Source organism: Panthera uncia, assembly GCF_023721935.1.
Source record: "Panthera uncia isolate 11264 chromosome A3 unlocalized genomic scaffold, Puncia_PCG_1.0 HiC_scaffold_11, whole genome shotgun sequence".
Lineage (NCBI taxonomy): Eukaryota > Metazoa > Chordata > Mammalia > Carnivora > Felidae > Panthera > Panthera uncia.
Genome location: NW_026057578.1, coordinates 83,364,255 through 83,436,343, shown reverse-complemented (window position 1 = coordinate 83,436,343; position 72,089 = coordinate 83,364,255). Strand labels below are relative to the sequence as shown.

Sequence of the window (72,089 nt, the reverse complement as noted above, 5' to 3'; positions counted from 1 at the left end):
TATACACAGTTTGTAAAAAAGGCAAGATTACTGGAATAGAATATTGAGTTTCTAGTGTTGTTTATTATTTAATCAGTTCAAGATCTAATATATATTTTTTTAATTTAGAAATTTTTCTTTAGTTGCTTCTAGTTTATAACACAATCTTAAGCCAGGACATAATCATCAGTAAAAATCTATATGAATATAAACTTCAGATCTTAGAATACTCAAGTATATAAAAGCCTAATTTGAAAAATATACCCTAACCACTTTAATTTCATCTTTGCTTTGACTTCATATAATCTTTCCAAAACTTCAAATACCCTAATAATATTAACAATGAGCAGTAACATCAGGAAGTGGATTGGGAAGAATAGATGGAAGAGCAGAATTAAAAGACCAAAATCATCAAATAGATTAAATTAGATCAACAATGGACAAAGTTGGTGAATTATAATAGCTAACATTTGTTGAGTGCCTACTCTGAACCAAGCACAGTGCTAATGCGGGGGATACTATTACTCTATATCCATTTTATGGATGAGGAAACTGAAAATTGGAGAATGATCTTACCTATCGGTTCATCACCACTCCCCAGCACCTCTATGAGTATGTAACATGTAGTAAGTGCTCAATACATTTTTAATGAATGAATTAAAAGCTTATCTGAGAATGAGTAACTGGAATAAAAAAGCCAAGAATGTTCCTCCAACTTTTATTTTTTATTTTTCACTTAAAAAAAATTTTTTTAAGTTAATTTATTTTGAGAGAGACAGAGGCAAGCGGGGTAGGGGAGACACAGAATCCGAAGCAGGCTCTCAGCTCTGAGCTATCAGCACAGAGCCCGAAGTGGGGCTCAAACTCAATGAGCCATGAGATCATGACCCAAGCTGAAGTCAGACGCTTAACCAACTGAGCTTCCAACTTTTTATTTTGAAAAGATTTAAACACACAGAAAAGTAAAAATACATGACAAAAAACTCTTATGTATATACTTCACTTAGACCAGTTGTTAACATTTCTACATTTGTTTTATTTATTACTTATTTTAACTGAAGCATTTGAAACTAAGTTGCAGACACGATAATACTTTACCCCTCATATTTCAACATGCATCTCTTAAGTACATTCTCCTATGCGCAATACCATTATCACATATAAAATTTTTATATTGATTCAATAATATAATTTGTAATCCCTATTTAAATTTCCTTAATGGCCTCAAAAATATGTGGATTTTTTTTTTTCCAATTCAGGATCCAAACAGGCTTTCGAATGCATGTCATTTTTTTATGTCCCCTTAATCTCTCTGAACCAGAAGTATCCCTCTGCCCTTGGTTTTCTTTTTCAGGATATTGACTTGTTGGTTTTTTTTTTTTTTTAAGTTTATTTATTTATTTGAGAGAGACAGAGACAGTGCAAGTGGATGGGGGGGCAGGGAGAGAGGGAGAGAGAGAGAATCCCAAGCAGGCTCCATGCTTCCAGCTGCAGAGCCCGACACAGGGCTCAGTCAGACCCACAAATTGTGAGATCATGACCTGAGCCAAAACCAAGAATCGGGAGCTTAACCAACTGAGCCACCCAGGTAACCTGATTTGTTGGATTTTTTAAGAATTCTGGTTGGTTTTCTTACAGAATGTTCTGTAAATGATTTGTCTGATTATCTCTTCATGATTTGATTCAGGTAAAACATATTTAGCAATTATACTACATAGATAAATGTAATATGCTTTTTAATGCACCACATTAAGAGGCACATGTCTGTGTGACCAGGTAAGTCTGATTATTTGATTGAGGTGGTAATCCTCAAATCTCTCCATTTAAAGAATATTTTCTTATAGAGTCAAGATTTCTTTTTTCAAGAACCCATTTCTAGAGTATTTCCTGTTGACTAAACCCTATGCTAAATGCTTTATAACATTTTCATATTCCATCTTCATAATTAGACTTTCAAAGAACACAGGAAATCATCTCCAAGTTATTTTCCATATCAACATAAGGAGATGCAAAATCACTATTTAAACCCAATTCTCTTTGACTTCAGAGACCAAGTTTTTAACCACTAGAGTAGAGCACGTTTTATAATTTTGACAGTCCTTACATTAAGGCAACATAAAGGACTAAGACTAACAAGGAACACCTCCCAATACAAATATCTAGAAAATCAATATCTAGAGGAAATCAGTATTAGATGTATAGAACTTGACATTTATGCTAATAGCAGATCAGGCAATTCTGACAAGCCTTCCTACTTAGGACAACTTGAAAACTTGGGGCAACAAAAATTAATTCCCTGTAGATAGAGCTAACAAATAGTAAAGAAATATTTCACCTTTTGGGATGAGCACTGGGTGTTGTATGGAAACCAATTTGACAATAAACTTCATATATTGAGAAAAAAAAAATATTGGACCAGTGTCTGGGGAAAGAAAGAGAACCAGAGAGGTAAGTCCATGATTGAGGTTAATCTTGCCATGGAGCATTTGCCAATTTCTGCAAGACCAACTGAGAGATGAATACATTTTTGCCTTGTTCCTTACCTTCATGGGATACTTTCAGTGTTTCTTTATTTCAACATTCTCCTCCAGTGAAAGCATCCCCATGAAGGTAAGGAACAAGGCACAAATGTCCACAATCTCCATCTCCATTACTATTTCACACCATACTGGATGCATTAGTCGCTGTATTCATTCAAGGGCGAAAAAAAATAGAGGCATAAGAATTGGAAAAGAAGTAAAATTCCACTTGCAGGTGGTATGATAATATATCTGCAAAACCCAATAGAATCAATGATAACACTAATATGAACAAAATAATTCAGTAGTCAGCAGGCTACAAAATATATATAACTATGTATATAGTTATAGGACAATATATAATAATTATGCAATTTAGATTAATCACATCAAAGGAATATCCATTAATTTCAATTTTTTTCTAATACTTTTATTAGCAATGGATATTGAACTTTATAAAAGGAGTGTTTGGCACCTGCGACTTAAGTTATACACCTAAGAATTTTTAAGAACTTTACAAATATTTTGTTATTATTCTACATGCTGTGACAATAGCTTCTTAGGTTGCTATAACATGTGCATTTTTTCTCACATCCAGAAAACCAACAATATTGAAAATCATATTTTACTACATTGAAAAATTTGATGAACAGGCTAGCTTTCTCCCTTCAAATTGTCTTATAATAATAATAATAGCAATAATATCTTCCGATGATTGAGTACATTTTACATGTACTTGAATCATATAATCTTGAAAGTTAGTTTTTTATCACTAATTTTTTGAAATGCAAAAATTGAGATTCATGGAAGCAAAGTAAGTTGAGTAAGGTCAAGCAGCTTGTACCTGGAGGAAAGGACCCTGACCTCAGGACTGGTTCAGGAAGCTGTTTCTGCTACACCATCCTTGAGACCTAGTAAATGCTAATAAACTGCCAGGAGAGGGAGCAATACTTCTATTGAAACTGACAAGAGCTTGCGTGTGGGAGTTCCACATTTCAGCCATGTTAGCTGATTGGAAAATCTCAGACTGAGTCAGAATTTGTACAAACCCTTTTGTTGTAAATGACAGAACTGAAACTAGTCCTGCCCATCTTCTGGGCCTTTCCAAGAAGAGAAGACTGGATATAACTTAAAAATCACAATCAGCCTTTCTAGCTAGAATGTTAAGATGTCAGGGAATATAACCCTCCAATGAAGAGAATTCTTATCCCACTCTGTCTTTCATTCTTGTCTCCACCACCCAATAGAGTTCTATCTATGTTTCCAAAGGCACAATAAAGAACATATGAATTCAGTTTTGCAGTTTTTTTCCCCAAAAAATATGTCCACATCATTATTCTGTGCAGATGTTTTTACGTGAGGGTATTATTTCATTGTCCACAGGTTTGCTCTCCAAATTTTCAGCTCAGTGTCCATGGATGCTATAGTTCTATGAGGTTGAGCTGTTAGTGTGAGTATATTCTTCTGAAGTAACGGATGTGAGCTCTGAAGTTGACTTCAACAGCTTAGAATTAGACATTTATGGTTAAACAATCTTTAGGTGTCAAGAAATTTCTCACCCTTTTACCAACCTTGTGGGTAAATTCTATGCCCTTATATGAAGAGACTATAAAAAGAATTCACCCAGAGGTGAAGACTTTTCTAGAATTATGTTTTTATTCTTTCCATTTGAAACTCATTTGGGCAGAAAGAATGGGTCAGGGGCCTTGAGGAGTTGAGCAAGGTAATCAAAATTCATGTGCAAGATCCCATTTCACTTAAAAATAAACCTGTCACATGTACATTTTGAAATACATCTCCTGGGGCGCCTGGGTGGCGCAGTCGGTTAAGCCTCCGACTTCAGCCAGGTCACGATCTCGCGGTCCGTGAGTTCGAGCCCCGCGTCGGGCTCTGGGCTGATGGCTCAGAGCCTGGAGCCTGTTTCCGATTCTGTGTCTCCCTCTCTCTCTGCCCCTCCCCCGTTCATGCTCTGTCTCTCTCTGTCCCAAAAATAAATAAAAAACATTAAAAAAAAAAATTAAAAAAAAAAAAAAAAGAAAGAAATACATCTCCTGGATTACACATCTTATTATATATACAATATCTACATCTCAAAATGGAAAGGAAAATGTGCTCAAGTACAATGTATAATTTCATATCACTTGTTTTGGATTCTATTTTACTGGCCCTGCCTAAAGTATGGTATATTTATGATATTAGAGTCACCACTCAAGATTAATGCCTATGGATAATAATTGCTACCCTAAGGTAAGTGCTTACCATGTACAAGATACCTTTCCAACAACCATTAGGGACAGTCCATTCCTGCATCTTCCCCTTATTAACTGTGTGGGCAAGTTATCAATGCCTTAGTTTTTATCTGTAATATGTTTACAAAAGGATTCATCTCATAGAACTGTTACAAAGATCAGCAGTCATGTTCCATCTCCTCATATCCTTTTCTCTGCCTCAGCTACTACTTATCAACTTTGTCTCTATAAATTTGCCTATTCTTTTCACTTAAGTTAATTTTTACAAATTTGTGAGGTAGGGCTTCATTCTTCTGCATGTGGCTCTCTACTTGTCCCAGAACTATTTGTTGAAAAAAACTGTTCCTTCCTCATTGAATGGTTTTGGCACCCTTGTTGAAAGTCACTTGACCATAGATGCATGGATTCATTCTGGACTCTGAATTCTATTCCATTGATCTATCTACTCTTAACTCCAGTACCCCTTTGTCTTGATTACTGTAGCTTTGCATTAAGTGCAGTTGGGAAGTCTAAGTCCTCTAACTTTGTTCTTTTTTCAAGATTGTTTTGCCTATTCTGAGTCTCAGGAGAATTTTTTTTTTTTAACCTTACCTTAACTGGGGGAGTGTTCCATAAGGAGGAGAGCGAAAACTGTCCCAGAAAAAAAAAATACTTCTGGGTGATTGGGCTGTCTTTTCTGCCAATTTCAGCATGGAGTATATCTCTTTTGTAGCTAAAGTAGCAGAAGGCATTTAATAATACATTAATAGTCAAGATATATTGTTCCTCTGGTATTTTCTGTATTATACAGTACAGTATAATAAATAGTATCTAATAAATAATAAATTTGTACAGTAACAAATAGGAACAGAGATAAGGCAATAGAAATATTAATATTGGTTAGTGGTGATGCTCCAGGCTGATTACTTCCTGTTGATGAACAGGCCTGCTGTTGGCATTAAAGAGACACTTGAGAGACTGCAGACCCTGGAAATTCGGGCCATCTCTGCCCTTAAGAAGTTCTGCTGAGGACCCCAACCCCTAGGAGTTACTTTAGCCCAGAGGTCACTCTGAGTTACTCATGTGACTTGTCAGCTTTGTTTCTTTTTAAGTAATGGGAGCTTATTTTTCCAGAACTTAATTCCACAAATACCCTGGGATTTGGAGTTAAATTTAGTAAGGTTTAACATTTTGATTTTGTGCACTTCCCCCTTTAGTCTTTTGTCACCTCTCTATTTTTATTCTCTGTATTTATCCTTCAGCTTATTTATTTTAGCTTCATTTTTACTTTTCACCCTATCTATTCTTGACTTCACAGTGTATATTTTACCCTTTTTCCATCCTTTTTTTATTTAGCTCTAATATTTATCTGTAATCCTTGTTTCTTTAATTTTTTAGTTATAGCCCTTTTACTCTTTTCTTTTTCTTTTTTAAACCAAATCTCTTACTTTAATTTTCTGAATTATTCTTGGCTCCATCCTGGTTTAAAAAAAAAAAAAAGTCTTACTTTTTAAGGATCCATATAGTGTTTAACCTTCCCCTAAACCCCAAATGGAATAAGGCAAACTCATTCTTCAAAAACCTACTTCTGTGTATTTTTAATTGGATTTGTGTTCATTTTTCATGGAATTACTAAAAGCTCCTTTCAATGTGTGAGTTTAGTGTGTGAATTTTCTTTTCTCTCCTCCCTTTGTGTTCCTTTTAGGGCCAAGGAGTTCCTAAAGAGTCATTTGATTTCTTTAAATACAAAAATACCTAAACTGCAAATGCCTTCAAGGCCCAAGCTGGCAATAAACAGGAATGTAGCAAGCTGAATATAAGAAAAGTCAAGTGAAGAAAGATAACCAAACATGCCTTATTTTTTAAAAATGTTCATTTATTTACACTGAGAGAGAGAGAGAGCACATGCTGGGGAGGGGCAGAGAGGGAGACAGAGGATCTGAAGCAGGCTTCTCACTGTCAGCGCAGAGCCTGAAGCTCGTCTCAAATGCACAAACCGTGAGATCATGACCTGAGCTGAGGTCAGGCAGTTCACCAACTGAGGCACCCAGACGCCCCCTACCTTGCCTTATTTTTACAGAACTGTGGCTTAAGCACACAATCTCAAACACATTCATATAATACTGGAGGTTTTATTTTGAAAATGAAATGGAATACAAATTGAAAAATAAAAATACTGAATTATCCTGAATATTGTCATAGCTATTCTGATACCACTTGCATACACATAGAAAAGTGTTTTTCCTTTATTTAACTCGTGTACCTGACCAGGTGTCCCTTACAACCTTCCTCCTGCAGCAGAGGAAAGAAGGTTTACCGTTCAATCCATTTCAAGCCTTAGACCAACCCAGTAACATAAAGAATTATTAAATATCAAACTTTTGAGAAAAATGCTCATTATCTTGTGTTTCCATTGCTCTCTGCCCTGTTCTCCTTCAAAATGGTGAAGACACTGGGGGCGGAGGATTCATGTGGTTTTGCACCAGAAGTCATATGACATTTATTCTTCTACCATCATGTGATCTTGTGGCTGCTGAAGCATAGTTGGCTGGTACTGTCCTAGGCTTTCTACTGGCCTCTACTGCTGACTTACATCTATGCACACATGGGCTTTTCTCCACTGTGTCATGCTAACCAGGCCTGCCTTTGGATATTGCCTGGCTGTAGACCTGACCCCCCCCCCCCAGGTGTCCCATGCAGTCTCACAGCCAAGTAGCTCCCCCTTCAATATCTGCTGTGGGGCAACCTACTCCTACCAATGGCAGGCCTGATGAGAAGCCCCCTGGCTCTCAGTATGGAACCAAGAGAGGCTTGGTGTCTAAGTGAGAGCTGCTCTCTTCCTGGCCACACCCAACAGCTCTCTAGGCTGTGTTGGTTCACCCATATTGGCACGGAGCCTCTACACAGGAGTCTCCTCCAGAATCTTGACCTGAGCGCAGGGAAAGCCACTCTCCCTTCCGTTTATCTGACTTCCCATTCTCTACACCAAGGGCCAAAGATGGACAACCACAACATACTTCTACTCCTTCTGATTCTCTCTCTCTGCCTTGTCCCACAACCCCAGAAGTAGAATGGGCAGGTTTTGACCACCACCATCCCTTTCTGTGCTCTAGCCTCCCCAGCTGGCTGTCCCAGCAGAGTCTCTCCTTTACATAAACACTATGATCTCAGTTTTCAAAACTTAGAAAAACCTAAGCCCTCTCAGTCTCCCATTAACTGAATTTTAAGCATATTGTCTTTCTGTAAATCCCAAAGAATGCCGAGAAAGGAGTATTACCTTATTCTTGCTCTCACATTGCTTCCGTAACAGATCCAAATCTCCTCCAAGGCTAACCGGGAAAATGGTCATGTACTTGGAAAGGCACAACAATAACTTTTCTTTAAATATCACCACTGTTAAATTACATTTTCCTTTTTTAATTGGTTACTTCTTTTTTTTAATTTTTTTAATGGTTATATTGATTTTTGAGACAGAAAAAGACAGAGCATGAGCGGGGGAGGGGCAGAGAGCAAGGGAGACACAGAATCTGAAGCAGGATCCAGGCTCCGAGCTATCAGCACAGAGCCGGACGCAAGGCCCAAACTCATCAACCATTAGATCATGACCTGAGCCGAGGTCAGACGTTCAACTGACTGAGCCACCCAGGTGCCCCTTAATTGGTTACTTCTTTAATTTGGAACTAAAATATCATGGATTTTCTTCCTCACTAAGCTGTCCTTGTCAGGTTTGCATTTCTTGTTATAGTTTGCAATGCAGAATTTAGCCTTAAATCATTTAGGTAAGAAAGAGATTTATTTTTATTCATAGTGAAATCAACTGATCACAAATATAGGTACTTGCAAATATGGATACAGTCTTTGCACCATGGTTTTTATACCTAGACTTACCATTCTTAAGATACTTGTAAAATTCTGCTCTTGTGAAATCATTTTATTTCTTTTTTTTTTTTAATGCTCTTAATGAACTGAATTTGGTAACTTTCCTTTGTAGCAATTTTCCACAGTATCAGTACTCAGTTAGATGGCAAAAATAATAAACTTAGCTCGTTTTCATAAATTTGAAACCAGAGAACTTTTTGAAATGTAGTTCTTAGCTTCACAATTACGCCTTATTCTATGATTTCTATTTTTGGAAACTGACTTCAATGTAGCAAAGTGGGTCAGATTATTTTCCACCAGTTGAATTTCCTCAAGACACTATTTCATGAAGAATGAGTAGATTACATGATATGTTAATGTCACCACCTATGAATGCCCATTCAAGGTTATATTCAGTGTGATGAGTGGAAATGTCAACCAAATGACCAAGTCTTTGATCTGAGCTTGCTGGTTATCTAAGGCAGGGATTTTTTTTATGGCATAAAACAAGTTAGTTGTTTTGTTTCATTTTCACATTTCAAACAATCTCTTCAACATTTTGCAGAACTAACCCATTCAATTGCTGCTACCACATCATGCGGCCAATTTATTAAGCAGAGCATAGGACTGTCTGGGTGTTAAGCAATGGGGCCATATTTAGTTCACAGCAATACATCCATAGTCTTTTCCATATTTGATTTTAAGGACAGAGTATTCTTGATGACTCTTTAATGAATATCTGCATGCATTGTAACCTTGCAAAGTATTTTGCCTTTTAATTTAAGTTTCATAACAAGTTCAGCATTAACACCAACCATACAGGAGCATAATCATTTTGATCATCTTACATTAAAAAATTCAAGACTTCTCACAGCACAGGGTTAACTAGATAAGGAAGAGATCCACGAATTAAGCCCTGAGACACTCCATCATTCAGAGGCTGAAGAGGCTGAAAAGGAGCCAGAATCTGAGAAGTGAAGTAGAGGGAAAACTAGGGAGTAAAGTGAAATGCTTTAAGGAGGTTGGGGGATCGATGACATCAGATGCCACTGATAGGTGAAATAATAGGGTGATTGTGACCATTGGTTTGAACTATGTGGAGGTCATCTAAGTATCCAATAGGCTGACAGATGCAATTCATTGCATATATAAATCTAACTGTAGATACTGTTGCTCAGGCATTTAAAAAATGCCAGAGAACTTATAGAACACATTCCATAGAAATTTTTACTCATATGTGGTATTATCTTAAATGGTCCTATATGACCTGGACTCCGCTGATGCTTTTATCTTACCTTCAGTACCTTTTTCTACCTCCCACTCATACTCTGCTTTTGCCATTCTGGCATCCGTGATGTTCCTCAAGCATACTGCCATCTCAGGACCTTTGCACTTGCTGTTCTATCTGGAATGCTTTCCCTCCAGATATCAATATGGCTCGCCCTCTTCCTTTAGGTCTCTGCTCCAGTGTCATCTTATTGGAGAAGGCTTCCCTAACTACCTTCACTAAAAGAGTACTACTAGCCACTGACCCTCAACTCTTTATTCTTATTAGCTGAACCTTTATGCAATAACTATTACCACATTATAATTTATCTATTTTGCAAGAATATAAACTCAATGAGATCAGCAGCTAAAACAGTGCCTGGAACATAGTAGTTAATTAATAAATATTTCTATTGGATGTTAATTAAATAAGTGAAATGAGGGGCACATCGGTAGCTCAGTCAGTTGAACGTCCAATTCTTGATTTCAATTCAGGTCGTGATCTCACCGTAGTGATATCGACCCTGTGACGGTCTCCATGTGGAACGGGCTTGGGATTCCCTCTCTCCCTCTCTCTCTGTCCCTCCCCCACTCTCTCTCTCTCTTTCTTTCAAAATAAATAAACATTTTTTAAAAAATAATAAAAACAGGGGCAACTTGTTTACTCAGCTTAGTCAGTTAAGCTTCTGACTTTGGCTCAGGTCATGATCTCGTAGTTTGTGAGTTCAAGCCCCACATCAGGCTCTGTGCTGACAGCTCAGAGCCTGAAGCCTACTTAGGATTCTGTGTCTCCCTCTCTCTCTTCCCCTGCCCCACTCACACTCTGTCTCTCTCTCTGTGTCTCGCCCTCTCAAAAATAAATAGTTTTTTAAAACTTTTAAATAATAATAATAAAATAAATAAATGAAATGAAATGAATGAAAAACAATTGGTCAGAATATTTTCACAGTAACTAGTTGCAGCATAATTATTTACTTCCCAAGAAGGGTGAGAACTTTTGTTAAGGGACATATTTTTATAATCTACAAGGCAAATGTCTTACAAATACTCTCACACATATACTTTTATCTAATAAGATATAAATGGCTACATAAGAGCATTCTCTTTAAAGCAGTAGTGTATTCTTTCCTATTCTCTGAGTACCCTTCAGTAACAACTGCTTCTGAAGTTTTTGACTTCACTTTGAATGAGTAAGAAAAATATATACTATAGAAGCTTTTGTTAATAGAAAATCACACAATAATGCCTATATATTACTTTAAATTTACTTCCAGTTTGAATCATTTGCCTAAGTTAACTCTTTAATAAACTGTAATTACTACATTTTCTTTCGAGGCTTCACTTTTTAACTAACCCTTTTATTGATTTTAGAAATTTCAGTTTTGAGGCACCTGGGCAGCTCAGTCAGTTGAACATCTGACTCTTGATTTCAGTTCAGGTCATGATATCAGGGTTGTGGCATTGCTGAACATAGAGCCTGTTTAAGATTCTCTCTCTCTCTCTCTCTCTCTCTCTCTCTCTCTCTCTCTCTCCCCTGAACCCTCTTCCTTGCTCATGCTCTCTTTCTTTCTCTCTCAAATAAAAATAATTTAAATAATTTCAAAAAATAAAAAGAAATTTCAGTTTTTTAAAAAAACTTCAGGCTTTGTAAGAGAAAGTACACAAGCCATTCAACCAATTAGTATTTGTAACTGACATCCAGGTGTCCAGATGGAGTAGAGGAGATAAATGGATGCCTTCACTTGTGTGCGCTTTGCCATATGCACAGACACCACGGACTTTGGAACAGCATTCCTGGCACCTTTGAAACACAAGAAACAAATCAAGTAAGGGGACATTTGCATCTTTGCTGACTCACCTGACAACAACAATAAACCAGTCCCCAAAGGCAAATGCACATGAAGAGTGACTATCTAGAGAAGGTGGGAGGGAATCAACTGGAAAGGTATTTTTCCAATTTTTTATAAGACTGGGGGCCCTGAAGTAGCATCCACATAGAGAGAGAGAGAGAACATTCAGTACTGATGCATGAACGCATAACGATAGCCACACAAATGTGTGCAAAATGTACAGGTAACAGGATAGCATTCCACATATTAATACACGGTTCCTATGTCAAGTTATAGAACATTCCAGCATCCTACAAGATTCTCTCCTGCAGGGGCGCCTGGGTGGCTCAGTCGGTTAAGCGTCCGACTTTGGCTCAGGTCATGATCTCGCGGTCCGTGGGTTCGAGCCCTGAGTCAGGCTCTGTGCTGACAGCTCAGAGCCTGGAGCCTGTTTCAGATTCTGTGTCCCCCTCTTTCTCTGACCCTCTCCTGTTCATGCTCTCTCTGTCTGTCTCAAAAAAATAAACAAACGTTAAAAAAAATTTTTTTTAAAGATTCTCTCCTGCAATTTTACAGATTTTATACTATGCCCCCAAAAGTGAACGATATATTCTCCCTTTTATAAACATTAATTTTGCCAGGCCTTAAACTCCACATAAATGGAATCATGCAGTGTGTAGTCTTTGGGGGCTGGTTTCTTTCATGTGGCATCCATGAGATGAATCTATGCAGGGTAATAATTTGAAATATTATCAGAAGCACTTTTTATTCCTGGTAATTTGTATTGCCCCCTTAGCCTCTTCAGAGGGGTGAACAAAACCCAGCCACCAAAAAAGGAAACAGTGTTCAGATTTTAGTTCCAAACTAAGCTTTGATACTTATTTTAGAGATAATAGTTATGACAATCGATGTTTTAATTAGCAAGTGCTAGGTTTCACTGAGAGAAGAAAGGAATTTTATGTTCACTTGAGCCAAAGCTATAGGACCAGATAGAGTTCATTTGAAAGTTAACTAGACACTAAGGAAATATACGGGTAAGATATATATAAGAACACTTCCTGAAATACAGGAAAGGCTGTTTTCAAAAAATACATACTAATTCTGCTTGAAGTTAGTGACTCCACTTCTTGCCTGTTGGTCCCAAGACACAAGGAATTCAAATGCCCAGGTGGCAGCAACAACTTGCAGTTTAGTGGGAACTTTGCTGCTCCTTCTAGCAAGAATGTGTTCCCTGGGGATGAGAACCTCTAACCTGCAGAGTCCAGAGTTGCAAGGACCAGTAGCCCAAAGTCATCTGGTGGGTTATTGGGCATGACGGTAAGTAAAGCTAACTCCTGCATCTACCCATTGGTTCTCAGACACAGTATCACATAGAGGTCTCTGATTCAGTTGATAACACCACGTCCTTGGTGGTAGTCTCCATCTTTGTGGAGTGTTGCTCTGAACTGTCACTTCAGCTGTGCTTTCAGTAGGCCATTCCAATGTTCTACCATTCTAGAAGTTTCTAGATGGTACCATATGTCATAGGACTAATGGACCCCAGGGTAACAGGTTCATTTCCTCACCTCCCTCATTGTGAAATGAGTCGGCTATTTGGATGTTATGCTGTATAGGGTCCCATGCCTTAGATCGGGCACTCTATAAACCCTTGGATAGTGATTCTGGCTGAGTACTCTGGACAGTAAAGGAAAATTCACACTCAAAACTGACATCTATTCCTATGAGAATAAATCATTGGCCCTTCCAGGATAGAAGGTGTTCAATGTAGTCAACTTGCCAAATGACTTGTTAGCTTCCTTGAAGAACAGTGCCATACAGAGAGCTCAGAGCATCATGCTCTGTTACTGACAGGTTTCGCATTCCCAGGAGGAAGTAGCTAGATGAGCCTTGGAGAGTGGAAGTCTATACTGTTGGCACTAGGCATAGCCTCCATCTCTGCCACTGTGACCACTCTATTCATGTCCCTGTTCTGCCAGTTCTAGAGTAGACCAGGAACTGGCTAACATCAAATAGCCAACTAATTTTGGGGTGAATGCTTTTTGCGGGGTATTAACAAATGATACAAACACCTTCAGACTTCAGGCCCACTCCCATTATGTCCATATGCCACTACCCCAGACTTTCTTGTCTATGATCTTTTTCTTTTTTTTGTTTTCATTTGAATGAGATTGTATTGATTTTCATATTAGTTTCTGAGCATACAAATGTTCCAAAGATATCCTGCAAATATCACAGTAATATGCGTAATACATTTTAAAATGATAGGAGAATATTAAAAAAAGGTGGGTTGAATAATACCATAATTAAAAGGCACACACATATACATACACACATAAACACAAACACCTATGTATGTGTTTTACCAGATAACAATTAATCATATAATGTAGATTTTTAAAAATAAGTCAGGGATATCTAAAAACAATATAGAGCCATGTTCATATGAAGTATAATTCTGTAATAAAATGTAGATAATTGTTCAAATGTTTCTAACTAGTAAGAATTGAGAAAGAAGCAAATCCAAATTTGGGGAAAAAATCACTTTTAATAGCCTTTCAATGTGATATCTAGATTTTAAAGGGCACAGTAGAAACTACCTCACGTAGATAACATTTTTATTGAATTTTTCAACATCTGTGGAATTTCCTCACTTTGAAAAGGTCGTGAAGTTATAAGATCAAATTAACATTTATATAATTTCACCAAACTAGAGGTCTATGTTCACTAGCTGGAATTATAGAAGACTACTCTGTGTGTGTGTGTGTGTGTGTGTGTGTGTGTGTGTGTGGTGTAAGGGGTGTTTGTGTGTGTTTGTGTATACACGTATGCATGTAAATGGTGTCTAAAAAGGCTTTATATCAATGTAAAAAATATACAATGAGATTTATATGCTACTCTTTAGTAATGCAGTGATCATTGTTGGATTTAATTTAATAAGGTTAAATTATTTATTATTATTGTATTTTTGCTCTGGTATATGTGTCTATACACATACAGAAAGCTCTTAACTTTCTTTCATGCCATGAACCCCTTCAGCAGTCTGGGGAAAGGCGGTGAACCAGCCTTTTTTCACAATATTGGTTTAAAATGTCAAAAATAAAATACATAAGATTACAAAGGATATCAATTATATTGAAATGCAATCATCAAAATATATTAAAAACCGGGGCGCCTGGGTGGCTCAGTCGGTTAAGCGGTCCGACTTTGGCTCAGGTCACGATCTCGTGGTCCGTGAGTTCGAGCCCCGCGTCGGGCTCTGGGCTGATGGCTCAGAGCCTGGAGCCTGCTTCCGATTCTGTGTCTCCCTCTCTCTCTGACCCTCCCCCGTTCATGCTCTGTCTCTCTCTGTCTCAAAAATAAATAAACTTAAAAAAAAATTTTTTTTTAAAAACAAAATATATTAAAAACCTAATTTATATGTTTCTTTATTAAAGCATGACATGACGACAGCTAGTGGTGTGCCTAAAAGTTTATGGCAGTGGGAAACATAAATGGTACTTTGAGATACTGGTGACGATTGTGATGCAATATCAAAATATCTGTGACATCTATTGTTCACAATGTCACAGGTAATGCTAATACTTCTGTGAAGTGCTCACTACTTTCAAAGTGAAAAGAAACACTTCATTTCATTTAGCATTCCCTTTAAAAAGGGATTTGTCGATCGTGGAGTCAGTGTAAGGTTAGGTTGTGTATCTGAGACCTTTCTTCCTTCTTTAGAAAGGCCTGGATTGCTATATACTCCCCTCTTATAACCGCCTTTGCTGTGTCCCAGAGGTTTTGAGCTATAGTGTTATCATTTTCATTGGCTTCCATGTACTTTTTAATTTCCTCTTTAACTTCTTGGTTAGCCCATTCATTCTTTAGTAGGGTGTTCTTTAGTCTCCAAGTGTTTGTTATCTTTCCAAATTTTTTCTTGTGGTTGATTTCGAGTTTCATAGCGTTGTGATCTGAAAATATGCATGGTATGATCTTGATCTTTTTGTACTTGTTGAGGGCTGATTTGTGTCCCAGTATGTGATCTGTTCTGGAGAATGTTCCACGTGCACTAAAGAATGTATATTCTGCTGCTTTAGGATGAAATGTTCTGAATATATCTGTTAAGTCCATCTGGTCCAGTGTCATTCAAAGCCACAGTTTTCTTGTTTATTTTCTGTTTAGATGATCTGTCCATTGCTGTAAGTGGGGTGTTAAAGTTCCCTACTATGATGGCATTATTATCAATGAGTTTCTTTGTTTGTGATTAATTGATTTATGTATTTGGGTACTTCACATTTGGAGCATAAATGTTTATAATTGTTAGGTCTTCTTGGTGGATTGACCCCTTAATTATGATATAATGCCCTTCTTCATCTCTTGTTATAGTCTTTATTTAAAGTCTAGATTGTCTGATATAAGTATGGCTACTCCAACTTTCTTTTGTTGACCATTCTCATGATAGATGGTTCTCCATCCCCTTACTTTCAATCTGAAGGTGTCTTTAGGTCTAAAGTGGGTCTCTTGTAAACAGCATAGAGATGGATCTTGTTTTCTTATCCATTCTATTACCTTGTGTCTTTTGATTGGAGCATTGAGTCCATTGACGTTTAGAGTGATTACTGAAAGATATGAATTTATTGCCATTATGTTTCTTGTAGAGTTGGAGTGTCTGCTGGTGTTCTCTGATCCTTTCTAGCCTTTGTTGCTTTTGGTCTTTTTTTTTTTCTTCATCTTTTCTCCCCTCAGAGAGTTCCCCTTAAAATTTCTTGCAGGGCTGGTTTAGTGGTCACAGACTCCTTTAATTTTTGTTTCTCTGGAAAACTTTTACTCTCTCCTATTTTCAATGACAGCCTTGCTGGATAAAGAATTCTTGGCTGCATATGTTTCCGATTCAGCACATTGAATATATCCTGTCACTACTTTCTGGACTGCCAAGTGTCTGTGGATAGGTCTGCTGCAAAGCTCATCTGTCTTCCTTTGTAGGTTAAGGACTTTTTTTTCCCTTGCTGCTTTCATGTTTCTTTCCTTGCCACAAATTTTTTGTGAATTTGACTATGCCTTGTTGATGGTCAGTTTTTGTTGAATCTAATGGGAGTCCTCTGTGCTTCCTGGATTTTGATATCTTTGTCTTTCCCCAGGTTAGGAAAGTTTTCCACTATGATTTGCTCACATAACCCTTCTACCCCTATTTCTCTGTCTTCATCTTCTGGGACCCTATGATTCCAATGTTGTTCCTTTCTAATGAGTCACTGATTTCTCTAATTCTTAAATAGTGCTCTTTTGCCTTAGTCTCCCTCTTTTTTTCTGCTTCATTATTCCCCATAAGTTTGTCCTCTGTATTGCTGATTGGCTGCTCTGCCTCATCCATCCTTCCCGCCGTAGCACCATTAAAGGTTGCAGCTCAGTTATAGCATTTTTAATTTCATCCTGACTAGCTTTTATTTCTTTTATCTCTGCAGAAAGGGATTCTAATCTATTTTTCACCCCAGCTAGTATTCTTAATTCTAAATTCTGGTTCAGACATCTTGCTTGTATCTGTGTTGGTTAAGTCCCTGCCTGTTGTTTGTTCCTGTTCTTTCTTTCAGGGTGAGTTCCTTTATTTTGTCATTTCGAAGAAAGAAAAGGAATTAATGAGGCAAACAATTTTTTAATTAAAAAAATTAAAACTAAAAAATTAAAATTAAAAAATTAAAAACAACACACACACAAAAAATCAAATAAATGATGCTAGTTCCTAGGTGTGTTTTCATCTGGGTGTTGAAAGAGGCCTGATAGATTAGAGAAAAAAAGGGAAAAAGAAAAAAAAGCATTTGAAAATTTGAAAAAATGAATACAATGAAATAGAATAAAATGAAATGATGGAAATAAAATAGAATTTGAAGAATTTACAAAAAAGTAAAAAATGTAGTAGAAAAAAATTAAAGAAAAATATTTTTAATAAAAATTGAAAATAAAAATAAAAATTTTCCCTTTCTGTATTCAAGAAAAAGAAAAGAAAAAAAAAGAAAATTGAATAGATGGACCAGCAAACAGACTTGAAATACAATTGAAATTACATTGTTTTCTTCTAGAAGTCAAACTATGAAGCACTTTATAGTCCATAAACCAAGCAGGAGGAGAGATTTGCGGTGTTCCTGAAGAGCCAGGTTGGACCAGTTGGTTGGGCTTAGTGTAATGGTTCCATTCTCCACTAGATGGCGCTGCTTAGCTTACTAGGGTGGATTGTTGTGGCGCTTGTAGGTGTGTGTGCGTGCATGCGCGGGAGCGGTGAAAAATGGCGTCACCCAGCTCCCAGTCTCTAGTATTGGAACTCCGTTCTCTGCGATCAGCAATTGTGCACCCGTCCTCCGTCTCCGGCTTCCATCCACTTCCCGCTTTTCCCGCTTTTACGCTGTCCGTGACCAAGCCGTCAGGTTGCTAGGCAGCACCTCCCTCCTGAGTTTTATCTCAGATGCGGCTGTTTTCCCCACCGGGACTTCTGAGGGACTGCGGCTATGACCCGTTCTGTCCCTCTACAGGAGGGTCTCATCGAGCAATGGGCAGGTGCCAGCCACACCCAGGAACGTTTGAGACTGCGCAGCTGCCAATACCCAGAAACTGCGGCTGGCTGCGAGCCCGCCCCAGAAAAAGTTCACACGATCGTCTGGCAGCAGTCTTTCAGGGATTATGGAAAATCACAACACACATCTGGCACCAGGATTCACTCATAAAAACCTTGTTCCACCACCAACGACTGTGGTTGTTCTCCAGGATCTGCTGGGACCTTTGCCCGTGAGGAGTACTCCCAGAAGAGGAACCGCTTCTCCCCATGTGGCCCAAAGACCCTGGACTTCACTCTGCTCCTGGGGATTCGCCCTTCTCACCAGAGCACCGCCAGGTATTGAGCTGCAGAGTTTCAGACTCTGTGCTCCCCTGTTTATTTCCCGTATTCTCCCCCACCCCATGCCCCCCTCCTCTCTCTGGATGCAAAAACAGCTCCTTGCCCTCAGAGGCTTCTGTCTCCCCCAGTTCACCTCTCTGCACCACATACCTGCTGAGTTCTGTGGTTCAGGTTGTGCAGATTGTGGTGTTAATCCTCAAACCAGTTTTCTAGGTGTGCAGGGTGGTTTAGTGTTGATCTGGCTGTATTTCATGGATTCGAGGCACAAAACTTCCATGCTGTCCCGCCATCTGGCTCCTCCCCTGATCTTTTTCTTTATAGGACCCTGACCACACCATCTGCCACTTCATGAGTCCATGTATATTATCATCTTGGGCCACTTCTTCTTCCACACAAAGCTCAAAACACTCTCCATTAGGAGGATTACCCTTTGAGCCTGATAGTCAAGACCACCCCTGTCAGATCTATATCGCAGTCTGAAGGCTTTCTCTACCCAACTCTGATTCTTTTTTCTTTCATCTTGTATGGGATTACCACCTCCCCTTCTCAGGACCTCTTCCACTCCTAATTCTGTCTCAATTTCTGCTTCACAGAAAACCCAGCTGATATATTCTCCCTTTGGATGAGCAGTGTTCAGGGTAATGGAGAAGAAAAAGCTGTGTGCATGTGCAGGATGTGAGGCTATACGTTGACTGTGAACAGTAAGTGCTTAATGTCAGGGGCAGGTAATGAGAACAAGATAGAAGGAAGAGTTCAGAACGAGAAGGGGTGAAAGAATGTAAGTCTTCTCTACCCTTCAGAAGTTTTGGAAACATTGGTGAGGTGGTTAGATTTCTCAGGTATACAGGAACAGAGTCGTTTTATTTGGATGCTAAAAGAAAAGGTAACCTTAGAAGGCTGGAGACTTCCTGCTACAGTAGATGTTAAAGGTAGCAAGAGATTTGAATGCCATCCAGAGGAAGGCTGTGAGGAATAAGAGAAAATGTAACATTGATTACAAGTGCAAAATCTGGGTTTGAATCCCATCTCTGCTGTTCTAACTAGTCGCGTAAATTTGTCCAATTTACTTCACCCTTCTGAGCCTCGGTGCCCTTATCTGGGAATAACAGAAGGAACTGCCTCAGAGGGTTAGTGTGAAGTTGGAATAAAACAGTGCTTGCTAAGTACCTAGCATGGTGCTGGGCCCAGGCTACCTATTCTGTAAGTGGTTGTTTTTGTATTAAATCCAAGGAAGCTCCAAAATCACATGTGTCACTCCTCAAGGAATTAATGATAGTGTGCATCTTTCTCCAGAAGAATTGCAAAAATGAGGTTAAAACTGTGCTGCCCAAAGTGTACCAACTTTGCCTTTGCAAACAAATCTACCGTGCATAAAATAATTTCAATCCCCCATTTGTTCCCCAGGAAAGACAAAGGATGCAAAGGATGTTAAAGAAGCAAGACCAGGGTTTTTCATTATTCTCTCATACAAAAATATATTAGTGCTGTAGCTCAAGCACAACCCGTAGTTAGAGGGACTTTCAAAAAGAGGGACACACTTACTCAGTGCATTAGAAGGTATGTACTCCTTCAACCTTACAGGTGCCACATGGCAAATTAAATACCTCATATACCCTTGTATGGCATTATGCTGAACATGTATCATAGCGTTTCATCAGTGCTTTTGAAAATTTTTTTTAATCTTTATTCATTTTTGAGAGACAGAGAGAGACAGAGCACGAGTGGGGAGTAGCAGAGAGAGAGGGAGACACAGAATCTGAAGCAGGCTCCAGGCTCTGAGCTGTCAGCACAGAGCCTCATGAGGGGCTTGAACTCACTGACTGTGAGATCACGACCTGAGCCGAAGTCAGTCATCCAACAGACTGAGCCACCCAGGTGCCCCCATCAGTGCTTTTTTAAATATGTAGGCAAGCTACCATGAGAAAGTGGGAGATCTCCAAATTGTTTAACACCCCCCACCCCCAGCCTCGTCAGGGGCATACATTTATGTATGGGCATACGTTTATTTCCTGGTTTTTATAGTTTTGATTTGCAGCTATTAACTGCAAAAGCAATTTACATTGCCTCTGGGGACTAATGGGAAATGGAAACAGAAAGCCCCAAAGTGGAGGAAGCCCCAGGAGAAACCTGTGTTCCATCCCAGGACCTGAAATTTTGCTCTGTTGCTTCTAATTTCCCACACCGAAGTCTTCATGCCTTGTTCCCCTTTGCACAGACCTTGGCTTCCATTCCTGACCATGTGCCTCACATTAGGCATGTATACTGTCTCGTCAGTCCTCCAGGGTTCTTCTCCTGAACTGTCATGCTGATAAGGATCTTCAAATTAGTTGTTTGTACGGGAAGTGGCCCAAAGCACTTGGCGAACTTTTATACTACATGCATTAAAAGTTTGTTTTGCCTGGTGATTTCTCACCCTAGTACATGTAATAATAACTTTTGGGGCTTTTATTAAAGTATTTGCATAAATTTTTAATGTAATATTTACATTAACCCTATGTAGTATTACTTACATACCTATTTTGCTGATAAAGAAATAGGGGCCAGGTTAAGTAACTGGCTGAAGGTCATCTTATGAAGAAACAAATGCTCTGCTGCTAAACTGCCTCCTGGTGATAACTCCCCGGGAGAGACTAAACTTGCAGGGAGCCTCACAGTCATTACTCAGTTCCTTCTATTATTGAAACAGGCCCTAAGAATGTGGCTGGACATTAGTGCCTTCGTACCTGCCCATAGTTCCACTTCTGAAACAGGTGTACATTCTTTTTTAAAATCAGGAAAACATAAAGATCTATAAAAAGGCAAATGTATTAAATTAATCAATAAGAAAGATCCTCTGACCTTCTGCAGGAACACACCATTCTTATTTTTTAAAATGTTTAACCCTTGAAATCCTCATTCCCTACTGCAGCTCATTACAAATTTTAATACACATAGGACATCACCCAGGGAGCTAATTAAATTGCATGGCCTGACTCAGAGATCTGGGTTGGAGCCCTGGCTTTCTGGAACAGACTGCCAAGGGATGCTGAAACTGTGGTCTGTGGACCCAGCTTTTAGCTGCACTTCCACATTTTTATGCTGCTGCAAACACCCAGCCTTTTGCCTACACCAGGAACCTAACGCCCCAGCCCCGCTCAGTGCTCTAGGGTCTTTCTGTATCCCACACATGCCCTCACTGGGTTATTCCATTCAGGTTCCTTGTTCTTGCCTTAGGGTCATTAAGGATTCTGAGGTCAAGGGCTTTTCTCACTCCATGCTCTCTACTCTCAAATGATTCTCCAAAATGTTATTCCAAACCTCCTCTGTCCTCAGGCTCCAACAGTTCCTCTCACTCAAATCCCCCTGACCAGGGACTTCATCTCTCACTTCAGAGAGACATCTGAGGGCATTCAGCCTAAGCCTTGTCTCCTTTCTTCCTTCCACCTCTAAAGGACTCTATTGTTACATGTGCCTTTATTTCCTTTTCTGTATCAGTGGTGTCCCTCCTGCTTTCCATGGAAACCCTCTCTGGGCCAGTGATCGAATCCTTCTCCACCCCCTCCCAAACCCACCTTCCTCATTTTCCTCCTCTCTTCTTCTTTCCAGCATATTCCTGCCCTCAATCTATGCCTTACAAATATACAGCCCTTCACTAGGACAGCACTTGACTCCAACCACTCCTGTGAACTCCACGTCACTTGGATGGCTCAAAATGAGTCCCGTATAAGCACAATGAAACCCCTGATCCCTACCACCATACCACACCCCATATCTGCACCTCCTCCAGTCTTCCCATATCAGGAAATGTTTTTACTGTTTATGTAGTCACTCAGGCCAAAAACCTAAGAGTCACCCTATCATCATTTAGCATACCCTATTGGAGATTCTACCACCAAAACATATCCCAAATCTGACCCCTTCTCCCCATTTTCTGGGCTACCTGGCTGGTCTAAGCCATGCTTACCCCTTTGCTGAATTATTCAGCACCTTCTCATTAATGTGTCCAAGCTTGAACTCATGCTTTCTTCTACAATCCATTCTTCACAGAGCAGCCAAAGAGAATTTGATAGTTGTAGATCTGATCATGTCACTCCCCTATTTAAAATCCACCAATGGTGTCTGTTCTCGTAAACATGGAATAAAATTCAAAGTCCTTCCCTGTGTCTCTCTGATGTCTCCTATCACTCTCCCCCTAGTGTATCAAGCACTAGACACACGGTCCTTTGTGTTCCTTGAACATATGGTGCTCATTTCTCTTTCCATAAACAGCTATGTGCTTATTTCATGCCTCATTTTATTTTCATCAATACCACTTTCAATGTCTGAAGTTGTCTTCATTGTTTACAGACTGTCCCTCCACACTAGAATGCAAGTTCCGTAATACTGGGGATCAGGCCCACCTTATTCACCTAGCAGTGAACAAGCACATAGTAGGCTCTAATAAATATGGCCCTAGTAAACAAATAAATGAATGAGTTACCTATTATTCCTGGAAACTACAAACCAGTTCTCTACTCTATAATTCACTGTAACAAACTTCTAGAATGAATAGTCTGCAACCACTCCTTCCCCTTTTCACTAGCCCCACCCCATTTTCTCTTTATGACTTTTCCCTTGGCCTCCTTCTGAAACTGCCCCTTGAAGGTCACCATAGTGCATTAATCACCAAGCCCAACTGCCTTTTTGAGGCCTCAGCCTCCTTAGGCTCTATGCATTTGATACTTTTGACCACTTCCTTTTTCTTGTAGAATTACCCTTCTCCCTAGGCTTCTAACAGTCTTCTATAAACCACACCTTTACCAATCCCTTTACTGGCTCACCTTCCTGCTCCCCATCTCCACCATGGTTCTTCCCAGTTGTTTGACATAAAGCTGTGTCAATTTCCTTTTTTTTTTTTTTATTTACATCCAACTTAGTTAGCATATATTGCAATAGTGATTTCAGAGGTAGATTCCAGTGAATTATCCCCTATGTATAACACCCAGTTCTCATCCCAACAAGTGTCTTCCTTAATGCCCCTTACCCATTTAGCTCACCCCCCCCACAGCCCCTCTGGCAACCCTCAGTTTGTTCTCTGTATTTAAGAGTCTCTTATGTTTGGTCCCCTCCCTGTTTTTATACTATCTTTGCTTCCCTTCCCTTATGTTCATCTGTTTTGTATCTTAAATTCCACATGAGTGAATTCATGATATTTGTCTTTCTCTGACTGACTTATTTCGCTTAGCATAATACCCTGTAGCTCCATCCACATTGTTGTAAATGGCAATATTTCATTCGTTTTGATTGCCGAGTAATACGTCATTGTATATACATACCACATCTTCTTTTTTTTTTTTTTTAATTTACGTCCAAATTAGTTAGCATATAGTGCAACAATGATTTCAGGAGTAGATTCCTTAGTGCCCCTTACCCATTTAGCCCATTCCCCTCCCTGTAATCCTCAGTTTATTCTCCATATTTATGAGTCTCTTCCTTTTTGTCCCCCTCCCTGTTTTTATATTATTTTTGTTTCCCTTCCCTTATGTTCATCTGTTTTGTCTCTTAAAGTCCTCATACGAGTGAAGTCATGATTTTCATCTTTCTCTAATTTCACTTAGCATAATACCTTCCAGTTCCATCAATGTAGTTGCAAATGGCAAGATTTCATTCTTTTTGATTGTCGAGTAATACTCCATTGTATATACATACCATTTTTCTTTATCCATTCATCCATTGATGGACATTTGGGCTCCTTCCATACTTTGGCTATTGTTGATAGTTCTGCTATAAACATGGGGTGCATGTGTCCCTTTGAAACAGCACACCTGTACCCCGTGGATAAGTGCCTAGTAGTGCAGTTGCTGGGTCATAGGGTAGTTCTATTTTTAGTTTTTTGAGGAAGCTCCATACTGTTTTCCAGAGTGGCTGCACCAGCTTGCATTCCCACAAACAATGCAAAAGAGATCCTCTTTCTCCGCATCCTCGCCAACATCTGTTGTTGCTTGAGTTGTTAATGTTAGCCATTCTGACAGGTGTCAGGTGGTATTTCATTGTGGTTTTGATTTGTATTTCCCTGATGATGAGGGATGTTGAGCATTTTTTCATGTGTCAGTTGGTCATCTGGATGTCTTCTTTAGAGAACTGTCTCTTCATGTCTTTTGCCCATTTCTTCACTGGATTATTTGTTTTTTGGGTGTTGAGTTTGATAAGTTCTGTATAGATTTTGGATACTAACCCTTTATCTGATATGTCATTTGCAAATATCTTCTCCCATTTTGTCTGTTGTCTTTTAGTTTTGCTGATTGTTTCCTTCACTGTACAGAAGCTTTTCATTTTGATGAGGTCCAAGTAGTTCATTTTTGCTTTTGTTTCCCTTGCCTCTGGAGACGTGTCAAGTAAGAAGTTGCTGCGGCCAAGGTCAAAGAGGTTTTTGCCTGCTTTCTCCTTGAGGATTTTGATGGCTTCCTGTCTTACATTGAGGTCTTTCATCCATTTTGAGTTTATTTTTGTGTATGGTGTAAGAAAGTGGTCCAGATTCATTCTTCTGCATGTCGCTGCCCAGTTTTCCAACACCACTTGCTGAAGAGACTGTCTTTATTCCATTGGATGTTCTTTCCTGCTTTGTCAAAGGTTAGTTAGCCATACGTTTGTGGGTCCATTTCTGGGTTCTCTATTCTGTTCCATTGATCTGAGTGTCTGTTCTTGTGCCAGTACCACACTGTCTTGATGATGACAGCTTTGTAGTATAGCTTGAAGTCTGGGATTGTGATGCCTCCTGCTCTGGTTTTCTTTTTCAAGATCGCTTTGGCTATTCAGGGTCTTTTCTGGTTCCATACAAGTTCTAGGATTATTTGTTCTAGCTCAGTAAAGAATGCTGGTGTTACTTTGATAGGGATTGCATTGAATATGTAGATTGCTTTGGGTAGTATCGATATTTTAGCAATATTTGTTCTTCCTATCCAGGAGCATGGAATCTTTTTCCATTTTTTTGCATCTTCTTCAATTTCTTTCATAAGCTTCCTATAATTTTCAGTGTATAGATTTTTCACCTCTTTGGTTAGATTTATTCCTAGGTATTTTATGGTTTTTTGTGCAACTATAAATGGGAGCGATTCCTTGATTTCTCTTTCTGTCGCTTAATTGTTGGTGTATAGGAATGCAACCGATTTATGCATTGATTTTATATCCTGCAACTTTGCTGAATTCATGAATCAATTCTAGCAGTTTTTTGGTGGAATCTTTTGGGTTTTCCATGTAGTGTATCATGTCATCTGCGAAGAGTGAAAGTTTGACCTCCTCCTGGCCGATTTAGATGCCTTTTATTTCTTTGTGTTGCCTGATTGCAGAGGCTAAGACTTCCAATACTATGTTGAATAACAGTGGCGAGAGTGGACATCCCTGTCTTGTTCCTGACCTTAGGGGGAAAGCTGTCAGTTTTTCCCCATTGAGGAAGATATTAGTGTTGGGTCATTCATACATGGCTTTTATGATCTCGAGATATGATCCTTCTATACTTACTTTCTTGAGGGTTTTTATCAAGAAAGGATGCTGTATTTTGTCAAATGCTTTCTCTGCATCTATTGAGAGGATAATATGGTTCTTGTCCTTTCTTTTATTGATGTGATGAACCACATTAGTTGTTTTGCGGATATTGAACCAGCCCTGCATCCCAGGTATAAATCCCACTTAGTCGTGGTGAATAATTTTTTTATTTTTTATTTTTAATTTTAATTTTTATTTATTTATTTTCTTCAATATATGAAATTTATTGTCAAATTGGTTTCCATACAACACCCAGTGCTCATCCCAAAAGGTGCCCTCCTCAATACCCATCAGTGAATAAGTTTTTTAATGTATTGTTGGATCCAGTTGGCTAATATCTTGTTGAGGATTTTTGCATCCATGTTCATCAGGGAAATTGGTCTGTAGTTCTCCTTTTTAGTGGGGTCATGGTCTGATTTTGGAATCAAGGTAATTTTGGCTTCATAGAAAGGGTTTGGAAGTTTTCCTTCCATTTCTATTTTTTGGAACACCTTCAAGAGAATAGGTGTTAACTCTTCCTTAAATGTTTGGTAGAATTCCCCTGGAAAGCCATCTGGCCCTGGACTCTTGTTTTTTGCCAGATTTTTGATTACTAATTCAATTTCCTTACTGGTTATGGGTCTGTTCAAATATTCTATTTCTTCCTGTTTCAGTTTTGGTAGTGTATATGTTTCTAGGAATTTGTCCATTTCTTTCAGATTACCCATTTTATTGGCATATAATTGCTCATAATATTCTCTTATTATTGTTTTTATTTCTGCTGTGTTGGTTGTGATCTCTCCTCTTTCATTCTTGATTTTATTTATTTGGGTCCTTTCCTTTTTCTTTTTGATCCAACTGGCTAGTGGTTTATCAATTTTGTTAATTCTTTCAAAGAACCAGTTTCTGGTTTCATTGATCTGTTCTACTGGGTTTTTGGGTTTCAATAGCATTAATTTCTGCTCTAATCTTTATTATTTCCTGTCTTCTGCTGGTTTTGGGTTTTATTTGCTGTTCTTTTTCCAGCTCCTTAAGGCGTAAGGTTAGGTTGTGTATCTGAGATCTTTCTTCCTTCTTTAGGAAGGCCTGGATTGCTATATACTTTCCTCTTATGACCGCCTTTGCTGTGTCCCAGAGGTTTGGGGTTGTGGTGCTATCATTTTCATTGACTTCCATATACTTTTTAATTTCTTCTTTAACTGCTTGGTTAGCCCATTCATTCTTTAGTAGGATGTTCTTCAGTCTCCAAGTATTTGTTACCTTTCTAAATTTTTTCTTGTGGTTGATTTCAAGTTTCATAGCATTGTGGTCTGAAAATATGCATGGTATGATCTCGATCTTTTTGTACTTACTTAGGGCTGATTTGTGTCCCAGTATATGGTCTATTCTGGGGAACATTCCATGTGCACTGGAGAAGATTGTATATTCCACTGCCTTAGGATGGAATGTTCTGAATATATCTGTTAAGTCCATCTGGTCCAGTGTGTCATTCAAAGCCATTGTTTCTTTGTTGATTTTTTGATTAGATGATCTTTCCATTGCTGTGAGTGGGGTGTTGAAGTCTCCTACTATTATGGTATTACTATCAATGAGTTTCTTTATGTTTGTAATTAATTGATTTATATATTTGGGTACTTCCACATTGGGCACATAAATGTTTACAATTGTTAGGTCTTCTTGGTGGATTGACCCCTTAATTATGATATAATGTCCTTTTGTATCTCTTGATATAGTCTTTATTTTAAAGTCTAGATTGTCTGATATAAGTATGGCTACTCCGGCTTTCTTTTGTCGACCATTAGCATGATAGATGGTTCTCCATCCCCTTACTTTCAATCTGAAGGTGTCTTTAGGTCTAAAGTGGATCTCTTGTAAACAGCATATAGATGGATCTTGTTTTATTATCCATTCTATTACCCTGTGTCTTTTGATTGGAGCATTGAGTCCATTGACATTTAGAGTGATTACTGAAAGATATGAATTTATTGCCATTATGATGCTTGTAGAGTTGGAGTGTCTGCTGGTGTTCTCTGGTCCTTTCTAATCTTTGTTGCTTTTGATATATATATATTTTTTTTTTTTTCATCTTTTCTCCCTTCAGAGAGTCCCCCTTAAAATTTCTTGCAGGGCTGGTTTAGTGGTCACAAACTCCTTTAATTTTTGTTTGCCTGGGAAACTTTTACTCTCCCCTTCTATTTTCAATGACAGCCTTGCTGGATAAAGAATTCTTGGCTGCATATTTTTCTGATTCAGCACACTGAATATATCCTGCCACTCTTTTCTGGCCTGCCAAGTTTCTGTGGATAGGTCTGCTGCAAAGCTGATCTGTCTTTCTTTGTAGGTTAGGCTTTTTTTCCCTTATTGCTTTCATGATTCTCTCCTTGCCTGAGTATTTTGTGAATTTGACTATGATATGCCTTGTTGATGGTCAGTTTTTGTTGAATCTAATGGGAGTCCTCTGTGCTTCCTGGATTTTGATGCCTGTGTCTTTCCCCAGGTTAGAAAAGTTTTCCACTATGATTTGCTCACATAACCCTTCTACCCCTATTTCTCTCTCTTCCTCTTCTGGGACCCCTATGATTCTGATGTTGTTCCTTTTTAATGAGTCACTGATTTCTCTAATTCTTAAATCATGCTCTTTTGCTTTAGTCTCCCTCTTTTTTTCTGCTTCATTATTCTCTATAAGTTTGTCCTCTATATCGCTGATTCTCTGTTCTGCCTCATCCATCCTTGCCACCGCTGCATCCATCCGTGATTGCAGCTCAGTTATAACATTTTTAATTTCATTCTGGCTATTTTTTATTTCTTTTATCTCTGCAGAAAGGGATTCTAATCTATTTTCGACTCCAGCTAGTATGCTTATTATCATGATTCTAAATTCTGGTTCAGACATCTTGCTTGTTGTTGTCCGTGTTGGTTAAGTCCCTGGCTGTCGTTTGTTCCTGTTCTTTCTTTTGGGGTGAATTCCTTCATGTCATCATTTTGAAGGGAGAAAAGGAATTAATGAGGTAGAAAAATTAAAATTAAAATAAAATAAAAAATTAAAATTAATAGATCAAATATACACACACAAAAGCAAATAAATGATGCCAGATCCTAGGTGTGTTTTGGTCTGGGTGTTGAAAGAGGCTTGATACATTAGAGAAAAAAAGGAAAAGAAGAAAAAAAAAAAAGGAAATCATTTGAAAATTTGAAAAAATGAATATACTGAAGTAGACTAAAATGAAATGATGTAAGTAAATTAGAATTTTTTAAATTTACACAAAAGTAAAAAATATAGTAGAAAAAATTAAAGAAAAATATTTTTAATAAAAATTGAAAATAAAAATGAATTTTTTCTCCTTCTGTATTCAAGAAAAAGAAAAGAAGTGTAAAAGAGAAAAAGAAAAAAAGAAAGAAAGAAAATTGAATAGATGAACCTACTAACAGATTGAAGTAGGACTGAAATTACTTTGTTTTCCTCTAGAAGTCAGTCTATGTAGTGCTTTATAGTCCATAAACTAAGCCGGTGGTGAGACTTGTGTTCTTGCAGAGCGATGTTGGCCCATTTGGGCAGGGCTCAGTGTAACAGCTCCGCTCTCCACTAGATGGCGCTGCTAGCCTACTGGGGTGGATTGTTGCGGTGCTGGTAGGTGCACCTACGTATGCGTGTGCGCAGGAGCGGTGAAAATGGCACCACCCAGCTACCCAGTCTGTTCTCCCAGGTCAGCAATCGTGCACCCGTCCTCTGTCTTCAGCTTTCGTCCACTCCCCGCTTTTTCACTCTCCGTGACCAGGCCCCAGGCAGTACCTCTCTCCCGAGTTTTGTGTCAGAGGCGGCTGTTTTCCCCGGCCCCCCAGCCCCTTACTTCTGAAGGACTGCAGCTTTGACCCGTTCCACCCCTCTGTGGGAGGGTCTCACCGAGCAATGGCCAAATGTCGGCTGCACCCAGGAACGCTTGTTGGACCCTGCTGCTCCCGGTGCCCCGAGACTGTGGCCAGGTGCCAGCCCACCCCAGAAAAAGTTCTTGAGATAGTGTAGTAGCAGTGCTTCAGGGATTATGGCAAATCACATCACACATCTGGCAACAGGCTTCACCCTTAACAACCTTGTTCCAGCACCAGCAAATGTGGCCATTTTCTGGGCTCTGCTGGGACCAGGTGGCTTTAACAGTCTCTACCAAATGTCCTTCCAGCAGTGGAACCGCTTTTCCCTGTGTGGCCCGAGAACCTCCCGGACCCCACTCTGTTCCTGAGGATTCGCCCTTCCCACCACAGCACCGCCAGGTATCGAGCTGCGGAACTGCAGACACTGTGCTCCCCTTATTTACAGGCTTAATGGAATTTAAACCCTCTCTGTTCTCCTATCTCCCTTTTTAGTTTAGTCCCTGCGGCTGTTTCCAATTTTCCACTTTCTCTCCAGCTGCTTTTGGGGAAGGGTGCTTTTCCCGTATTCTCCCCCCTTCCCCAGTCTCCGTCCTCTCTCCACCCACAAAAGCGGTTCCCTACCCTCCGCGGCTTCTCACTCCCCCAAATTCACCCCTCTGTGCCACGTACCTGCTGAATTCTCTGGTTCAGGTTGTGCAGATTGTTGTGTTAATCCTCCAATCAGTTTTCTAGGTGTGTAGAATGGTTTAGTGTTGGTCTGGCTGTATTTCATGGAAGCGAGACACACAAAAAACTTCCATGCTGTTCTGCCATCTTGGCTCCTCCTATATATACCACATCTTCTTTATCCATTCATCCATCAATGGACATTGGGCTCTTTCCATACTTTGGCTATTGTTGATAGCACTGCTATAAAAACTGGGCTGTATGTGCCCCTTCAAAACAACAAAACTGTGTCGATTTCTCAATTCTACATATTCTCCTTGGAGAAGGTCCAGGAATATCTCCTTAGCTCTTACTTCTTTGCTCATGAGTCTAAGCAGATCTTTGCCTCTCCCCTCTCTCCTTATCTTCAAACTCATATCCCAAACCCACCTCACTCTATGACCTTCTTTTTTCTGTTAAGGAACTACTCTCCTCAGAGGATCAAGACACTAAAGTCCTTCCTGAGTACCTCTTAATGCTCACCATCTTATTCAGTTGGTACGATCTGTGGATTCTTCCTTTGAAATAGTTGTGTTCATCCTTATCTCTACTACCTACCTACTATTACCTCCCATAAAGGCAAACTACAATAGTCCCCAACTGATTCCCCTGTCCTTTGAGTCACTGTCCTACAAGATCCCTCTGTGCAGGCCCCCTTTAATAAATGGATCCCATTGCCTACAAGGAAAAAGAGAAAGCTCAAATTCTTTAGTTGTTCATTTGACACAAACAGAGCCTTAATTCAATTTTCTAGACTTTCCTCAATGTTTCCACTTTCTTATTTTTTAAGAGATTTTCTACAAATGGAAGTACAATCTCATCACAGTGATCATCTATGCAGTCCACAGGCATTAATCTTTATAAACAGTAAGTCCCAGAGGGCATGATCAGGTCTTGACTTTTCTGTGCCTGCATAACACCTCAGGAGATAGTCGATTAAAATTTGTTTAATCAATTTCTTTTGAAGCATGAGTCTTCTAGATTCATTATTTGCAGTGCAGAACAATCAGATAATGAGAGAAGTGAATTTATTAATAATAAATTTATTAATTTACATTAATAAATATGATTAAACCTCTGCAAACTTTAATAATATTAATAGATATGTGTACAATAAACTTTTAGCTCATTAACAAAAAGCTTTTTTCCAAATGTAGGTAAAATTCAACTACATTTTCAATTCCAGAAAGTCTTTCTCATCCTTTAAAAGTGTTCTCTTGGTTTCCTATCCTATCTAGTTATCAGCTATTGATCACTTTCCCTGAACAATAAAAAGTTTCTTGAAAGAAGAGTCTACACTCCTACATTTTTTAAAAGTACATATCTGTCTAAGTTGATCTCACATTTCTTCACTTACCACATAGTGGACTCTCAGTAAACTTTCTTCTTTGCTCCAGTACTATAGATCTCTAACCACTAATGGGCAGTCATTCCTAGATTCCTAACTAGAACTCTAAACTCATTATTTTTTTTAATCTAAATGCGTCCTTTTTTCCCATTACTAGGCTGTTCTTCTTTTATTCCTTACACTCATCAATGAAGTGACCATCTTCCAGGTGCTAAGTCATAAATGGGAAATCGTCTGAGATTCTTTCTTCTTCTTGATTCTTCCCCCTAAGTATCTTTCAAATCTTTCTCCTACCCTTTTTCCCTGGCAAATCCTATTCATCCTTCAAGACTTCATTCAGTTATCACCATATCTAGGAAGGCTTCACAAAATAGCCCATTTCCCTTTCTTTATCTGCACATCATAGCATTCAGCACTCACTGGATGTTGAAATCATCATCTTAAGAGCTCTTTGAGGACAGAGAGTAAAACTTAGCTACCTCTTATCCAGGCACAGTTTCTGATATATGATGCACCTCTGTAAATATTTGTTCGACTGATGATTGAAATGAACTCTTACCAGCCTCACTCTCACTGGTGTGATTCTGTCATCTCTTCCCTGGATTATGACAGCAGGTTTGACTGCCACTGTTCTCCTAGCGATGTCCAATTCTATATGCCTTTCACACTGTCATCAGAATATGTTTGTAAAACCCTAATGTGAATACTTCATAGAGAGGCCCAGGGAGCAAGAGAAACAGGAAGGGAGGCTTAACTGAAAGAGTGGGCTGTTTATCCAAGGATCACTGTGACAGGAAGGAAATGACCAAACTGGGGCATGAGTCTTCTGGCCTTATGTTGACCTCATTTACAAAGGCAAGACAATCAGAAAGCTATCTTCCTTGTGTGTCAAGACACGAAAAAAAAAAAAAATCCAGGGCACCTGAATGGCTCAGGCGATTAAGTGTCTGACTCTTGATTTTGGCTCAGGTCATGATCTCACAGTTCATGAGTTTGAGCTCCCCATCGGGCTCTGTGCTGACAGTGTGGATCCTCCTTAAAATCCCCTCTCCCCCACTCTCTCTGGCCCTGCCCCACTCTTGCATACTCTTTCTCTCTCAGAATAAATAATTTTTTTAAAAAAATACTCTAAAAAAAAAAGAAAGAAAAGAAAAAAATCTACACAGTGATATCGGATTTGCCTTTCTCCTTCTGAATTACTCCTAGACCAGAGTCCATCTAAAAGGATAAGGAAAATTTTAAAAGATTCTGATATTTCTGGTTGTCGGTTGTGGAGATGAGGAGTCTAAAGAAGGAAAATAGATATTCGTGGAGGTTTCAGAGAATAGAATATTCAGGAGGTTCACTTCTGCTGCCTTTCCTTTTCCATGTTCACCCAATCAGAATAGTGAGGACATTAATACTACAAACAATCCCAAACCCCAGTGGCTTAAAATAGCAAACATTTATTTCTTGCTCACATTATAGATCCATTATGAATTGACTGTAGGATCTGCTCCGTGTTTTTGACATCTTCACTTTAGGAAGCATCCAGACTGATAGAAGAACTACTATCTGGAACCACATTATCCATAAATACATAATGCAAGCCACAAACGTGTGCCATGTGTACAATTTTAAATTTTCTAATAGCCATATTTTAAACAGTAAAAAGAAACACCATGAGTGCTTGATCATGGGTCAGTGAGAACTTGAGCTCCTGTGCCAGAGACTAGGGAGCTGGGTGAAGCCATTTCCACCTCTCCCCGCCCACATGCACCACACTGATCCACGCCAGTAGCTAAGCAGTGCCACCTAGTGGTCAGTGGAACTGCACCAAGCCCCACCCAGCTGCACCCTCCAAGCACATCCCCTAAAAAATCAGCACAAGTCTTTGCCCCTGCTGAGTGGATGGACTATAGAAGACTTCATAGTTTGAGTTCTAGGGGAAACTAGATGTAACTCCATTCAGGTTTCATTCTGTTTGCTGGTTCATTCATTATTTCAGTTTTTTTGCTTCTGTTTTTGTTTCAATTGTTTTTGTTGTCTTTTTCTTTCTTTTTCTTGGATACAGAAAGAGAAAAATAAATTTTTATTTTCATTTAATTAAAATTTTTAAGGGGCGCCTGGGTGGCTTGGTTGGTTAAGCATCCGCCTTCAGCTCAGGTCATGGTCTCGCAGTCTGTGAGTTCGAGCCCCGCATCAGGCTCTGTGCTGACAGCTCAGAGCCTGGAGCCTGTTTTGGATTCTGTGTCTCCCTCTCTCTCTGCCCCTCCCCTGTTCATGCTCTGTCTCTCTCTGTCTCAAAAATAAATAAACGGTAAAAAAAAAAAATTAAAAAAAATTATTTTTACTTTATTTTTTAATTTTTTTAAATTTTCTATTCTATTTTATTACATAAATTTTTCTAATTTTTAAATTTTTTCTTACCTTTTTCCTTTCTTTTCTTTCCCTTTCTTCTCTATCAAGCTTCTTTCAGCAAGCAGATGAAAACACATCTAGGATCTAGCTTCCTTTATTTGATTTTTGTCTTGTTTTTAATTATTTAATTTTAATTTTTTATTTTATTAATTTTTTCTTCCTCCAAAATGACAAAATGAAGGAATTCACTCCAAAAGAAAGAACAGGAAGAAATGACAGTCAGGATCTTAATCAACACAGATATAAGCAAGATCTCTGAACTAGAATTTAGAACCATGATAATAAGAATAGTAGCTGGGTTGAAAAAAAGCATAGAATCACTTTTTGTGGAGACAAAAGAAGTAAAATCTAGTCAGGATGAAATTAAAAATGCTATCACTGAGATTCAATCTTGAATGGATGGCACAATGGCAAGGATGGACAAAGCAGAGCAGTGAATCAGTTTCCAGGCATAATCTACCACCAGCCTCTGGGCTACACAGATTCCATCAGATACAAGTCAAGGTCAGAATCTTCTTGAAGCCCTTTACAGTCTGATTGGGATAAAGGGTACTTCCCACATCACCCCCATGGAGCAGAAAGGAAAATTCCATTGCACTACAACTGCTTTCCCCAAAGAAACAATCTCCCTGATATCCAACAGATCTCTTCAACTCTTTTAGATCTTCCAGATGGGAGAAGAGTAAACAGCAAAAGAACTGGCTGTTGGCCACATGCCTTTGCAACTTTTTTTCCTATGCATGCACCCAATGCTGTCAGTAGAGTTAGGTTTTAAAAGTTTTAAGTACATATACAAGTACACAAGTGTATAAAAATCACATACACCCATGGGGTGCCTGGGTGGCTCAGTTGGTTACACATCCAACTTTGGCTCAGGTCATGATCTCAGGGTTCATGAGTTTGGGCCCTGCATCAGGCTCTCTACTATCAACATAGAGCCTGCTTCAGATCTTCTGTCCCCCTCTCTCTCTGCCCCTTCCCCTACTACCTCTGTCTCTCTCTCTCAAAAATAAATATTTAAAAAAGTCATATATGCATAGGCATATATATACATATACGTGTTAGAGAATAAAATCTTTATGAACCTCAAAACCAATATATCAGTAGGGCAGAGATATTTCCATTGTTGTATCTGACCATGGAGGTTTTCCTTTATACAAAGAAAAGCCTAGAGCCCAGTTTTGTGGTTGGCTGTGGCATGACAGGAAATGTTACTGCAGCTGACAGAGCATGGGTGGTGGGTGCAGTAAGCAGGGTGTTCCTGTGAAAATTAGATAGATAACCAAAAAGTGGTAAGAAACAAATATATCCTCAGTAACAGAGCAGAATGCTTAAGCAGACAGATTCAAATTCAGACCTGGATTTGAATCTTATTAGGCCACTAGCCCAGGGGTCTTGGGTAACTTAATCAAACTTTTTTCCTTTATTTGCAAAATGGGGATGAAACTGCCTTCCATCACTGCTGTATAAACGGTGTACAAAAGTGTACAAACACATTTTTTTAAAGAGGAAAAAAATGTGTGTTATGTAGCAAAGTTCCTGACACTCATAGTTAGCACTAATTAAATTCCATCTCTTATTACGAAGAGGAAGTTTTAAGTGGGGGCTGAGCTTAAAACTCTGGGGCCAGCCAAACTGGGCTAGAACCCCCACTCTGACAATTCTTAGCTATGTGACCTTAGACAAGTTACTTTACCTGTCTGTGCCACAATTTCTTCTTCCATTAAATGGGAATAATATAGGGACACCTGGGTGGCTCAGTTGGTTAAGTGGCAACTCTTGATTTCAGCTCAGGTCATGATCTCATACTTCATGAGATCAAGCTCCACGTCGGGCCCTGCACTGACAGCTCAGAGCCTGTTTGGGATTTTCTCTCCCCTTCTTTCTCTGCTCCTCCCCCACTCATAGTCTCTGTCTCTTTCTCAAAATAAATAAATAAACTTTAAAGGAGAATAATATGGTATAAATTTCCTAGGGTTGTTATGAACATTAACCAAGTTCCTATTTGCAAAGTACTTAGAATGGTGGATGATAGCAGACCAGAAGTATTTGCTGTCATAGCTGCAGTGATCTTCCTAAGCTCAAGTCAGTGTATAAGGAGGCTCCTGACTGTGACTAACAATTATTACATTCACTAGCCAGCTGTTTATAGAGTACCTTTAAATACAGGCACTGAACTAGGTTTTAGGAGGACCTGAAAAAATTGTAAAACACAAACACTTTTCTGACCCCAAAGACCACAAACCCTAAAACAGGAAGGATGGTTAATGACTTCAACCAACATCGTCCATGACCATTGCTAAATGCCTGGTACGAATAGATGGGAGAGAAATTCAGAGGCATAAGGTCTACTAGGAAGTGGAAGGAAGTGCGAAGAGAGAGGGAATAGCTAAAACATTATGTTGGATCTTTAAGGAAGAATAAGAATTATAGAACCAAAGAGATAGGGAACAGAACACACTAGGCCTTGGAAGTGTGTGGACAAGAGGAGGTTAGCCATGCAATGGTCTTCCCAAGGACCAGTGACAGGGAAGTATGTGTGGAATGAAAGGCAGACAAAGGAAAACTCTGTTAGGGAATAGGTGAGGGCGAATTTGTGAAGGACCTTCATGCTAAGTTAGTGCTTCAATGTCTAAATAGGCAGTGGGGGATACAGATAGTTTATTGGTAGTTTTTAACTTTAATGTTGACAAAAATTACCCATATATTTTATTTAAAAAAAAAAAGTAGAAGTTCAAACATATAGCCCCCTCTGCACATGAATCAGAATATGCTCTGCATATGTAATCAGAATCCCTGAAGCTGACGCTCAGGCACATGTTCAGCGAGAGAATTCCATCGGCCATTGTGACAGAGACCAAAATTTGAAACCCACTACTAAAGAGCCCTTAAAAGCTGGATGACGAGGACACCTGGATGGTTCAGTCGGTTAAGTTCCGACTCTTGATTTTGACTCAGGTCATGATCTCACAGTTCATGGTTCAAGACCCGTGTAAGGCTCCATACTGACAGTGCAGAGCCTGCTTGGGATTCTCTCTATCTCCCTCTCTCTCTCTGCCCCTCTCTCACTCATGCTCCCTTTCTCTCTCTCTCTCTCAAAATTAAGTAAATAAAACCTGGATCATCATGAATAGCTTCAAGGGCAGAGGGCTCAGAAGAAAGGAAATTAAGATTTGTTGAGTGCTCACACATGCCAGGTGTCTTACAGTTATTTTTCCATTTAGTCCCAAGAACAATCCTGAAAGAAGGACATCATTATTCTCATCTTCAATCTTAAAAGGCCAATATTTATGTTGCAAATGCAGTAAGACACAGACTGGACATTCAAACACAAGCCCCAGGCTCCAGGACCACTGTGTTTCCCACAGTATCACATAAACCTCCCAATAAACACTCGTGCATTTTCCCCTTGATACTTAACAGCTCAAATTAAGTCAAGTAGCAAATGTGGTATCATAAACACTGCTCCCATCCTCATTGCTCTCCTCCAGTGGTGTCTAAATTTTATCTTCCCTGTGTCCTGAAACTGAGCCCAAACCACTGGGGCTATCATTTCAAGCTGAGTTTATTTTTTACAAAACAAGCTTCTCCTAACTTTCTCTTTCTCCCACCCTTTTCTCTCCAATGTCCCCTAATCCACGCTACAGAGTTTTGAAACTCTTCATTCAGAGTAGAACACAAAAATGGAACCTGAAATCTTAAATAATTCCATTTGTGGTTTTCTTTTACCCTAACGCTGACGTAAAATGGCAACAGGGGGGTATTGTCCACAGTAAGCTTCACACAAAATCCAAAGGAAATGAGGTCTATATTCTGTTTAGCTTTTTCTTTTTCTTTTCTTTTCTTTTTTTTTTCTGTTTAGCTTTTTCTAATGTCTACCACCAACACTGGGAAATTATTCATTATTTTAATCTAAACAAGTTCCTCATTCTGCTTTTGAAAGCTAGCCTCTGCTGGTAGAATTTTAGTCACTGTATGTGTTTATGTGTCCATATGCATCTACAAAAGACACTTAACATCTTAAATTGGTACTGTATTGTCTACCTTCATGTAAAACTCTCACCTTACAATGCTTCTTTCTATTTTTTTCCCAAAAGGGTGTTTGATTTTTCAGATTGAATGCTTTATTTTACTGACCTGCTGTCACTCACATGATGCAAGAAGATATTTCCTCTCTTTGTATGCTTTCTTAATTCTTCCACAATTGATTATTTTACAGTTTATTTTTCTCCCACTGTAAATTGGAACCCTGGGTAAATGCTGAGCAGCCTTTCTTTCCAACTTTAAATGTTCTCTAAATGGAATTGACAGTTGGTACATTCCTTCATCCACATCACTAAAGGAAATGTCTGTCAGTCTGGGGCTCAGATGCATGAAGATTTTCCTATTACTATGCCTAAAAGGACCTGAGCATGATTTCTTAACCAAACAGGTTCAGATGTAAATCTATGCCTATCCTCTAAATATCACTTTGGCAAGTGGCTCTTTCATTTCACCAGGAAGAATCACCCATGTTAGGAAGCCATAATGACACTTTGAATTCTCTACATACCACTGGATACAAATCTGCAGATTGTGTAATGGAAATCCAAGGAGTGACAGTCACCTAAACTGCAATGTGAATAGTGTCTTCTGGAGTTGAGTAGTGCACATCCCACTCAGCCATACGGAGCAGCCCTTCAATGGGAAACTTCTTTTCCCCTAATGAAAATAGACTTCCTTAATAGTTAATGGCCACTTAGAGACTCTTTTGCTTGCCTGACTATTATAATCAGGTCTTATAAATTAAAAATTAGTGATACTTACTCTTCATTTTCCCCATATTTGAATTATTTCCTGGAATAGACTTACTTTGGTTTTATTTTTTTTTAATTTTTTTACATTTTATTTATTTTTGAGAGACAGAGCACGAATGGGGGAGGGGCAGAGAGAGAAGGGTACACAGAATCTGAAGCAGGTTCCAGGCCCTGAGCAAGCTGTCAGCACAGAGAAAAAGGCAGCACTCAAACCCACCAATGGTGAGATAAAGACCTGAGCTGAATTCGGACGTTCAACTGACTGAGCCACCCAGGTGCCCCAGATTTAATTTGTTTTTCAAAAAATGTTCTGGGTGCACCTGGGTGGCCCAGTCAGTTGAATGTTTGACTTTGGCTCAGGTCATGATCTCACAGTTTGTGGGCTGGAGCCCTGCATCAAGCTCTGCACTGACAGCTCAGAGCTTAGAGCCTGCTTCAGGTTCTGTGTCTCCCTCTCTCACTGCCCCTCCTCATCTGTGCGCTCTCTCTCTCTCTCTCAAAAATAAATAACTAGGGGTGCCTGAGTGGCTCAGTCGGTTAAGCATCTGACTTCATCTCAGGTCATGATCTCGCAGTCCGTGAGTTCGAGCCCCGCGTCAGGCTCTGTGCTGACAGCTCAGAGCCTGGAGCCTGCTTCAGATTCTGTGTTTCCGTCTCTCTCTGACCCTCCCCCATTCATGCTCTGTCTCTGTCTTAAAAATAAATAAACGTTAAAAATTTTTTTTAAATAAATAAATTAATTAATTAAATAAATTAAATGAGATAAAATAAAATATGTTCTAAAGTCATTGAGATAACTTGAGAGATGAGAGATGGTATTATCCTCAGGAAGTGAAAGTGTGTTGTGTAAAAGAAGAGTCATCATGGGAAGCAAAACATCAGAACCATCACACCAAAGAGATGTTAAACATGGTCATGTTTGTTTCAAAACATAAAGTTGACTCCATATCAATAAATACTTTTAACACTGAATATAGAAAAACTGTGCATGTTCTAAAAAGACAGCTTACTAAAGAATTGGAGAAAAGATAGCCTTTTACCTCTAGGCCGTTGATAAAACCATTCAGGAGTAGAAATAACCTCAAGGATATTATGTGGAATTGGGGGAGGGAAAGAGAGGAGTTGATAAAATCAGAAAGAATTTTCTGCTCTCCTTTTCTCACTATAGCCTTAAAGTTAGAAATCTGAAGTTTGTTTTTGTTTTTGTTTCTGTTTTTGTTTTTCTCACTTTAGGGTTAGAATCACTAATTGGTTGACAGGGTCAAAAGTTGAAACAGGTACTCAATTTGAATCTAGATCAGATCACTCGGGTTGGTAATGGGTTCACAAGGCCCCATGGAGGCCAAGCAGGAGCAGCTACAGCTTGTGTCTAAACCTCAGGTATTACCACAATATCATTAACTGGAGAATTAAAGGTGCTGCACAATGTTGATGGCCACCTCAGTGAGCTCTGTCTAGACTTAAGTCCTCTCAATGTTATCTTTGTATAAGGCCATCATCCAATCTTCCAGCCTTTGGTCCAGTCCCTGCAGCCTCTAGAACTGGAGGCTATACATTAGCTAGCCAGCCTCCAGACCCCTCACCCATGGAGAGAACCCATGGAGGGAACCCATCTGGCTACTTTTTTCTGCAAACATTCAAACGAAAGAGAATCTCAAAGATTTGGAGCCCACCCCCACCCCCACCCTCAGTTACAGCCAATGGTAGATAGAGAAATGCTCTGGGAAGGGACAAAAATACACCCATCTCAGGTCAGCATTGGGTGGGAGTAGAATATACCTGCTCTGGGTGGCTTCTGGGCATGGAAAAGACCCTCAGCTACTCCTGGCTTCCTTGGGTCATTTTCTCAGAAGGTATAACTCTCCAGGCTATAGTAAGTATAGAAGGCTTCAACCTAAAAGACAGCACTGTGGCACTGGTTTTCAGGAAGTTTCTGGTTAGAGTGAGGAAGGAAGAAGAAAGTCCTCCTTCATTCTGATACACAATCTAATGGCCAAGAGCAAGAGAAGGTGGTGAACAAGAACAAAGGAGGTTTATGCCTAGTCCTTTAAGTATAGATTGGGAACAGTTTTAAAGAGCAGAATATCTCAGGTTCTGAAGGCCAGGACTGAGCCTAGCAGGGACACTAGCCGGACAACTAGACACACTTCACTTCTATGGGTATTAGAATCACAGGGCTTTTGGTTTTTAAGCTCAGGCCTGGAGAGATTAAGCAGGGAAGCCATGCCACACAGCTTATTATATCTGCGTGGTGGGACACGGAGAGGTTTCAGAAAGCAATGTGATTGGTGCAAGTGAACAGGACGTGGCATGTGGTTAGTTCTATTCAGAACCACTGCAGACAAAAATTTCCCAGCCCTGAGCCCTTTATCATCAGTCTGTTGCCAGAAGTGGACAGGTCCTAGGCCAAGCTTATCCACGGGGTTCCCTTGGGAGAGTGATGATGGGCTGCAGAAACATCCTCACTTCCCAGTCCGAGAGGCCACCTGGATGGCTTTGATCCACTCGGTGCGCTCCTTGGCAGTGGCCGCTTGCAAGAAATAATGAACTTCATCAGCTGTGATGATCTCAAAGAGGTTTTCTTCTTCGCTTTTCCTGCCTGGTGAAAAAGAAAGTGAGCGACAAAGTGCATGCAGAGACACTGCCTGGGCACCCTCCTTTTGCAAGGAATGAAATTTTTATTTTTTTAGTATCCTAAGAAAATTAAATATGTGGCTTTCAAACTTATCATCATTGTATGATCATATATCTTTATTGTATAATCATACATATATAGAGTATGGATATATACTATAATATTCTACAGTATTCTAATACTATATATAGATATCTAGATAGATATAGTATGTATATAGATAGGTACATAGTATGACTGTGTGTGGTATGAGTGTGTGTTTAAGAAATAAGTAAAATACTCGACAGTTTACAGTTTCTTTTACAGTTTATGAGCAAACTAAATTTCCTACTGTTGCATACCAATTAATGAGTACCTCTATGAGAGCCTAATGAGTACTTTTCCTCTGCTCATAATATAAGCCAAAGACTGACCCTAATATATTAAAATTAAAAATAAAAACAAAAATCCAGACCCACTTCCGGTAAAAAATACAAGCTTGAACTTGTTTTTATCAGGGGCTAAGTTAGAGTCTGTTGAAAGATCGAAAGGCAGTTAACTGGCCAATAGGCGACAAGACTTAAAACATCCACCTCAAATCAAAAATCGTAATTCCATAAGAAGAAGACAATGAGCAGATACAGGAGTAGTCAAAAATCTAAGCTTTTGCAGCTGTAGTGTTTTCCTATCAGCCTTTATAACATCATAAACCCAAAATGACATGGCAAAACCAGGGTTGGGATGTCTAAACCACATCTCCCCAGTGATACCCCTCATCTCTGCATCTGTGAAGTCAGTCAACATCAGCATGGCTATTCCATTCATCACATCATAGACTTGTGATCTAGGACCCAGAGGTCACTGGTGCAACCCCTCACTCCAGAGGAGGAGCTAAGGCCCAGATTCATTAGGTGGTTCACCCTAGACCATGCCACTAACCGACTAGCACAGACATAACTGCAAGCCAAGTGCACTTTCCACTCACTGCACTGTCTCACTGCACAAATGTTCCTTTTGCTGTGGGAGATTTCCTGGTCTGGATATGTAAAAGGTCCCCCTTTAAGGAATGCCATAGCTCAGTTACAGGCATCAGGAGGTAACAAGTCTCTCCATCCAAGCCAGTTCCAAGGGGAAGGTTTTTCTCAGCATTGCTCAAGGATTTGCTCAAGTCATCCACAAAGCCACTCCTCCTCTCCAAGGCCCAGAGAGACAGGGCAGCATCTGGGAGAAAATAACTCTTGTTTTCTCCCAGGTTTCCAGACAGAAATTCATTCATGCTTAGCCCGATTGATTAAGTCAGTTATTGATTGTTGTTGGCTCAGGATGCCCAGGTGTGGAAAGGAAGCCTGAATAACCTCTCTCAAACAAAAATTCATTCTTACCATCTGGGTTGCTCTCCACTGAAGTCACTACACAGCCTCTCAAGTGAATTGCTCCCAAGGGATCTTCCCCCTAGAGAAGAGAGGAGCCCTCATGTTATGTTTCCAATGTACAATGCACGAACATACCTTATTCTGTTGGTACAAAAGCCATACAGACTCACTCTGGTGTAGATTAGGGCACCCCAAATGGGTAAGAGTAGAAGGAGACTAAAGAAAACCCCTTCCTGCCCTGTAAGCAGGGTCTGTAAGCCCTGCCCTGTAAGCAGGGTCTGAGGACCCAACCCAGATGGGTTTGTCTTTACGCTTTAGAGTTGACTCCTTTTATTAAAGAAAAGGCCCTCTTCTGAATAAACAACAGCCCAAATGACTGGACTTAAACAGTGCTCTCATCCAAATTGGCCCAGAGGAGGAATTATCACTGTTTTTCATATTAAACCAAGAGCAATGAATTGGACTGGTTGAGTCCCTCTGAAAGTATCAGATCAGGGCAAACAAAAACAAATGAATAACAATATAGTGATATTTTCTTTCATCCCTGAGCTTGTGCTGGCCTCAAAGCCTAAGACTGCAGATCTTTGCAGTTAAGAGGGGAGAGAAAGAGGTAGAGGAGAGCAGGAGAAAAAGAAGTGGGAGGGTAAAGAGGAAATGGGGATATAAACAGAGCAGAAAGGAGAATGGAAAGCCCAGATAGCAGATGCAATGGAGGTCTGAGTGCAATAGATTTGTTGACCACAGGATCTCACCCCAGCAGGGTCATAGTAGTGCAGGTAGGCAGGGTCTTCTCTCAGAATGAACTTCCTCACTTTCCAGTTTTTCCTCCTGTGCCCCTTTATCCAAGATCAACATAAAAAGAGGCATGGTGAGTTCTTAGCATCACTCTGTACATATAGTATCTACATAGTAAGCTTTGTTGAACTGAAAAAAGAAAAAGATGAAATACCAACTTCAGGAAAACGAGGTCCCAACCCAGGTCTTTGTCAGGGAGATAGCACTACGGCCAGTGAATAGTTTGGATGTTGTGAAATTATGGATTAATTATTTCTAAGACTGCCTTCCAGGTTTAGTATTACATAAGACAATATTTTATACAATGTACCTACATGGTTGTTAGGTAACATGGAGGATATAAAGAGGTTAAGACATAGCTCTACTCTTTAGAGCTATAGTTTACAGTCTACGTGGAAATATAAAACAGCAAATGTCCAAATCAAGTAATTGGTATAGATAAAAGATTTCAAGGGAATTAAATGTGGGATATGTCACTGTAGGTTTGGGATGTCAAAGAGAGCCTCTGCGCTTAACCACAGAGGGCACACAGGAGACAGATGGATGGGAAAGAGGTGGGTGGAAAGACTTGACAACAAAAAAGCAGCAATGGGAATACACAAGGCATATGCAGACATTAATGAATAAGACCAGTCTGGCTAGAATGCAGGGTTCATGAGGCATGTTTGGGAAAGTGGAAAGAGACTTAAAAGGTGGGGGTTGTTGCTGATGGCTTCTGAGTCAGAGGTGAAAAGATTACAATCACATTTTAGGAAGATTAATACGGCGACCACATGTAGGATGGACCAGCTGGCTAGGTTAAAGATAAGCCAGGGAGAAGATACTAAGGTAAAAAGAAGTTCATTAGGAAATTATTGCAACAATCTAAACACAGAATTATTAGGAACTAACATCAGGTAGCAGCAATGGAAGCGGGAAGGAATAGTCACTGTGACAGACATGATGAAAACACATAGGAACTGGGCTTTCCCAAAGAATGACACCATCCAGACTGTGGGTTTGTAGGGCAGGATTTATGTTTTGTTGACCTTTGTTCCTCCAAAGCCCAGCCCTATGCCTGATACATAAAATCTCACCCTGGAAGCTGCCATATATCTGCTTGTAATTTCCTTGAATTATACAGTTTCTTCAATCAGCTTATAATAATTTTTTTTAATGTCATGGTAAACCTAATTTCATTATTTCCTCCAGAAAATTCAAATGACTTAAATATCTCCAGAAGAAAAAAAAGTGTATATTAGATTAGATGATATAGTTTCTGTCTTGCCAATATGAAGCATATCATTTAATTCTAAAGCACCATATATTGACAAGCACATATACAAATTTTCCAATATTTTTTACTGTGCTCCTATAGAAAAAAAATGAAACATTTATGATTTTAGCAAACAGTGTCTCCTTCATGATGCCAAGTCTAAGGAGTTTAAAGGGAGCTTTCAAGAATGAGTCTAAGTTATATTGGCCAAGGAGCTCATCTCCAAAGAGGCTTTTACTTGCTTGAAGGATGGAGCCAGGAATCCTATAGAGTCATATGGGAGAACAGACAATATTTCTGTTATATCATGTGTAGAATGGCTTCTGTATCAATTTCTAAAATTCTTTTTACGAATTCTTGTTCTTTGCCTTAGGTAGTAAGATGCTAAAGCTTTTGCCTTACACCATTTCTACCTGACCTGTGAACACACATTTCATGATCTCTCATGCAATCACTGGGTGAATAACAAGTTCTTGTGAATCAGTGGAAGGGGAAGATAATAGGAAGAGGTGAAATCAGCCAACCCTGGTCAACTACCTATTGCCTTTAAGCTCTCGTTGACATCACAATGTGACTCACTGAAAAGCTTAATGTTAGTAAGTGGGTCTCTGGCCATCCTTCATGTAATGAGTATTTCCTGGGGGATTTTAAGGAATGTGTGCATGCCCGGGGTTTCTAAGAATTGTTGCTGATCTGCCAGCCACTTATATTCAATTTAATTCTCTCTATAAATGTTTATTATCTATTATAGGCCAAGAAGGATGCTGAGCTCTGCAGAAGATATGAGAAAAACATATGATATATTGTCCCTCCTTATCAAAAAATCTATACATAGTTTTGAAACCAGATATTTTGTTCATTGTCATAACAGAAGGAACTATTTAAAAAGGGATTATATTAAATATAATTCACTATCATTTATCCTCAAATTTACTACATCCCCCAAGTAGAATTATTTTCTCTGGGATGGGAGAAGTGGGAAGAATTGGGTGGGAGGGAAGGACTGGCCTCCAGTTGAACACAGCTACTTCCCGCCTGTGAGGTGTGGGACACAGGTGCCCTTTTTCATGATAAGCCTTCTACACACATTAACCCTGCTAACTCCCAGCAGCAGACACAGAGTGGTTTAGCTTTGTGACACTTGGAGAAATTTTTTTAATTCCTTCACGTGATTGTGATATGAACCAGGGTTATAAACCACCGAGCTAAGAGATTGGAAACATTAAAGGGGGCCATCAATCAAAATAGAAGAGGTTTCTTTTCCCTCTCACTCCTGCCAAAAATTAGAGGAAAGAATATTGTAAAAAAAAACAAAATCTCCGAATGCACATAGATTGTTGTTTTCTTCATAGTAAAAGGAGGCTAAGAGGGATTACTATATTATAGTGGTATTTTGATAGCAGGATAAGTTAGCTTTGAAGAAAAAGGCTGGCTCTGTGGTTCTCAGCCTTGGCTACACACCAAAATCACTTGCAGAGCTTTAAAATCCAGAGACCCAGGTTTAATTGGCCTGGGGTGCAATTTTAACAGATCCCTGGAGGACTAAAATGTACACCAGTTGGGCCAGCTAAAACTAAATTGCACTTATCAAAAGCCAATTAAAGGAAGGTGAGGAAAAATACAGAAGTAAGTCTACTTCAAGTCCCCATTATCTTCAACACACATTCAGATAACCATTACCCTCAGCCAAATTTTTGACCAGGAATATGAGGATGTTTGGCAGAACTAGAGGAAGTTTGCAATAGGCAAACTCTGGCCACAGACAATTGCCAGAGCCTTCTCTATAGAAGGCTGGCCCTGCTCCTATACTTCCCCTTTGATCTAGTCAGTGGTCACCCTGTCATAAAAGTTATTAGAATAGTCTGTGAATTCTTTTTAAATCCTTGCTGAATTATCTTTTAGGATCCTGTTCTCTCAAAACCTAATGTTAAAGTAAGTGTTTCACACTAATGCTCCCCTTCCCTAGTAAAACTCAAAATCTATATCTATACCTAATCTCAACTAGTTCAAATTTCTTCTTTTTAAATGTGAGTATATGGTCAACTTTGGTTCTTCCCTCTTCACCTCAGTTCAAGTTCCTCTCATGACGTAAGTCAAATCTCAGTCCCACAGTTATATACTAAGCAGTGCCTTTAAGACAGATCACAGCACAGCAAGGAAGTTAAAACCTCGGCCTTATGAAGCAGCTTTGGTTTCTATGATACCATATGCTAGTATCAATTTTTTTCACCCCAAATATTCTCATGTCTTCCTGTTGCTTTTTCCTCTACCAGGTGTTGTCCCTGGCTTCCTCACTTAGCCCCAGCCCTTATATTCCCTTACCTCTTGGCATTCTGTGCCTTAGCACCTGGTAACTAACTAGAGCTCTCCGGTTCACCCCTGCCATTGCTTCCCAGACTGACAGTGGCCTGTGACTGTGGAGACCTGGTGACTGCATATGATTCCCACGCCCCCCCACCCAGGACTGAGTGCATGCCACCTGACTGGATCTGACATTTGTCTGCTGCAGCTCCTGCAGAGTTGGCTTCAGGCATGTCCTGGATTTGGTCTCCCCATGGCCTACCCACGGTCTAGAATATGACTTCCTTGCTTTCAATGGTATGTAATGTTCCTCTTCTGAGTGTGGCCTATTCCTGTTTCCTGGTCACTTTGCAAGAAGGAGGGATAGGCAAGTGGAAGTACTTTTACTGTGAAACATCTCTGTTTTTTGGATGGCACCTTTTAGACAATTGATTTCTTCCAGCTAATGAAAAGGTCATTATTATTTTTTTTTGAAACATCTCTTTTTCCCCTGATATTCATAAAAGAAGAGTTTCCCCAGGCGCCTGGCTCAGTCCGTTAAGTGTCTGACTCTTGATTTCAGCTCAGGTCATGATCTCACAGTTCGTGGGCTCTGCACTGACAGTGAGGAGCCTACTTGGGATTTTCTCTCTCTCTCTCTCTCTCTCCCTCCCTCCCTCCCTCCCTCCCCCATTTACACCCTCTCTCTCTATTACAATACACAAATAAACTTAAAAAAAAAAAGAAGAGTTTCCCCATTTCAAGGTGTATCTTCTACTCTACCTGCCTCAGTCCTCCTGTCCTAAAGTCACTTTGATCATCTACTTAGCTTTTTGTCTTTCACTCTGCAGGGCTCATTTTCTAGTTGAGTATTGGCCAAACGAACCAAATACTATTTGGTTAATTTAGAAATTAAAAGAAACTGGTAAAGGGGAAAAGACTGAAGAGAATAGTGGTGACCACTCACCTGTTTCAGTAAACATCCTTGCTTGATAACGACCCCTCTGAATTCTTCTTTCAGAATCACATCGTCATCACTGGAATTCTCTTCACAGAAGAACCCGCTGTCTGGCTGTTGGGAAACCAAGCAGTAAGTTTGTTTTACCAGTCTTAGGCATATGGCTACTTGTACCTTCTCCCCTCCCTTTCCCCTCCAGCCACTGAGGTGGTTTCCTTTTCTCCTTCCTACTGTGGTTCATATCCTGACCTAAACTTTAAAGGTTGTCCTTGGTTAACTCATTTCCCCTCTTCCTGTTTCTTGTCTCTAGATGCTTGTTTCTTGTTTCTAGATGCTCCACTCAAGAGTGATTTTGTCAATATCCTTTCATCCTCTTGGGTTCTGCAAACTGTATTCTAAGTCTAGCTCAGCACATTTCTTCCTTCAAAGCCTTCCTTCTCTTGGCACCTCATGGCCATATCCTTGAAAGTAGAGTTAGCTAATTTATAAGACACTGCATAACACAATCTCCATTATGACCTTTACCACTCAGCCCCTTCCACTTTGAGAAGACTGAGAACATGATGTGTCCAGCTTCATGTTCTAAGGTCAAGAGCAAACTGGGCCTTGCTCAGCTATAAGCAAGTAATGAACCATACAGAGGAAGAAGAGCCACTCTGGTGGGTATTTTTAGAATCTCACATTTAAATGGCTATAAACAACCAGATCAAAGGTCTAGAAAGAAGAAAATACTGACAGTGGAACTTCCCCCAAAGTGAAATGAAACTCTCTTGGGGATATTCACTTCATTTTTGTAAGAAGATAGTTCCCTTAAATAGCTTCCTACCTTTTATGCCCTGACCCCGAATTGAAACAAAACTGCCCAAATCCCCCTAGAAATCCACTGTCGCTGGTTTTCTTATTTGGCCCAAGTTTAGGTCCATATTGTGCAATATAGTATTTCCCAATCTGTGGTAAGCATACATGGAGGTAAACAAGATGGTTGGGGGAGGGGATGTGGATGAACACATTTTGTGTTAAGAGTAGCGTATTGTAGGGGTGCCTGGGTGACTCAGTCAGTTAAGCATCCGACTTCGGCTCAGGTCATGATCTCATGGTTGAGCTCCACGTCGGGCTCTGTGCTGATAGTTCAGAGCCTGGAGCCTGCTTCGGATTCTGTGTCTCCCTCTCTTTCTGCCCTCCCCCTGCTTGCACTCTGTCTCTCTTTCTCTCAAAAACAAATAAACATTTAAAAAAATAAAAAAAATATATATATTTAGAAAAATACAACCAGCACATTGTGATTTTACAGATCTCCCTCTAAAAAGGAAGCTCCCTGAGGGCCGCAGTTTTTGCCCATTATTTTTTTTTTCACCACTGTATCTCTTCTGTCTAGGAGAGTGCCTGGAATGTACTAGGACCTAATAGGTTTTTATAAATTAATTATTGCTTAGAATAAGAATAAAGTTTTTGGGGGCGCCTGGGTGGCGCAGTCGGTTAAGCGTCCAACTTCAGCCAGGTCACGATCTCGCGGTCCGTGAGTTCGAGCCCCGCGTCGGGCTCTGGGCTGATGGCTTGGAGCCTGTTTCCGATTCTGTGTCTCCCTCTCTCTCTGACCCTCCCCCGTTCATGCTCTGTCTCTCTCTGTCCCAAAAATAAATAAAAAACGTTGAAAAAAAAAATTAAAAAAAAAAAAAAAAGAATAAAGTTTTGGGTGCCTGGGTGTCTCAGTCAGTTGAGCATCCAACTCTTGATTTCAGCTCAGGTCATGATTTCACAGTTTGTGAGATTGAGCCCCATGTTGGGCTCTGTGCTGAGCATGGAGCCTGCTTAAGATTCTCTCTGTCTTTCTGTCTCTCTGTCTCTGTCTCCCTCTGCCCCTCTCCCCTTCAGTGTTCTCTCTCTTTCTCTCTCTTTCTCTCAAATTAAAAAAAAGAATAAAGTTTTAAAAGTCACTTTAAAGGAAACTATTCAAGTAAACAATATTTTTCTTTAAAGTGGATATAGCAGGCATTGCAGAGGTGAACAAGTCTCTACAGGGCTGGGCCCTTTCTTTTGCACACATGGGTATGAACTAAGACCAACCTAGAATCTGTGCAGGGCAGCCCTCATCACAGGAAGAGTAAAGGGGTAGCATTTCTCACTTACAAAGTAGTAGAAGGCATCAGGGTTGTCCAGGAAAGGGTTTTCAGCAGTTCCATCCACTGCATTCTTGGACAGTTCTCCAGCAGGCTGCAGGTACCCTTCATTGAGCAGCGAGGAGGCAATCATGAGGCCTTCCTGGCGATTCCGAACAGATTTATTGGAAACCAGCCAATCGATGACACAGTTGCCTGGATGGGACCATTAGAGGGAAGGTTAACACTCCCTACCAAGTTACCAAAGAACAAGCCACTGATAGTCACCCCTGAAGAGCTCTAGAGCACCCAAGTGTCTCACTTGTCTCATCTTCCCTGTTATTCCAAGAAGGAAAAATGAAATCAGCAGGATAAATACTTCTACATGCTCCTTAAGGAGCAATCCATACATCAGAGAAATAGGTTTTACAAACTCACTCATTTACTCCACTAATGAATTGACACTTATTGAGCATCTACTAGGTGCTAAGTGCTGTGATGGATATTAGGGATTCCCCCTCAGGGAATCTAAAAGGGAGAGATGGGATGTACTTAAGGATTGTAACAAGCATTCTGCTATGGATCAATGCAGTTCAGTGGAGCTACTAGGTCAAATCTGCAGGAAGGTGTGGAAGCGGGTGGGTAGGGCGGGGGGCTGGTCTACGCTGTTGGGAAAAGATTCATAAGGGAAGTGGCATGGGGCTCGGGCTTAAAACATGAGTAAAATGTTTGCCAAGCACATAAAACAGGGCTGAGAGGAACCAGCACAGGCTAATAAAGCAGCAGCATGGGAACAGAGGCCCACAGGCATGAAGCAGCCCCTTTTGGGGACAGAGGGCAAAGTTGGTGGAAAGAAGGTGAAAGAAGACAAGAGAGAGTGAGGAAGACACAGGGTGAGTGGGAAGGCTTAGATGGCATACTAAGAAATCTGGCAATGAAGGGGCACCTGGGTGGCTCAGTCAATTGAGCATCTGACTTTGGCTCAGGTCATGCTCTCACAGTTGGTGAGTTCAAGCCCAGCGTCAGGCTCTGTGCTGACAGCTCAGAGCCTGGAACCTGCTTCAGATTCGGTGTCTCCCTCTCTCTCTGCCTCTCCCCGGCTTGTACTATGTCCTTCTCTCTCTCTCAAAAAAATAAACATTTAAAAAAATTGTTTTAAAGAAGATAAAAGGGAATTGACCCATCATTTGGATTATTAGCAGGCTACAACTTTGAAGCTTTACATGAAAAATGACATATTCTGTATAAATGTAGACAACCAGGGAGCCAACATAACAGGCAATAGGTTCCCGGTCATCAAAGCAAGAGCAATAGGATATACTACCTTTGAAACATTGGTTAGTGAGCTTTCCATGAATATCATATATGAGACACTTTTACCCACTTTTATTTTGTAGAAGGATAAACTAATTAATACTGCATTTCTGCTTTTAAACCTCATAGTGACCCTATGAAAGTGCTAGGGGAGTAATTACAGACCTCATTTAACAATGAGAAAATTGAGACTTGGAGAGTTTAAGTGACCTTAGGCCTGAGTTACACCAGCAATGACCCTTCACTCAAGTGTTCTAACCCTGGAGTCCATATGTACTCAGCTGGGCATGCTGAAGCTTGAAAGACAAGTTCAGTCTTCCTTTTGTCCAACATTCAAGGTCCTCCATCACTTTTCAGCAGTGCCTGAGTCCCAGTCTCTGCCATAGTCTTGTTTCTCCACTGAGACCACCTGACTCCCACAGAAAAACTTGATCTACCTGAATTTCTAGAACTAATACTGACCTTCAGTGGGGAGGACTTATGAAGTTCTAGCCCTGTACTCTGGGACTCAGTAACATACACAGGAAATAGGTATGGCCTGGACCTTGCCCCCAGACCTATTTCAGAACCTCTTCCTTGTCTCCTTTGCTAGAGGCTCTGTCTTAGTGACATCAAGCCTGCTAGAGTTAGGGCCCTGCCTTCCTCTTGTCAGCTTCCCTTACCACTGCCCATGGCTTGGTATCTTGATTCCAAATTTCAGCCCTGACTTTTCTAATGTTAACAGGCTACAACCTTAACTCTCTGAGGCTGATTCCTATGGGACACTACCCTGCTACTGCAGATCACACTTCCTGACTTTGTCCTGAATGGTTTTTGTGAAGTATCTATTAATTGGATATCCCCTCAGATTCTACATCGGTTGTATCTTCTCAGAGATTTTCTCTCTTGATCTTTTCTGTCACCATAAATAAGGCATGCTCAGCTTCTGACAACCTAATCCCAACTGCATGTCCCATTTAGACCCCTAATGAACCATCAGCCCTGCTAGGCTGGTCATTTTCTTCTTCTGGATGCATATTCCGTATATCTCTGCCTCATAACTTTGTCCTCACCATACATAATGAAATGCCACCCAACTGTTTGAGTAAAATTTAAGCCTCTACTTCTATGAGTCTCAACAGCCCCCTGAGTTCTTTCTCTTTTCTGGACTCAAAATTGTCTGTTCAGACATGTGACTTCTTAATTATAAAAACCACCCTGAGAGCTCACACCATATGGTATTTACTGTATACCAGGCACTGTTCTAAACATATTACAGAGAGCCTATGAAGTAGGTGCACTGTGATTATCGCCATTTTATAGACAAGGAATGTGAAGCACAGAGAGGCTAAGTTATTGGCCTAAGGTTTTATAGCAAGTAAGTGGCCGAGCTAGGATGTTAACTAAGGTAGTCTGGCTCCAAAGAATATGTTTTTAACCTCTATGTCATCCACCTAAATTTGTGACACTTAATGCCGGATCCTGTGCAGCCTCACACATCTCTAGTATTGTCACTTAAATCTTACATTGTATACCTTGATTCCTGTTTATCAACTTATTCAACTCTGTGTCTGTTTCAACATAATGCCATTTATTTTGGGTTAGAGGTGGAGAGACCCTTTGACTGATTAGCTGGAACTTCCAAAACTTTAACTTGAACAGCATAGTTCTTTTATGCCTTTCCTTCTGCTTCCACCCTGGGGACATTCAATTCTCATGTTTGCCAGCCTGAGTTCTATGACCCCGTTCACCCACCATGCTTCATACACCCTCCCACACATAAGGCTGAGCGAGAACTACATATTGCCTTCCCCAGCTGCCCTATTTCAGACCTGCCATGCCTTTTTACCTGTGAAGCAGTGATTAAAAATCTTCTTGTCCTTCTCTAGATTCAGCTCTTTTATTCCTTTTTCAGTGTCTTTCATGGACAGATACAAGGCACTGTGCAGACATGAAAACAGATGGATGAGTGGGGAGCCTTTCAGAATGGCAAGTCCTCTCTGGAAGTCACCACCTTGGAAAGGCCTGCCATGATCACAAGTTTCCCCCCTCCTCAGGTGGCCCCTGAGCCTGGTCTCTCCACTGGATCAAAAGTAGTTAAAGGGCTGGGTTCATATTTGTATAACTCTGTGGCCTATACAGGATTCAGCAAAATGTGCTGGGAAGGTATTTAATGTCTGTTACATTAAGAGACATTAAGCTCTTTGAGCTCTTTGGTGATATAACTCCTAGCGCCTGAAATAGAGTTGCCCCAGTTAGGTGCCAAGAGGAGAGGTTCCTGGGGCCAATTGTTCATACACATTCTAGGTCTTTAATTGCCCTCAATCCTCATGTCTTACTTCTTTAAGTGTCCTTCAAGAGACCATCTGTTGTAGATATTTGCCTCCAAGAAAGAAAATTTGTGCTAAGCTTATCTCTTATTCTAAAAATTATGAGAGATGACAAATTCTCATTTTTGGCCTTGAAGTAATAAACCAAAGATGGCCTTATCAGAGAAATTGCAGACAACAAAACAGAAGACCGTTTTTGTGTATCCTGTGGCACAAACATCATCCCCACATAGCACTGACAGCTGTGGCTGGAAACATGGTCACTTTTCAACCCCTCCCAGCAACTACAGCTGGACTAGGCACTGCCTCTTGGGTCTTTACCAAAAGCTTTATTGGTGAGAGAAGGTGCTCATTCTCACCAAGCTCAAAGCGCAAATTTTATTAAATCCCTGTGATATGCCAAGTCCTGTGGTGGGCTTGCATAAGGGGTTTCTTCAGTCCCCTCCCAGAAACCCTCGCCATTTTGTAAACAGAATCCTTGTTGGACATGTTAAGCAACCAACATGGAATTCTTCCTGGCAGGGCTCCCATTTCAGCGTATGTCCAACACAAAAGCAAAACTAGCAAGAAGTGAAGAGACTCCTAGGGAAAGAGGCTCTTGTGGTAGGAGATGTGAAACATTCAGGAAGGAAGAAACCCTGTTCCCAACCCCTGTCAGAGGCAGAGTTTACCTGTGAGCCTCTAAAAACCTTTAGGTAACAACTCTCGCCTGCAAGTCCAAACCAGCCAACAGAAAAGACCATTTAAACCAAGTCAGGGCACCAATGACTTTTGCCCAGGATGGTTGTTCACCCTGGCTGGCTCTTGCTAGCTGTGTAAATGCATGAACTTGAACTTGAAACCTTACTTGCCTTTTTCTGCCTATCTAGAGATCCTGAACCTTTATTTCAAGACTAACTTATTATAGCTACTTCAAAAATGCAAGTATGCATTCTCTCTCTGTCTCTATCTCTCTGTCTCTCTTTCTACCAAGGTTGCACAAAATGAGGGAATTTATACTGCATTAGGCTCCTCTCCTCAGCTGCTAGACCTTGGAGAATCTATGATCACTCCTTCAGACTCATGTAAACATCTCAGTACACCAAGTGCCAGCATCAACTTGGAGGAGTGGATACAGCCTCCAAAGCAAGCCTTGGAGCAGGATCTGTTGTGAGATTTCCATAGCGAGGGGGCACGAGGGTAGAGTGAAGCAAAGAAAATCACCCTAAGTCAACGGTTTCTGGCAGTCGAATGGACCTCCTGGTAGATTTCCTTGCAAACTTCTGACCTCCTTCAATGCATTTAATGGCCTTCTTGATGTCTCGAACCCAAGCATCTCTCTCCTCCAGGAAGGCTGCCTGGAAGAAGTGGTCCTGCTGTTTGGTCGTAGTGATCTTAAACACAAACTAAAAATCAAAACACATCCCATTAGGAGTGATTCCTTTCAAAGGTCTGAGTTCCCTTAGAAGCACAGTAGTTGAGTCAACCCCATTCTGGAAGTGCTCGGCCAACAGAAACCCAAATGCCTAGGGCTGAGTATGGGTGTTGGTAAGAAGAACAGACCCAGGGAGCACCATTCACATTGTAGGCTACACACAGGCTCAAATGTCAGAGCATTACAAGGTGTTCATCATGGCTAGGAATGTTGACTCACCATCCTTTTGCCAAAGTCTTGACAAGGACTAGTCAGTGTGCTTCCTTTCAGGGGGATCATTCCTTTGGGGCTGTTGTCACTTTTCTTCTTATAGAATTCAATTCCATCTTCTAACAATACAACCCACATGGGTTTCCAGGTGTTGAACACACTTCCCTGTAATGAAACAAAAAGAGCTGTGCCACAATGTCTTCTAAAATGGTTCTATAGATGGTGCACAGCTTGGTAAATAGCCTAGTTTTGGCCAGTGTGGATTCAGGTGATGCACGTTGGTCACACGACCAGGCTGGTAGGAAAGCAGCCTTCAGGGGAGAAGGGGACTGCCATTCCACTGAAAACTTTAAAAAAAAATTTTAAGATAAAATATATATACCTCCATAGGCAGGCCTTAAGCTTCGCATGGGCCATTACCAAGGGAATATGGTATGGCTCTCTAACCCCCTTCTTGTGCATTTCAGCCACAGAAAGCCTTATTTTCTGCTCTCAACTCTGCCCACTGTGTTCATTCCACTTAGGGACTGCAAATAGATTCTATCTCAAGTATCAAATCAGTTACTGAATAGTAACTGATGCCTGAGGCCAGACTCACTGGAAAGGTACCATAATCCAATAGCTGTTTTGACTATGGGCATGGAGGCCATAAATGGTATTGGCTAGCTGCAGTTACTGCCATCCTTTGGTCTAATCAGATTTTATCTGAATATGAACATCAAGAAGAAACTCAGAGAGCAGCCTTGTGTATGAGCATAGATAAGCTGTATGAAAATCACTTGCAAAATCATCTATAATACAGTGAGACTACCCACGTCAGTGTGGCCTTAGGAAAATCCTTATTTAAAATGTTGGGGTTAATGCCAACCACCCTTGTAGCAATAAATTAACCATTCTGACTACATCAAGAAAGTCTCTCTTTCTTGTCCATATTTTGGGAGGACTTTGGAAAAGGAAGAGGTTCTTTGCCTCTCATCTTTGAACCCATGGTATCACCTTGTCATGACCACCACAAAATAGAATTATCATCCAGTTCCCAGCAGATCCTGCTGCTTATCTTAAAATACTAACAGCTTCTATATAAAGGTCCAGTTGCCCAAAAGGAAGACTATTTATACAATGAAGATAAATACTTGGGGGACTATCATTTTGCTTGTTCATGTGTTTCCTTTGTTTTAGTTACTGAAAAAAAATTTTTTTTTAATTAGAACACACTATCTCTCTTCTGCACAGGCAGAATAACTGTCCATACTGACACTAGATTATTTCTCTTTTTAAAAAATGGGCAATGCCAGACACTATGCCGATACATGAAATAATGTCAATCAAATGCCTATCCGCTTTACATCTATTTAAGAGAAACTCATATTCGCATTATAAAAAGCCCCTCCTATAAATCAGTAACAAAATACAAATGACCTGTTTTTTTTAAATTGGCAAAGGACTAAAAGAGGCATTTTATTAAAGAGGATATCCAAAAAGCCTCTGAAAATGTGCTCAAAATCATTTTTTACTAGGGAAATGCAGGTGAAAAGCAAATGAGATACCTCTGCACACCCATGAGTGTATCTAAAATTAAAAAGATTGAGAAGGGCAAGATTTGGAAAGGATGGTAACTGGAACTCCCATACATGACTGGCAGGAGTGCAAAATGGTGCATCTAATAATGGAACACTATGGAGAATGTCCTAATTCTTAGAAGATAAATGTTGAAGTATTTAGGTGTGAAGTAGCATGATGTCTGCAACTTATTCGCAAGTATCTCAGTATAAAAATATGTGTCTGTATTTATACAGAGATACAGAAGCAGGGAAGAGAGAGCAAAAGCACCCTTGCATTAACAGGTGATAAATCTAGGTAAAGAACATATGGGTAATCCTACTATTTTTCCTATTTCTCTGTGGGTTCAAAATTTTGCAAAAATTGAGAAAACTTAATAAATAAATGAACAACCCATGACACTAATATATATTAAAATTTGGGGGGCACCTGGGTGGCTTAGCCGGTTAAGTGTCCAACTTGGGCTCAGGTCATGATCTCACAGTTCTTGAGTTCGAGCCCCCTGTGTCAGGCTCTGTGCTGACAGCTCAGAGCCTGGAGCCCCCTTCAGATTCTGTCTCCCTGTCTCTCTGCCCCTCCCATGCTCACGCTCTGTATCTCTCAAAAAAAAATTTTTTTTTTAATGTTTTTAATTTGGGATATACTTTTAGAGAAATATGGGAAGTCTATTTAATAAAGAAGTAAAATAACTAAAAGTAATCAAAGATATATTCACAGAGCTAGGAGTAAGAAGCTGGGCTAGATTAAGGAGAAAATGCCTTTCAAGTACAAAACTTTATATCCTACCTCAGGTCTCTCAAAGACTAATAACGGCCAGTAGTTCAGGGCTTTTGGCCTTGGAATTGGGATAAACTGGGAGAGGTCAGCCAGCATTGCATTCCTTCTGTAGAGAATTAAAATAAAGGTACTCCAGAGCCAACTGTTCAAAATGTATTTGGGCTTTCCTAATTCAAATGTAGCCTTAGGGACTCTGTCAACTTCCTCAGAGGAGAATGTGTCATCTGGGATTTGGGCTCGTTATGCACAGTGAGGAGGCCAATATTCTGTGAAACAAAAGAAATCTGAACATTTTAAAAGTGGAAACTTTCTTCCAGGCTTGGCAGCAATTAATTAGGTGAGGGTGATGAAATTGTGTGTGATTTGTCTCCTCTCAGCTATTACTGCAGCTTATCGCTGGACTACACTGACAGCATCTCTCCTCAGCCACGCCTGCATTTACCCCTTCTGTCCCCAGGCACCTTGGTGCTCATTCAGTAGCACACCTGGAAGTGTGATCATAGGAACGTCCAGGCCAGAGAGGCAGTCAGGGTCATCTACCAACGCACTCATCATACAGGTAAGAATGTTGAGGCCCAGTTAAATGACTGGGCCTACTACACCTGACCAATTAATGCAGAATTGGGACTAAATCCAGGTCTCCTAATTCTCAATTTTATGCTCTTTCCATTTTCCCTAGATCCCATCTTCCTTTGGGTTCTTGCATAACTGTAGTTCTAGACTCTAAATCAAAATGCTTAGGCTACTTAGCTAGCCATATATATAAGCTCAAATATATATATATATATATATATACACACACACACATATATATCATAAATATATAATATAATGTATATTATACAATCATAGTTATATATGAATAATCATAAAACATCTAAACCATATTACATCATGATTTTATAGATGTATAATAGATACGTTTTATGATTTCATACATATATATGGCATACGTGTGTTTTTTCCCATTGTAGGCCAAAACCTAAACTTTCATATCACAATGGGCTGGTTTCAGATGCTGAGTCAGATGTAAAATTTCCCAGTGAACAACTGCTCATTATCATGGGACTGGTATAGTTTAGCGCACAAGAGTCTGACAATGCATGACACCAAAAGAAGAAATCTTAAAAGACAAGAGATTTGGCCATATAAAAAATTAAACTTCTGTACATTAAAAAAAAAAAAAAAACCTGCAACAACTGAAAAGCAAACATAAATGCATGGCTACTTATAATATATTATAATATAATTAAAGGTTAATATTTTTAATATAGTTTTAAGCCCTTTATAGTCAATAAGAAATATACAAACCCTCCCAATTTTTTTAAATGGGCAAACAATATAAACAGGCAATTCTCAAAAGAAGAAAAGCCTGGGGTGAATAAACATAAAAACGTACTGCTTCAACAGAATTCAGAGAAACACAAATTAAAATTGAAAAAGATATAATCTTTTTATTAGTAACTTTTTTTAAAGATGTATAAAATGTATTGGGGAAGATTTTGGGGAAACAGGCATGTGGAAAAAAAAAAGGAGCTCTGTGAGTCAGCAGTTTGATGTAGGCTGCCAAAAAAACTCAAGTCATTGCAGGCTGTATAAATAGAAGCACAAGATCTAAAGTGATGAAAGTAACACTCTAACTTTAAATGGAGCATAACCAGTAGGTGACAATGGATCTGGAGCTGAATAGCCCAGGCTCAAATCCTGGCTCTGCCACATTCTAGTAATGTAACCTGGAGCAAGTTTTTAAACCTCATTTTCTACATCTGGCTAATGGCGATAATGCTACTTATCTATTTCTTAGTGTTATTGTGTTTTTATAAAATACTCCATGTAAATTGCTTTAGGGCAAGATCTAGAATGCGGTAAACACCCAGTAAATACTACCTATTGCCTGTAATTCTGTGCTTATAGGTGCACCTGGAGAATGACCTTGAGTTCAGGAAACCTTAAAGCTGCAGATGATCGGGGCCTGTTGGCATTTCTCTCTTGGGGAATTGTTGGAGGAAATGCTAGGTTTTAGCCCAAAAGGGGACAGGCAGAGCAGATGAGGACTGTCCTGAAAGGTGTGAAACATTATCGTAGACTGTTTGGAGGCCCAGTAGGTGGAGGTTTCAGAAAAAAATGGTTTGCTGCATACCTTCAGGGAGAAATTTTAATTAGTGAGTTTCCCGTCACAAGCAGTACTACAGCATGCTTGTTAGTGGTTTAGTAAAAGGAATGCAAGCCACAGATGGGAAAGTTCAATGAAATACTTTTTTAAGTATTCCTTTCAACCCTCAGATTCTACACATCTATTCCAAAACAAAAACAAAAACAAAAACAAAAAACCCTGTGTCCCTTCTGTCCCTTATGTCTTCTATTTACAGATGCCCTACCAAACCTTGGGTCTTACCTACAAGCCAAAAATAAATACATCTTAAAAACATTTAACATGACCGTCTAAAACTGAATACTCCATTGAAAATTTTTTCTAATACTTCAAAAGTTACTATGATATGGAGCTCTGATTTCTCAGTTTCCACATGTCTTTTTCCAGGAAATTTCTTTCTTTTTGAGACATGTTCATTCAACAAATCATGATAAAACAGCTCCTGTGTTTCAGACACTGTCCTGAGTGTTGGGGTATAAAACTGACCAGGAGGCAGTCTCTGCTGTCAAACTGTTCCCAGTCTACCCAGGGAAGAGAGTGACCTTGAACGACAGCTCCAGTTCAGTGTGACCAGTGCGCAAACTGGGGCATACTTTGTTTTGTGTAGCTTCACTGAAGATTGCCACAACTCATCGCTGAGGGTTGGGGCAATCTGAATTTGGTGTTTAGAACCCTTCCTAAACACCTCCCACAGAGTGCAAACATCTTGTTTAACTTCTCCTTTCGCTCAGACTTCTCTTTTCATACGTTGACGTGTGGCTGGAATTCAAAGGAAATTACGTTTTGAGCAAAACTGCGTATCTAACTAAAGCAGAACTGTGAGTGAGTAGGTGTCGTCTATTCTCCCACACTCATGGGACATGTTATTTTAAGTTGCTGTTGTATTAAATTAAGTCCTCATTTCTGGTACATCATAAATTGTATCATCTAGTTTTCCAAACTAATCCATGAAATCACTTCTATAACATCCCAGATAAACCTTCATTTTGTACCTATGTAAATTCTTTGAAGGCAAGGAAACTATTCAGTAGTATATTTTTTATATAAGTAAACCCTTCCACGTTGGACAATTTCTCAATAAAAACATATCGGGTGAGCAAAATAGAAATGGCACCGAGTGCTCAACAAAATGATTTCTTGAGTCCTAAGGATTTGGGTTCAAATCTCAACCTCGCCTCTCCCAGAATGTGTGGCTTTAGCCAAGTTACTTAGACATTAGTCTCCTCATCTGTAAAACGGACATGTTGCAAAGATTAAATGAGATAATATACTTAAAGGGCTTAGCACAGCGGCTAGCTTGTAGTAGGTGCTCAAAAATTGGTAACCACATAGACAGATTTCACAGTTTGTAGACAATACCGTGAAATAGTTCTGGTATAAAGTTATCCTGGGCGCCACCCATCCCAGCAACAGTGCTTTGGAGAAGAATATCACTGCAAAATGAGCACAGGAGGGCTACAAGAAACATAGTTAGGCATGGCTCTTCATGACACTGAGGCCACACTGCTGACTTCAGAACAGCTCTGCCACATAATAGCTGCGTGACCTTGGGCAAGGCCCTCTGCCTCTCTTGTACCTCAGTTTCCTCATCTGAAAGGAAAGGATAATCGCTGTGCCCACTTTGTAGGGTTGTTATAAAGATTACGTGCATTAGTACATCTGGTGCTTATATCTGTCTTTGCTGCACAGTGAGCACAAGTGTCAGCTGTTATGATGGAGATGAGTCAACAAATGAAAATTGCTGGGAATTATTTCACAGTAGCGTGTCCAGAAGACAAGGTAGCTGTACAAAAGGATGCCTGGGCTGGGACTCCTGACCCTTCTGCTCTCTCTTGCACCCGAGTCTTTCACCTTTCCACCACAGCTTTCTGCAGCCTTTTTCTTTCCTGCCCAAACACCCTCGTCCTTCTCTTTCCCACCACTCTGATTCCTGCACTTTCGCCCAGCCTTACAGGCCACCCCATCCCGAAGCCATTCTTGGGATCCGCCCAGCTGCGTGAAGTGCCTGCTAGTTGATTGTCGATCTGTCGACAGCGTGGTTTGCTCCATTAACCTCTAGGAATGAGGTTGATTTGGGACATGACTTAGTGGAGTCTAGGTTATTCATTGTGTGGAAATCTCTCCTCTCTCTTTTTTTAAAGCTATGATTAATAAACATATCCAAATCAGTAGTATGTTTTCAAGGACATCCAATGACATAGGTTTATTGGCTGGAATTAACCCCCAATCAGAGAGAAAGGAAGGTTGAGGTTACTAAACCCAATCTTGCCCACAGTACAGTTTGTCCAGGCCCCAATGTAGCTCTGGCAAATTCGTCTAACCTCCCTTTTGCTGGCTTGGGTAAGCCTGCCTTCAGACTGTTACATGGGATCAATGAGATGTTCAGTTTTGCCAGGTATTCCTCTTACCAGCTGTTTGACTGTGGGCAAGTCACTTATTCTCTCTGAGCCTTGTTTTTTTCATCTGTAAAATGGGGATAATGATACTATCTCAGAGGGTGGTTGGGATTGAATGAGATCATGTTCGTACGGTGGCTGGCTGCTATATGGTCAGCTCCACGTGCTGTTTTTTTTTTCCTTAAAGTCAAAAGTGGCAAGACTCTGAGACAAGCAAATCTAGGTCTTATTTAGAATGAAAAGATTGCAAAGTGCCAGAATCATGTATTTTCCTTCCTTCACATAACTATCATTTCTATGATAAAGAACTGAGGCAGGAGTTAAAGGAGGAAACCTGAATTGTAAAATGTGAGCAGTTATCTTGCACAAAAGAACAGCAGGGGTGCGCCTGGGTGTTTCAGTTGGTTAAATGTCCAACTTTTGATCTCAGCTCAGGTTTTGATCTCAGGGTCATGAGTTCAAGCCCTGCATTGGGCTCCACTCAGGAACATTTCATAGTCATTGCCATTGACTGTTGACCCCAAGATTTCGGACTTGACAAAATTCTTGAACCACCATTTCTAATGTTGTATCTTGCCACCCCGAATTTCTTATCTCCAATAAAGTTATTTCACAAAACAAGACATAGGAAAAAAGATATTCTTTATTACTACCCACATATCTTAAACTGGAGTAAATGGAGGGACTTCATATGTTATTGCTTGTCGTGCTTTGATATCAATAACCATAGTCAAGACATCTAACAGCCTTGTCAGAGAAAGATTTCCATTGTCCTTTCTTCACTATTAACTTGGCAACCAACCCAGGCACCAGTACATATCCCCATTAGCATCTAGAAAAGGACCTTTATTTACTGAAGTGTATATCAATACTGATATTAATCATCATGGTCACATACACATAGCACCTACTATGTGCTAAGTTCCTGACATATATAGTTTTTAATCCAAATGTGTGAGGTAACTGGAAGAAATTTAACATCTAAAAACATTTATAGGAAATTCTGGCTTCAGGTGTAGTTCTGCAGCCAACAAAGGGAACATTTCTGAACCAAGCCTGTCTTTAAAATGACAAATAAATGAATCTTACCACAAATACTGTTCAAAAGGTCCCAGAGAAAAATGTAAAAATTATGGAAGATATAAATTGTAGACATGAAAATTATGGAAGATGGAAATTGTGAAAACATCTATATGAATTTTGACTATGCTTTTTTCTAGAGACATTTTCTAGATTGACTTTTATAGGCAATAATCTGAGAGCATTACTCTCACTGACTAAAAACTATTCATTACTGGGGCGCCTGGATGGCGCAGTCGGTTAAGCGTCCGACTTCAGCCAGGTCACGATCTCGCGGTCCGTGAGTTCGAGCCCCGCGTCAGGCTCTGGGCCGATGGCTCAGAGCCTGGAGCCTGTTTCCGATTCTGTGTCTCCCTCTCTCTCTGCCCCTCCCCCGTTCATGCTCTGTCTCTCTCTGTCCCAAAAATAAATAAAAAAAAAAAAACGTTGAAAAAAAAAAAACTATTCATTACTATAAGTCTGTAAGCTTGACAAACCTCCTTCATCCCCATTTTCTAGTGGAGCAGCCTCGCTTATTAGAAATTTAGTCTTCTGTATTTTTTGTAATTTGTGGAGTTTAAAATGTGAACATACAAACTTAATAACAGCAATTTTCATTGCAAAATGTTTCCATTCACTTGCTCTTGTCTGAATACTAGCCCCAGCAACCAGGATAGAAATGTCCACATTATTACTGGTTCTCAAAGAGAATGTTGGCACCTATTGCAAAGAATCCACATACACCTCTGTGTGTCAATGTGTGTCTTTTCCGAGGATGTTTCAAAGTAGCTAGAGATGTTCTGCTAGCTAAAGAGCCTATCAGCTGTGGACTCCTTTATTCTCCAGAAGCCACTTATAACTCTCACTGTCACAAATGCATTACAAACCGTATTTCAAGTTACACTTACTCTAGGAAAATCTTGGTGTACTGGACAGAGTTCAGCACAATGAGTCAGAAACCCAAGTCAGAGAGTGGGTTTCTAGTGTCAACCTCTGTCTTAGCCATGTGACCTTGGGTAGTCACCCGGCTTCCAGGTCTCAGTCTCCTCTTCTGGAAATGGGGTGTTGAAGCCAGGTGACCTGAAGTCCCTTCTAGCTTTAAATCAAAACAGAATCAGGCAGCAATGCGTGCTGCTTAACCCCCTCCGAGATAGAACATTTTAGGCTAAAATGTTAAACCAACGAAGGACCTAAAACAGAGTCACTTTAGGTGCTCATTTGATTAACGAGCTGGGCTTCTGAAAGAATGTACTTAATTCAGTTCACTTCTGACACACTGAGCTTGCTTGGGTCATTGTGAGAGCATTTGTTCACGTAGGTGTTGCCCACAGGATACCAGCCCACCCTGTGTGTGAATTCACACAATGACACGACATACACCCAACATTAGGAGAAAAACAGTGCTAACAAAATTCAACTTCTCGATGCCATACCAGAGAGACTAAGTATTTTTTTATTAAACTTGTCCCTATTTCCTAATCTTTAAAATCACTTCCTGCTACCTTAGCAGTACATTCAGAATGATGAATGAAGAGATTTGAGCCCAATTTCAGAAAAAAGATAAGGTTTTTTATGCACCAATTCTAAGAAGTTGGCCCAAGAAATAAGCAACAATTACTGTCATTATATCATTTCTCTTTAATCCTTTTCTTTTGTCCTCTCCTCCAAAAACAAGTAAATAAATAAATAGGAGGAGGAGGAGGAGGATTTAAGTTACAAAGGAATAGTCTCTGAGTAACCTGCATAGGAGAAGAGGGTGAGTCTTCTAGCATAATATACACATGTGGCTCATGAAAAAAAAATGCTCTAAGTCATTATTTAGGTTTTGCTTAGGCCTCCACCTCCCATATCCTGCAAAGTGGAACAAACAAGATCAAACTGCTGATGTCTGAGCTAGATTAGTTCACCTTTAAGAAACAGAACGCCGTGGAACATGTGCTGGCTTCCCTTGCAACGGTCTACAGGCTGTGATGCTCTCCTATGTCAGCCCAATAGGTTCAGCATAAACCGTTCCTAAAGTGACTGGGGATGGAGAGTCCAAAGCTGGACACCGATCATCCCCAACGCTATTTTCAGAGATACCCTTGTACGTGGAACTTCTGCTTACCCTCTTCACAAGGTAGCCCTCCCTGATCCGCTTTGGCTCCATGCCGGATGGACAAACAGACAGCCGAGTCCACTCTCAGACAAGTGTCGTTAGAAGCTCAGCCTCTTCTGAGAGCTGAGGCAGTTGTGGGCTGCTTTTCTAGAGCGAGGTCCCTTTCACAATTTCCCATCTGCTGGCGATCGCATGATCACATCCTCTTCCTCTCACTGGGGTGGAAGACCAGAATGAGGAACTGCAGAGAGAAATAACCCATTCTTTGCTAACATCGAAGACTTACTAAAAGTGCAGTTGGGTTGAACATTTACCCCAGGTAAATTTTTGTTACCATAAACAAAACCATTCTTCTAAAGAGAAAAAAAATTGGTGAAAGGAAGAGGTAGATGAACAAGAAAACCTCATTTTGTTTAGTTCTTATAAGAAACCCCTGGGGAAGTGATATTATTGTCCTTTTCTTACATATAAGGAAACTCGGGCTCAGAGAAGAAAGTGGTTGTCTCAAGGTCACACAGCAGGTTAAGAGGTGGAACCAGAAAAGTAGGGAGGGATCTCACTAGGTCTACTGCCTCCCATCTGGTCTGAGAACTGGGTGTCACGCAGAACACTAATCCACAGTAGGCATGTCAAAGGAAATCCACAAGCAAACGTATGAGAAATCATCCATGATAGTCCCAGCTTTATGACTCCCCTTCAGATGAATAAATTAAAGACCCTCCCAAAGTACTACAGCAGAGAGTCCTACTGTAATGATATTCAATCCTGTGTTTCCCAAGCTTATTTGGCCACAGAATCCCTTTTTGAACAGTTTGTATTACCATTCATGTTATGGGTTGGATTGTGTTGCCCCAAAAGATGTCCTAACCCATAGTGCCTTAGAATGTGACCTTATTTGGACATAGATGTAATGAGGTGAGATGAAGCAATCTGGAGTAGGTGGACCCTTGATCCAATATGACTAATGTTCTTATAAGAAGAGTGAGACACGCAGAGAGAAGACAGCCATGTGACAGCAGAGGCAGTGATTCATCTACAAGGCAGGGAATGCCAAGGATTGCTGGAAAACACCAGAAGCTGGAAGAGGCAAGCAAGGACTCTCTCCTGGAGTAGTCATAGAGAGCATGGTCCTACCAACACCTTGATTTCAGACTTCTAGTCTTCCGAACTGTGAGACAATAAATTTCGGTTGTTTTAAGCCCCCTTTTTGGTACTTTGTTAAAGCAGCCCCAGGAAATTAATATAATTCAGAAAAACTGGTATTCCATAGAACAAACTTTAAGAATGTTAATTTGACCATGTGAAAACGGGCAGGCTATTCAATCACTCTATGCCTCAGTGCTCTCATCTATGAAATGGGGATAGTAACATCTATTCAATTGAGTCATTCTGAAGATTAAGTAAGATAATATGTGGGGCACCAGACTGGCTTAGTTAGTAGAGATGCAAGTCCTGATCTCAGGGTTGTGAGTTCGAGCCCTACATTGGGTGTAGAGACTACCTAAAAGTTTTTTTTTTAATTAAAAATAAAAAGATAATATGTGTGTTTTTAAAAGTATCCGAAACATAGTAAGTGTCCATAAACGTTATATTCCTCATTTCCAGGGAGTATCCATTACCTTAGGGCTGACCTTTTTCAATGATAAGTTTAATGGAGGTTATGGAAGTAATCATAGGAATAGATTTTTTTTACTAGCTCCTTTTCTTCATTCCACCAGTCAACAGAAACCAACTCCAGCTAATTTACTGGTAGAATATAGGGTGGCTCACAGACTTGAAGAAAAAAATGAAGACTAGGTCTTTGGAAAAACACAAGCCAGGACAGCTATGGGGTTCCACAAAGCAAGAATTAATGAACCACCTCTTTGAGACACAAAACTAAAAGAATTCCAGTGGTTTTCAGGCTCTACAAGTTCCCAGAGATGGGGCCTTTGATTGGTGTAGCTTGGCTTACTGCTTACCTCTCTGCTACCTGAAGGGGGAGCCTGTGAACTGACAGCCCATCAGCACAGTGCCCAATGGGGCAGGGGCTCATCCCCCAAAGTAAAATTGAGGCACTATTAACAGAAGAAGAGTGAAAGGTCCCTAGGCAGGCAAAACCCACCGATATCCACAGAAGGCATCTGAAGAACCAGGAAAGTTAGGAACAGGAAGAAGAAGATCTGTACTTGGGGTTTTCTCAAAGCCTCCTGATGCGCTCTCCTCCTTCCTTCCAGCTCTGTATCTAACCTACAGTCATTGCTCCTCTATTTTTCAATTTTATGCTGATGCAGATTATGTAGAATTATAGATGGTTTGCCATCAGTTTCTCATTGCACCAAAATCAGTAAGAAAATATTCAAAAATTGGGGGAAGTAGGAGTGGAAGAATCAATGGCACCTGAGTAAAACAGAGACAAATCAAGGCATGGTTTGCCATGTCTGCACTTAAACAAGTATTTTGCTAAGTCTGTATTTGTACAGGCAATGGTCACAGTTCACCGATTTACCAAGTCTGATTCCATGGATAAATTGGTCTCCTTTTGTTTAATTCATCAAGTGACTTCTCATTTATAATGTTTCTCCCTTTGTCTCAATATGACAAGAGGTCTTGAAGAACCCTTACACAGAAATGTCATATTATTTGGATGCCCACGATGTAAAAGCACCCTCTGCATTCTGAATAATTCTTTTCAAGAAATATGTGTTGAATGCTTGCCATGTACCAGGTGCTGGACTAAGTAAAGATGTCTTGCCACCAAGAGCACCCCAAATTTGTTGGATCTGCTGAATGTACCCTGAATGGATTAGTTGCTGCCTTTCCTGCTTCTCCTCCGCCCACCATAGGTCATGGTGCCTGCTTAGCAACACCTAGTGGTCAGCAGAGGGAACTGTCTGAATCAATGACGTGTTTAGGTCTTCCTTCTCTTACCAGTTAAAGCAAATGCTCTTCTGCCCTGTCAGGTCCCATTTCCAGACCAAATAATTACAACCGCTTTTGATATCTTTTTCATGTATGTGTGTCTAGATTACTTTTAAAAATCTCGTTTTGTCCCCCTGTTAATTCTCACATTTGACCAACACCTTGGAAACATTCTTATAGTACCTTTCATCCCAGGAAAATTTGACTTTGGAATGAGCAAAAAAGACAGCTGCATATCTCCAATGGTCTCTCAAAACAAAATAATATTAAATCTAAATTTTCCCTACTTCCTTTATTTGGGTTCAAATAATATGAACAGGAACAGAATTTAACCCAACTTTAACTTTGAAATATATAGATCCCTCTTTTTAAGGACAACAAGTAAACAGAAAATTCAGCAGATGTGGAGAGAGTTGATGCTGCAAAGGGAACGCATTCATGAAGAAGCTGGACCCAGTCAGGTGCAATCACAAAGCCCCTACTTTTTCTCAGTGCTCCTCACTCTGACAATCCATTCTTTCTGAGCCCATTGGATGAAATCTTGGTCAGTTTCCACATATTTCCCAAGAACTTTTAGCTTAAAAAAAAATCTAAATCAGTCTAATGATCATATAAGTCTAGTCCAGTGTAATATAAAATACTCCAAGCACTCTTTTTTTAGTTGACAGTCTTCCCTCACTGCCAGTTTGAAAACTGGAATGAAAGAGGAAGATTAATTATCAGCTTCTCACCCTGTCCTATCTCCTTCTCTAACCCTATTTGCTAAGTTGGACTTTCCGATCTCTCCAGGATCTAAGGGACAGATGTACATGGTGAAAGATACATCATCAGAGGTGTCCCTCAGTAGAACATCTGGGACAGCTGCCTTAACGCTTGTGCTTGGGGGGAGGGGAGAGTCTATTTGCATCGTGTCTTAATTCCTCATTTTTGTACATCGTTAAAATTTAATTTGAAAAATTCTTTTCATGATAACCTAAGGAACCATGAATGATGCCCTAATATGCAGACTCCTTTCAAGTAGACTCGTCCTAAGTAGCCTTACTCATTCAGTTGCCCCAGGTCCATAGCCCATTTGGGTCAGCCCTGAACTAGGTCTTGCCTTGCTGGCCAGCCTGGTGCCCCAGCATGGCAGATGCACCACGGCTGGCACTGGACCCAGCTGCCTGAGCTCTAATCCTAGCTCCACTATTTCCTGGCCACGTGATTGGGCAAGTTACTTGGCTTCTTTGTAACTCAGTTTCCTTGTTTATAGTACTAGGGTAATAATAGTCCCCACTTCATAAACTTGTTATGAGAAGTAAATGAAGTAAACTATGTACAGCTCTTAGATGAGTGTCTGGTACATACTAAGTGCTTACTAAATACTAGCTATTATTAGTTTTTTTTTTAAGGTTAAAGTATAAATGACAACCTGAAAAAAATATTTAGAATAAGTATAAAATACAAAAAGTTACTATTCATAACATAGGACAAACTCTTATAAATCTAATAGAAGAAGGAAATCGAGGGGCACCTGGGTGACTCAGTTGGTTGAGCATCTGACTTTGGCTCAGGTCATGATCTCATGGTTCGTGAGTTCGGGCTCTGCATCAGGCTCACTGCTGTCAGCTCAGGGTCTGCTTCATGTCCTCTGTCCCCCTCTCTCTCTGCCTCTCTCAACCTCTCTCTCTCTCTTTCAAAAATAAATAAACATTTAAAAAGAAGAAGAAAATCCAAGAGAAAAAATGATCAAAAGATATGGAAAAGCATTTTACAAAATAACTGAAAATTACTAATGAAGAAAAAAGTGCCCACCTCAGTTGTAATAAAAGAAATGCAACTTAAAACAATTACGATGTGCTATATGTTGCTCTCAGACTTAAAACCATTTTCATATTGGTGAGAACATGAGGGCACTCCCATATACTGTTAGTGAAAATAGAAATTAGCAAAAGTCTCTGTGGAGAGCAATGAGCTAGTACCTCCCAAAATTTAAGTACATGCTACGAGACAGACTAACTACATATCCCAAGGATCATACACTTCCTATATTTGCTTATCCCAGAGAGGACCATTGACCCTTCTTAAAAAATGCCCACTCAGTCTCCAAGATTTCATTTGTGGTCTGCACCTCAAATTCTCTAATTCCTCTCTAAAACCTATCAGGAGATCATGCATCTTTAAATTAATAAACAGATTTTCCTGCTTAGTAGCGAAATTAAATCTATCTTTCATTTGAAAATCTAAATCTGGGCATGGTCCACTTTTTCTGTAAAAGGCCAGACAGTAAATGTTTCCAGTTCTGAGAGTCATACAATCTTTGTCACAATTTCTCAACTTTGCTGTTGTAGCACAAAAGCCACTACTGACAATATGTAAATGAACGAGTGTAGTTGTGTTCCAATAAAACTTTATTTGTGCACGTTAAAATTGAGCTTTGTGGGGCGCCTGGGTGGCTCAGTCAGTTGGGCGTCTGACTTTGGCTCAGGTCATGATCTCGCGGTCCGTGAGTTCGAGCCCCGCGTCGGTCTCTGTGCTGACAGCTCAGAGCCTGGAGCCTGTTTCAGATTCTGTGTCTCCCTCTTTCTCTGACCCTCCCCTTTTCATGCTCTCTCTCTGTCTCAAAAATAAATAAATGTCAAAAAAAAATTTTTTTTAATTGAGCTTTGTATTATTTTCATGTGTCACAAAATATCATTCTTCTGATCTTTTTCAACTATTAAAAAGTGTAAAAAAGGGGGCGCCTGGGTGGCTCAGTCGGTTGGGTGGCCGACTTCGGCTCAGGTCGTGATCTCGCGGTCCGTGAGTTCGAGCCCCGCGTCGGTCTCTGTGCTGACAGCTCAGAGCCTGGAGCCTGTTTCAGATTATGTGTCTTCCTCTTTCTCTGACCCTCCCCTTTTCATGCTCTCTCTCTGTCTCAAAAATAAATAAATGTCAAAAAAAATTTTTTTTAATTGAGCTTTGTATTATTTTCATGTGTCACAAAATATCATTCTTCTGATCTTTTTCAACTATTAAAAAATGTAAAAAAGGGGGCGCCTGGGTGGCTCAGTCGGTTGGGCGGCCGACTTTGGCTCAGGTCGTGATCTCCCAGTCTGTGGGTTCAAGCCCCCCGTGGGGCTCTGTGCTGACGGCTCAGAGCCTGGAGCCTGCTTCGGATTCTGTGTCTCCCTCTCTCTCTGCCCCTCCCCTGTTCATGCTCTGTCTCTCTCTGTCTCAAAAATAAATAAACGTTAAAAAAATTTAAAAAAAAGTGTAAAAAAGACATTGTAAGCCTGCAAGTCATACAAAAACAGGAGGCAAGCTCAATTTAGCCCACAGGCCATTTTTTGTTCTTTGTTTTTTTGACCCCTAATCTGAAAGATAGAACTCCATTTAATCTGGTAAATGAGCTACCATATGAGCCTTTGTTCCCA

General features: G+C 40.1%; 1 protein-coding gene across 1 annotated transcript; it reads right to left on the bottom strand.

Annotated features, from left to right (window-relative positions):
* Positions 1-40,323: 40,323 nt before the first annotated feature.
* On the bottom strand, positions 40,324-65,950 carry PLEK (pleckstrin). Its single transcript, XM_049651562.1, has 9 exons — positions 65,803-65,950; positions 55,761-55,916; positions 55,331-55,512; positions 53,647-53,738; positions 50,536-50,720; positions 48,418-48,522; positions 43,873-43,956; positions 43,130-43,199; positions 40,324-41,732 (listed from the first exon to the last, which is right to left on the bottom strand). Exons 1-9 carry the CDS (start codon positions 65,842-65,844, stop codon positions 41,596-41,598), a joined length of 1,053 nt encoding a protein of 350 aa, XP_049507519.1. The 5' UTR covers positions 65,845-65,950; the 3' UTR covers positions 40,324-41,595.
* Between the last annotated feature and the right edge of the window lie 6,139 nt (positions 65,951-72,089).

What these genes read in the sequence shown, in the direction of transcription:
- PLEK (XM_049651562.1), bottom strand. Translation starts at nt 65,844, where the DNA reads ATGGAGCCAAAGCGGATCAGGGAGGGCTACCTTGTGAAGAGG. An exon ending in TTTTAATCACTGCTTCACAG is followed by an intron (nt 50,721 to 53,646) that starts GTAAAAAGGCAT and finishes GGTCCCATCCAG; the next exon opens with GCAACTGTGTCATCGATTGG. An exon ending in AAGGATGTTTACTGAAACAG is followed by an intron (nt 43,957 to 48,417) that starts GTGAGTGGTCAC and finishes TCTTGGATAAAG; the next exon opens with GGGCACAGGAGGAAAAACTG.